This window comes from Humulus lupulus, chromosome 9 (assembly GCF_963169125.1).
Source record: "Humulus lupulus chromosome 9, drHumLupu1.1, whole genome shotgun sequence".
Taxonomy (NCBI): Eukaryota; Viridiplantae; Streptophyta; class Magnoliopsida; order Rosales; family Cannabaceae; genus Humulus; species Humulus lupulus.
In genome coordinates, this window is record NC_084801.1 from 173,089,178 (window position 1) to 173,161,266 (window position 72,089).

The following is a 72,089-nucleotide window of genomic DNA, read 5'->3' on the forward strand; positions in this document are numbered from 1 at the left end:
CGGGCCATTTTCCCTTAGCTTCTTCCAATTTCTTTTTCATAGAACTCTTGAGAGTCTTGTTCACAGCCTGGACTTGGCCGTTTGCTTGGGGATGGGCAACAGAGGAGAAGCTTTTCATTATCCCATTCTTCTCACAAAAATTGGTGAATAATTCACTATTGAATTGAGTACCGTTATTGGATATTATTTTTCTTGGCATTCCATATTGGCAGATGATGTTTTTTACCACAAAGTCCAAGACTTTTTTCGAGGTAATTGTTGCCAGAGGTTCAGCCTCGGTCCATTTTGTAAAATAATCAAACGCGACTACTGCGTACTTAACTCCACCTTTGCCAGTTGGCAACAAACCTATGAGATCGATTCCCCAAACCATGAATGGCCATGGGGAGGTCATCATAGTTAGCTCGGAAGGTGGAGCTCGCGGAATTGTAGCGAACCACTGACACTTATCGCATTTCTTGTCATACTCAAATGCGTCTACTTTGATAGTGGGCCAGAAGTATCATTGGCGTATAATTTTCTTTGATAGGCTATGCCCCCCATTGTGGTTCCCACAGAATCCTTCATTTATCCCTTCTAGGATTTTCTTGGCCTCGGGTGGAGTCACACATCGGAGTAGTGGCATAGAGTATCCTCTCCGATATAGCCTTCCTTTCACAATAGTGTGTCTGGGAATCTGATACATTAGTTTCTGAGCATTGTTCCGTTCTATTGGGAGAATGTCGGTTTCAAGGTAATCAACTATTAGGGTCATCCAAGTTGGCTTGGAGTTAATCATGCAGACATCTTTCTATTCAGGCTCGCTTATACTAGGTGTCGACAGCTGCTCGATTGGCACAACATTCAGCGCATCGACCTCGGTGGATGTGGCGAGCCTGGCTAGGGCATCTGCATTAGAATTTTGTTCTCGGGGAACTTGCTCCATTGTATAGAACTCGAATTGTTCGAGTTTTGTTTTTGCTTTTTCTAAATATGCATCCATCCTTATGTCACGAGCCTAATATTCCCCTAGGATTTGGTTGACCACAACTGCGAGTCACTATAACAATGTATTGCTTTGGCCTTGAGCTACTTGGCTATTCGAAGTCCGGCCAATAGCGCTTCATACTCAGCCTCGTTGTTAGATGCTTCAAAGACAAACCTTAAGGCGGAGTGAAATTGGCTTCCAGTTGGAGTGATTAATATAATTCCTGCCCCTATCCGTTTTCGTTAGAAGACCCATCGACATAAAGTTTCCACAGCTCGTGGGCTGGGGCTATAACTTCGTCGTCAGTCATTCTTGTACATTCCATTATGAAGTCTGCCAAAGCCTGCCCTTTTATGGTTGTTCTCGAATGATAAGTGATCTCGAATTTTCCGAGCTCAACAGCCCATTTTAATAATTGGCCCGAGGCTTCTGGCTTCGAAAAAATTGTCGTAGTGTTTGGTCAGTCAGCACGTGGATGGGGTGTGCTTGGAAGTAAGGTTGGAGCTTTCGAGATTAGTGGATTAGGCTAAGAGCCAACTTCTCCATTAAGGGGTATCTCGATTCTGCCCCCAGCAACCTTTTTCTGACATAATATACTGGCTTTTGTACCTTCTGGTCTTCTCGGACGAGTACGACGCTAATGGCATGCTCAGTTGTACCGAGATATAGGTACAAGGTTTCGACAAGATGAGAGGTTCTGCGAGGTGCTTCTTGAGTTCCTGAAATGCTAGCTCGCATTCCTCTGTCCACTCGAATTTTTTGCCCCCTCTTAGAAGGTTGAAAAATGGAAGACAGGGGTCTTAAGATTTCGAGATAAACCTACTTAATGCCTCCATCTGTCCAATCAAACTCTGGACATCTTTATGTTTTCGAGGTGAGGGCATGTCAATTAATGCCTGGATCTTGTCAGGATTAACCTCTATTCCCCGTGCGTTCACAATGAAACCCAGGAACTTTCCCGACGAAACTCCAAAAGAGCATTTCTGGGGGTTGAGTTTCATATTGTACTTTCATAGCACGGCGAAGCATTCTTCGAGGTCATCCACATGGTTATTGTTATATTTATATTTGACCAACATATCATCAACATACACTTCCATGTTATTACCTATCTGCTCAGAGAACATCATGTTTACGAGCCTTTGATATGTGGCTCCAACATTCTTAAGCCCGAAAGGCATGACATTGTAACAGTACAGCCTTTTATCTGTCACAAAACTCATATGCTCTTGGTCCGGGGCATGCATGGAAATCTGGTTATATCCAGAATAAGCATCCATGAATGACATAAGTCCGTGCCCGGCTGTGGCGTCTACGAGCTGGTCGATTCGAGGTAAAGGAAAGCAGTCCTTAGGACATGCCTTATTGAGGTCAGAGTAATCAATACAAGTTCGCCATGTTCCATTAGGTTTTGGAACTAGTACCGGGTTAGCGACCCAATTAGGGTAGAAGGCATCTCGTATAAATCGATTCATCTTCAACCTATTGACCTCTTCCTTCAGGGCTTTCTTCCTGTCATCATCCAGTAGTCTTCATTTTTGTTGCTTTAGGGGGAAGCTCTTATCAATGTTAAGGGCGTGGCTTATCACATTCGAACTTATCCATACCATGTCCGAATGCGACCATGCAAAAACATCCTGGTTCTTCCTCAAGAAGCAAATTAATTGTTACTTTGTTTCTTCTGGAAGGTTTTTCCCTACCTTCACAGTTTTCGGGGGATCAACCTCTGCGAGCTCTTCTAGAGGCTTGAGATCAGCCATTTCTTCTATTCTTGGATCAATCTCTTCGTCTATTTTGAAGACTGTTCCATCCTTATTCTGAATTACAACAAGTGCTTGTGCACTTGTCTACTTCTTCCCTCTCACGAAAATGTTGTAGCATTCCCTTCCCGTGAGCTGGTCTCCTTTCAGCGTCCCGATGTCACTAGAAGTCGGGAACTTGATGGCTAGGTGCCTAACAGACGAAACTGCCCCCAGCCTTACTAGGGCGGGTCTCCCGATCAGTACGTTATAGGCAGATGGGAGATCCACCACCAAGAACTCCATCATCTTGGTTATCGAGACTGGGTAGTCTCCCAAGGATACACGGAGTTCGATGGATCCCATACAGGTAATCCCTTCTCCTGAAAAGTCGTACAACATAGTTGCACAAGCTTTTACGTCGCGAAGCGCGAGTCCCATCTTTTCTAAAGTGGCTTTGTAGAGAATATTTAACGAGCTCCCGTTATCAATCAGGACTCGGTGTACCCTCTTGTTCACGAGCTGAAGGGTGATGACCAATGGGTCATTATGAGGGAACTGTACATGGGACGCGTCATCTTCAGTAAAAGTTATGGGTTAAGATTCAACCCTTTGTTGCTTCGGAGCTCTGGGTTCGGGTTTGTATGGGTACCCATCACTAGTTTTAAACTTATTCACGTATCTTTTCTGGGCATTCTTGCCCGATCCTGCAATATGGGGTCCCCCCGAGATGGTTATGACATCTTCTCCATCAATCAGAGGGGGTTGTTCGTCTTCCCTTGCTTGGGAGTTACTGTTCTGGGCAGGTGGTGCTGCTATTGCCCTCTGGCTGGTGGAAGCCTGATTGGGGTTTTGATTCCTCACGTACTGCCTGAAATATCCTCTTGAAATCAGGCCTTTGATCTCATCTTTTAATTGCCTGCTTTCATCTGTCATATGTCCGATATCTCTATGAAATCTGCAGTATTTGTTAGAATCTCTTTTTGCTTTTTGGTTTCTCATGGGGTCAGGTCGTCTGAAAGGGACCTGGTTTTCATTAGCCAGATAGATATTCTCTCGAGACTCATTGAGCTCAGTATACACCTTGTATACAGAGAAGTATCTTTCCCCTTTCTTCTTCTTTCCCCCTTCTGCCTCGGGGTTATTCCCTTCATTCTTCTTCCTTTTAGAAGGGTTGTCCCCAGGGGTCTTGAGGTCGTAGGATTCGTCAAGGTCGAGGCAGAGTTTGCATTTGTTGTTGTAGTTATGGGCTGAGCGGTCATATTCAATGCTGACCTCGCCTCTTCTACATTAACAAACCTCTGAGCTCGTTGATTGAACTCGATTAAGGATCTTACGGGATTCCTTTGCAAATCTTCCCAGAGAGGGCTTCCAAGAAATACTCCAGCTCGTACAGCCATTAAATGACCACTGTCATCTATGTCACGAGCTCGAGCGACTTCCAAATTAAATCTGGTGAGGTAACTTTTCAGTGATTCATTTGTCTGTTGTCGGACATTGGTCAAGGTAGATGCCTTAGGCCTAACGCCGACCATGGCCTTAAATTGTTTCTTGAAAACCCATGATAGTTGATCCCAAGAGGCAATCAAATGTCTTTTATACTTTTCAAACCAATTTCTTGTTGGTCTCGTGAGCGAGGCTAGGAACAACATGCATCTGAGCTCGTAGCCCACATTACTGGCTTGCATGATTGTGTTGGATGTACTTAAATGACTGTACGGGTCTGAATTCCCATCAAATGGTGGGACATGAGGAATTCTGAATCCCTGAGGAAACGGGGTGCTAGAAATATGCGAGGCGAAGGGCTCAAGTTCTTCATCAAACTTTTCGTCCCGTTCCCAACCTTGTTCATTTTGTAAGAGCATGAATGCTCTTTCTAACTATTCAATCCTTTCTTGGACTGGATCTATGGGGGGTCTGACTTGAATCGGCGGGAACTGGTTATCGTTGACTACAACTCCGATTCCCCGCCTCGGTGCAGGATGCTTGTGCCCGTTGAGATGGTCTCTCAAGTCAGAATTCAGGGGATTATTGCGCCCTCAATTATGGTTCAGATGTTCCTGTAAATCTGGGTGATTTCCTTGATTTCCAGTGTTCCTTGGTTACTGGTCGTATATACTAACTGATCTAGTGTCACCCGAGCCTTCACTGACATGGCTCGTTGCATGATTGTTTCGAGATGGGTTTCTTGCTGGTTGCCTCGTCTCAATAGTGTGAGATCGAGACATTTGGCTTCTTGTGGGTTGAGGACCCCTATGCTCCCTTGCAGTTTCCCCATTTCCACGCCATTGCCAAGCTTGCCTTTCCTTATCACCATAGGTCGGTTGTGTATTCCTCCGAGTTGGTAAGGGGTGCCTTATTGGCGATGGTGGGTGTCTTATTGGTGATGGTGGCTACCATCCGTTACAGAGCCTAGAAGGCCCTGAGTTCGCTTGATCAAGTTTTGCACCATTCTGCGCAGTTCCAAGATTTCAGGTACGAGCCTCCGAGGGGGCTCGGTTATTCCCTACTCCAGCTGGTGCCTCCGCAGTGGGGTTGGCAAGACCCCAATCCCGGTTACTTCTCCGAGGTCTCGGCAGAGCAGGCTACTCAGCTGGTGGCGGAGGTGGCTCTTCTCTTCATGTGGCTGCGTTTTTGTGCGACCGCCCCCGAGGCCTACGCGGTGGGACGTGTACGTCCCGCGGAGGTAGATCCTGGGTGTTTTGCAGAGGGGGGGCCTAAGCTGCCTGGGCCTCAGCTGCCAACTTGGCTAGCTCTTCGTTGCGTTTCTTAGCTTCTACCAACTGCTGTCGCAGTTGATGATTTTCGAGTTCCACTATTGGGATGTATCGTTCAGGATTGTAGTACATGTCCTCGTCATCCCTGGGGGTAGGTGGTCCCTGAGAGTTGGATGAACCACTCCTCTCATCAGGGTCAGAATTCACCATAGGTTGCTTTCCAGGGCGCTGGGGGTACTCTGCTTCATCTAAAATTTCCTCCTCGGGGATATTGGGGTCATTTACAGCCATTACTAATCCAAGAGGCTTCCTAACCAAATAGACTCACGCACATACTGTTTAATAGCTCTTAATGAAAGTACCAAACTGTTGACGCCGTTTTCACCAACTTAAATAAGAGAGCAATTAAACAAAAAGATATTGGAGCAAATGAACAAAAAATAACATTGGAGGATTTTTACGTGGTTCAGCAGTTAACTCTGCCTAGTCCACGAGTCTATATTATTAAGACTTAGGAGTTTTCTGGAAACTTTTTAGGGAATAGTTGCCCAGAGTGTTCTATCCAGAATCAGTTTTCCGGTCCTATACAAATGGTGCTTCCTTCTCTATTTGTAGAGAAGGTTGCAGAATTCATTCCCACATATCTCAGGAAGATATTCTGTAAACCAACTAATATAATGCTATTTAATGCATTATTTCCTTCATACACGAAAACGTCCCATGAAAAATGGGATCGGATAATAGATTAAATGATATCTCTTAAATATTGGGATCGTACAAAAATTAACATGTTCACACGTAATCGATTAACCCAGATACCAGATTCATTAAATTTTTGAGATTAGCAGTTGTCATTGAACTTGCCGAGACTATCAATCGATCATGAGCTTGCTGTCCATCTTCGCTTATGCTCGGAACAAGTAGATGCTGACGATGTTGTCACATTCGAGCTTGCACTTCCCAAGCTCGAGCCATCTCGCCTGAAGGCAATCAAGGAAAAATATATTCAACTGTCATACCATGGCCATTGCGAGCTCAAAGAATATTCGAGGCTATATATCCTCGAGGTCATTGTTTACTTCAAAGCGGTCCAACTGCAGGATCATATGACGTCCGCATATATTTCGAGCTCACACTTGACGAGCCCAGTTTTTCGGGGTCATAACTTCTTATCTCGAAATCTGGGTGTAACACAAACTTTCAAATTTGTGAATGTAACTATGTTCTATGTATTTATGTTTAAAAAAATGCACAAAAATGGATTCCAACAATTCAAATTTTTTAGTATTATTTTAAATAAACTTGTTTAAAAATTATGAAAAAATAATTAAAAAAAATTAACATCGATTTGGTCGGTTTAATCGATCAAACCACGGTCCAACATGATCGGTTTTTTTTTTGTAATAGATTTGGTCGGTCAGATTTTGGATTGCATAAATCCGGACCGAAAACCATTTTCTGAATTTAAGAATATGAAAAAATCGCCCAAAACCGATCGATGCTCAGCCATACCTGTAAATGCATTCCCCGACCCTCTAAACAATAACCCCGACCTCACTCTTTCTCTCTCTTATCGCCGCCACTACTACATTGTTGCAGCCACGACCATGCCCCACCACCACGTTGGTGCCACCATGACCCCGCCATTACACCACCAACCATCCACCACCATATATAGGTATATACATATATTTTTATTTTTTATTTTTGAGTTTATATGTTTTTATATTTTTTCAGTTTTTATTTAATTTATTTTTCAGTTTTTATTTATTTTATTTTTGTGTTTATATATATGTAGCCGTGTATGTGTGTGTATTTATGTATATATGTGTCTGTATATGTGTGTATATTATGTATATTAATAAATATGTGTGTGGTCGTGTATTTATGTATATTAATATATATATGTGTGTGATTGTGTATATATAAATATGTATATATGTTTGTGTATGTTTATATACATATGTATGTGTGTACATATTATTTTGTACATGTTTTTATATATATTGATTTTTTTTTGTGTTCATCAATTTCAATGAAAGGGGAAACTTAGATCTATGTTTTCTGATTGGGGCATCTCTTTTGGCTTGTTAATTGCAAGAGGTATGTCTCTTACATGTTGATTTAATATTATTATACAATACAATTGTTAGAGAAGTTTGAATAACCTAAATATTCTTCCATAGTGAAGTAGGTTCTGAGAAATTTTTGTGTGTTGTGGAGATATAAGGAAGATATTTGTTGTGTGATATTTGAATTATTTTTTTAACTGTTCACAAATGGCTAAATCATTAGTATCGGGGAGGTGCTGCCCAACTTTTTGTAGATTTATATATTAATTTATAATATTTAATTTTTTGGGGGTTGGGGTCGTGGGTCATGGATCAGGTTCGTGGGTCGGGGGTTGGAATAGGGTCGGGATAGGTCAGGGGTCGGAATAGGTTCTAGGATAGGGTCGGGGTCGGGATAGAGTCGGGATAGGGTCGAGGGTCGGAATAGGGTCAGGATAGGGTAGGGATAAAATTTAACTTGATAAATTATCATAAGAAATCATAAAACGACATAATATTTGACTTTTGTATTTTTTGTTTGGTAATAATGGTATGTTTTTATATTTACCATAGATGGCGATCGATAAGAATTGGAAGAAATTGAGAAATCATGTCAGTGATCCTTATAGGAATGATCTCTAAAGGTTCAGGCACCACATGCACCGGAAGGGGACGACACTGCGAATTTGAGAGATTAGATGTTTATATTAAACAATTACTTTTAATTAATATATTATTGTATGTATGGATATTAGTTGTGTAATCTAAACAGATCATTGTTTTTTATGAATATTTAATTTGAATATTATTGTTTTTATAAATTAAAAAAATATCATTTAAAATATATATTTTATTTTAATAATTTTTTTTTATATTTATATAAAACTATTATGGGCGATTTTTTTCGACCCTAATAATACAAAAGAACAAAAGTCGCCCTAATATTGTATTATTAGGGGCGAAAATTTATTTTGGGAGGACTATTATTGAGGGCAACTATCAAAGTACTAGGGGCAAAAATGTTGCATCTAATGTTTGATTATTAGGGACGACTTAATTTTCGGCGCTAATAATGAATATTAGCATTGATTCATTAGGAAACTTTTGAGGGGCGACATATTGCTCTTGATATCATTAAGTGAGACTTTTGGCGTTATTAGGAGTGACATCCTTCACTGTTAATTTTTTTTTTCTTGTAATGTCAAATCAAGAGAATATATATATATATATATATATATCGAGCTTCATTCATTCTTTTTCACTCAAAAGAGAAGGGAAATTTTAATATGTATGCTTGATAAAAGTTATAATTACAAAAAAATACTAGGCATATTAAAATTTACAAAATAATGCTAATTTTTTGCACATTACCCAAAATGCCCTTTTCACTTCTTCCTCATTCTCATTTCTCTCTTCTCTCTTCTCTCTTCCCTCTCTCTCTCTCTCTCTCTTATTTCACTCTCTCTCACCTCACAACACCACCACCACACTAAATATTATATTTCGAACAGATTTTGACATGATTTTTAGGTTTTTTTTGCGATTTTTTTTCAGATCTGAAACTCTGAAATCTGCAAAAAATCGACATTGCTCGATGGTGGTTCGATGGTGCTCTATGCCAGCTCGATGAGACCTTCAAAATCATGATTTTTCATGAAAAAATGACTTTGCTCGATGGTGGTTCGATAGTAGTTCGATAGTGGCTCGATGGTGCTCGATGCCAGCTCGATGAGACCTTCAAAATCATGATTTTTCATGAAAAAATGACTTAGCTCGATGGTGGTTCGATGGTAGCTCGTAGTGGTTCGATAGTGCTCGATGGTGCTCGATGCAATTCTTGTAAGAGACATAATTTTTCACTCGGGTGTCCGTTTGGGGTGATTTTTTTTTTATTTTGGGTATTTTTTCAAGATCTACACGTTTGACATGTTAATATGCACATTTGGGAAGTATAACACTTGTAAAAAATAGAAAAGTGCAAACATACCTCATGGTTAAGACATATTTTGGTATATTTTTAAGTTTTAAACTTCCTAAATGTGCATATTAACATGTCAAACGTGTAGATCTTGAAAAAATACCCAAAATAAAAAAAAAAATCACCCCAAACGGACACCCGAGTGAAAAATTATGTCTCTTACAAGAATTGCATCGAGCACCATCGAGCACTATCGAACCACTATCGAGCTACCATCGAACCATCATCGAGCTAAGTCATTTTTTCATGAAAAATCATGATTTTGAAGGTCTCATCGAGCTGGCATCGAGCCACCATTCGCTGGGGCCTTCAAGATCAAGATTTTCATGAAAAAATGACTTAACTCGATGGTGGTTCGATGGTAGCTCGATAATGGCTCGATGATGCTCGATGCAATTCTTGTAAGAGACATAATTTTTCACTCGGGTGTCCGTTTGGGGTGATTTTTTTTTTATTTTGGGTATTTTTTCAAGATCTACACGTTTGACATGTTAATATGCACATTTAGGAAGTTTAAAACTTAAAAATATACCAAAAGATGTCTTAACCATGAGGTATGTTTGCACTTTTGTATTTTTTACAAGTGTTACACTTCACAAATGTGCATATTAACATGTCAAACGTGTACATCTTGAAAAAATACCCAAAATCAAAAAAAAAATCACCCCAAACGGACACCCGAGTGAAAAATTATGTCTCTTACAAGAATTGCATCGAGCACCATCGAGCACTATCGAACCACTATCGAGCTACCATCGAACCACCATCGAGCTAAGTCATTTTTTCATGAAAAATCATGATTTTGAAGGTCTCATCGAGCTGGCATCGAGAACCATCGAGCCACTATCGAACTACTATCGAACCACCATCGAGCAAAGTCATTTTTTCATGAAAAATCATGATTTTGAAGGTCTCATCGAGCTGGCATCGAGCACCATCGAGCAATGTCGATTTTTTGCAGATTTCAGAGTTTCAGATCTGAAAGAAATCACAAAAAAAACCTAAAAATCATGTCCAAATCTGTTCGAAATATAATATTTAGTGTGGTGGTGGTGTTGTGAGGTGAGAGAGAGTGAAATAAGAGAGAGAGAGAGGGAAGAGAGAAGAGAGAAGAGAGAAATGAGAATGAGAATGAGGAAGAAGTGAAAATGGCATTTTGGGTAATGTGCAAAAAATTAGCATTATTTTATAAATTTTAATATGCCTAGTATTTTTTTGTAATTATAACTCTTATCAAGTATACATATTAAAATTTCCCAAAGAGAATCAATTCTTTCTTTTCTCTGCTTTATATTTTTCTTCAGTTATAACTTTCTCTTGAGAAAGGAACATGCAACAACTAATGATTAGTGTGGACCAATGATTAGGCAAATGATTAGGCAATACAACGGCTGGATTTCCTTAACAGGAATTGCATTCTTTTCTTCAAGCCTACTTTTGGAATAACTTCATGCGCTTGCTTTGGCTTTCCCAGTCATTTCAATGGTTGATAATTATATATATAAAAATAAATTAGAAAGAAATTAGGTAGGGATGATTTTAATCATTACCAACATGTATTTGGTATATAAATAAGTTATAATTTTAATTTTTTTATATGACTGTATATAATATAATGTAGTTATATGAGATTTTTCACAAATTTAAAAAAAAATTATAAATAAATTAGGATATCCGAAATTAGGATTTAAATAATTTATTGCACGACCGTATAAATATTGAAACACACAGATGTGATAAGTTGTTTCAATCTTGATTTCGGTATCCTAAATTATTGATAATTTCTTAAAAATTTTGTGGGAAGTCTAACGTAAACAATTGGTAGTAATCACTACTATAGTAATACTTTTATATATATATATATATATATTTATAGAATGACGTGACCTGTACAATCATAGAGAAGGGAAAAGTGGAAAGAAGTAAATAAGAGAAAAGAAAAAACAATGGTATTCATTTTATTAAATAGAAGGATATTAGCAGCCTAAATACTTGAGTAGTTCATACTTTTATTGCACTATAAATATCTAATTTATTTTTTTGACAGCATAAATATCTAATGTTTATTTTCTTGTTGCAATCATTACTTTTTCCCGTTTAGTGGAAATATCAAACTTTTTAAATTGATATCGACAGTATAAATATATATATATATATGTATATAATTATTGTACTTAAATACCTAATTTTTAATTTTTGTAGCATAAATAATAAAAAAAATAGTTTTAAAAAAAGAAAATATTTATTATTTATGCTACAAATATTAAAAATTAGGTACTTAAATGCAACAATTATATAAACTTATATATTTATGCCGTCAATATCCCTAATTATAAATTTTGGTATTTTCCTATTAACAGAAAAAAGTAATGGTTATAAAAAAAAACGTTAGGAATTTAAGTGTAACATAAGTATGAATTTAGGTATTTATGCTGCCAATATCCCTTAAATATATGAAGACTCTAGAAACTCTTAATAAATACAGAAATTTTTTAGACAATCTACTAAATACATGAAAATTCTAGAAGTAATCATTTTAATTAAATCAAGTTTAATATTTCAATACTGGTAATTAATGTTGAAACAAAATTTAGGTTTGAGTCACGTGTTATGGATAATAAATTGTTGATTTTGGTAAATAACTTTTCTATTATGAACTTATTTCCCTTAGTTATGAGTAATTAAATAATTATAATTGATTTAAAAAATATCTTCCAATGTCATATTTTGATTTGGTATAACTTTTAATTATTTTAATTAAATTTTTTTTTTTGGGAAAAAGAATGACTTTTTTCTGTCATTTCTTTGAATCTCTCCCTCAAATTCCTAGTAAAACAAAGATTTCATTAAAAATAATAAATTAATGAAGAGAGGGTGTGTTGAGAAAAAAGCTGGTGCCAATAGAACTAGTCAATCGATTATTTATGATAGAGCATTGCAGATCAAAAACAAAATATATTACTAAAGTTTGAGTAAATGAGTCAAATGGAAGACAAAATATTAAATTTTTGAAAGAAAATAATAAATTAATAAAAATGCTCATGGAGGAGTAGAGCTTTATAAATTATCCACTAATACACCAAATTGTTGCTACTTTAATTCTTTATACTCTTTTACAAGCAAAAGTATATTAAAGAAAATGCCAATAAATATCAAAAGCGTAAACATAAATATGAAATATCCTTTTGAAAAGAAAAACATAAACATAGAAGACAAATGGTGATAGTTTTGCAAGAAAGAAGAAAAAAGAAAAAGATGCAAATTAACGTGATGAGACCAAGCATGATTAAAGTTCGCATATATAGATTAGTTTTTTTGTAGAATACAGTTCTTTAGTTTTATTTACATGGAATTGCATTCTTTTCTTCAACCCTACTTGTGGAATAATATATATATTTATATATATATATTTATATATATAGTACTTGGACATGCATGCTTAATTATAAATAACATAACTCTGTTTCTTCAACCATTTCTATATATATATTTATCTACTTACTTCATTTACTAAATTTTTTCAAAGAGTTTTGGGTTTCTCGGACGAGGGGACAACACACTGTATTTCCGTAAGAACAACAGTCCTATCCCATCCTACCTCTCTCCTCTTTCATGGTTGTGGAAAGTGAAAATAGTTTCCTTCTCAGAACGTCACTCTGATAAGATTAATAGTAATTAATATAATTTGTCAACTATATACGTATATATACTCTCTCTACAATTATATAAATATATTTTATTTTTAAAAAATATATATTTATAGCATATATGTACTATATATAGATCAATAAGCATTCGGTCAAACATATTTTGACTCTGTTTTTGTGTCCAAATCTCTCTGCAGTACACTTGGCAATGAGATCTTTCTTTTGGAAAATACAAGGTAAGTGCATCGTTTTGTTAATTATATATATATATAATAAATATAAGTAACTTGATGTTTGTTCAGTTTTATTTATAGAATTTATTAATTTTTTTATTAAATTTATATTAATATTATATAAATTTTGAAACAATACTATAAAAATGAGATTTTTTGATAGTTTTTAATTGTTGCAATTGAGCAACGACACTGTCATATTTGCCTATACTGGTGTAGGAGTACTACGCTGATAGTTATTAGGTGTCACTGTTACTGGCTACACCGACAGTTATTAGGTGTCATCGTTGTTGGCAACATCGACAGTTATTAAGTGTCGCTGTTGCTGGCAACGCTGACAGTTATTAGGTGTCATTATTGCTTACAAAAAAATTATTTATTTTTATTTTAAATTACAAATTATGATTTAAACGAAACATTTATATACAAATCTAAACAATTATTTATTAAAATAATAAAACTTATATAAATTATTTACAAAGAATTATTTACTCTAATAAAAATTACAAATAAAATTAAACATTAAATTTATTGTCCAACAACATATATATATATCTTGTTTTAGTCCTAGCTTGTACTCACTCTCGTTACCAATAGTCTTTCCAAAGTAAGAATTAGTACTACTTCCTACAATAATTCAAAAAAAAAAAAAAAGTTAGGATTCTCAATAGTTCTAACTATGAATAGTGTCAAGAATTTAATCAGACTGTGATTCGTTTGACCGTCATAACTGTGAGAAAGACAAAAAAAAATAAAAATATACCTTTTACCTATGCTATAAAAGCACAATATCATCACACAAAAACCTTATCACACAAAAACCACAACTGGAAAAACACAAAACTAAATCAAATAATAGAAACACTTAAAAGGAGAAGATGTGTACCACTGCAACGATTATGACTATATATTCCCAATGTTTCTCATCTGCTAGCTGAACTGCAACACTGTCACTTCATAACTAAGCAGCCACTATTAGTATAATAACATATATAAATGCTTCAAGATTCATTACTTGCATATACATGCTTTAAATAAATAGTTAAACAGTAACAGAAAACATTTCTACGCTATTAGATATTAACTATTAAGTTTGTAAGGTATACATACAAAATTATAAATGGAGAAATATTACTATTGATAGTGGATAATATATACATTATTACTCTACATATAGAAAGAATATATATTTATAGATGTTGCTAATTGGATCCTTTTTTAGAGAATCTCAGTCCAACTGTAGTCTATCAACATGCCAGACAAAGCAACCAACTCACACAACTGAATGATTTGAGTGATTGACGACTTAATTAATTAATAATAGTAATCATTCAAGATTATTCACAACAAACTATATAGAAACACAAGGAAAAGAAGAGACATTTAGATAAACTCTCTCTGACTTTCATTGTAATGGAACAATACTCTTACCATGTGGAAATTTGAGGCCATCAAATACTTTTGACAATCCCTTTAAAAATATATTGTTACAAGTTCCATCATTGATTGCCTCTTATTCCTCCACATGAAAATTAATAATTTATAGTTTTTAATTTAAATTTAAATCTTTGTTCAAACAAGGGAGGCCAACTCAGATTTGTTCAAATTTGAGTTTAATTACATTAATATTTTTAATTCAGCTCAAGTATGAATTTTGATTATATATAGGCTAACTCACTCTGTTTTTAAATAGAGGAACTGAACTCAGATTGCCAATACTTACTACACATGAAGAAATACATCAAAACACTAAAATAAAAAAAATGATAATCACCACTACTGCTCTTCTGTCCGATTCAATATAAAATACAATTTATCCATCTGAATATTAGTAATCCAGCTAAACCAACTAACAAACAGTTGGAGTAGAAGACCAAAACATAGCATTATATATCAAAACAGAACAACTCTAAAAATTATCCATAGGGAAGTTTAAGAGGAGATACCAATACAAAAATAGATTTATTCAAATTTAAAGCGCACACACATATATATTGCGGATGGGATGGAGCAAAAGCCATAAACCAAAAAAGAAAAATAAACTTAATTATACAGTCTTAGATCCACAAGACAAAGTGTAACACCTAAATTCTAGCTTTAATTATAGAAATTAAAGATATTGAAAAATTAATGTAATAAATTTTAAAAAGTGTAGCTTTCTTTATTGATAATTAAAAATAAATATAACCCGAGTTTAAGAAAAATAAACAATAGTGTTTACAATAAAATAAAAATAAAACTAGGCAACATTAAATCAAAAAGTTCATAATTTTCTAAGAAAATAACACGCGGTTATACGACCCCCAAATATTCACACCAGTCTTGCTATTGGAAATCTGCTCGCCAGCGGTCATCTACACAACAATTCATTCAGAAATCAATCATAAACTTATAACAAATAATTTCACATGCAATACTATATTCATAACAGAAACCAAGGTCATAATCTATCCTATATCACTGTTATACCAAAGATCACACAGATCTAGATCATAAATTTTATCCTACAATCATAACATTAGTCATAAACACAAAAATAACAAATCAAGACAACCCAAGAAACAAATAAGAGCTAGTCATATAATCATATAATCAAACGTATCATAAATTTCACAAGAGTCATAACAAAACTTATTTATACTAATCACAACATCATAAAATCCTAGGTCATAACATAGCCTAAGTCATAATCATAAATCATAATCTAAATCATAGTTCATAGTCATAAGTCATAAGTCATAATAATAGGTCATAGGTCATAATAACAAGTCAGTTATAATAAAAAGATAAGTGCTTATACAGGGATAGCAATTAAGTCCCGGACATAAGTCCGTCATACACTGGACATCAACTTAGGTCTGTCATAAAATTTTGGCAACCAAGCCTACCGGACATAAGTTTGTCATACATCATTGGACACCTTAGGTCCAGCCAATCTTACCCATTTATTGTACCCGAAATGTTAGGTTATACAAAACATAAACTAGGTCATAAACTCAACTACCTAATTTTTCTGACCTTGAGTGTGGTGCACAGAAACTATACTTGAATTCTTTATATGCTAATCCCGCTTAAAACCCTATTTCATAAACATAATACCATTATTAAAATATAAACTAATATATCTAAAACTCAACACACAATCAAAACTTAACTATACCTCAACCTTGATTTTGATGAAAAATCCTAGATCCTTAAATGCTTGCTTGTAGGGTTTTGACAATAAGAAAGATAGCCTTAGTCAAGGAGAGAGAGAGAGAGAGCATGAGGGTCTCAAGAGGAGCAAGAGTAAAAAAAATGAGAAGGATTAAAAAAAATCTAAATTCAATTCTAACTATAATCTAAATTTAAATTTAAATAAAATAGAATCCTAACTTCTATGAAAAATATCTCTAAATTATCTTATTAATATTTTTATTAAATAATTGAGGAATAATCTAACATCAAACTACCTAGGAAAAAATATCTCAACCTCTAACTACATAAATCTCGTAACTCTGGACTTAGTTGTAGTAAAATCAACATAACTAGAGATGTAGAAGTCCGATTTATACATTTTTTATATCGTTATAAAATCTAATTTAATTATCTACAAATTTTTAGAAATACTATTTTTCCAAAATCATAACATAACTATGTCAAAATCGGGTCCAAAGTTACAGTACCCTATAGTTACGAAAATTCTATGTAATTATCTAAATAACAACCTAATCCACAAATATCCTAATTAACCATAAAATAACAAACTCTAATTCTCTAGGCTAATTTTGAATTTACTAAGCCCAAAATCTTATTGGGCTTCAGGGCTTTATGTAGACTCGATCCATAACAATTTTTAATAATACCATAATTAATTTATTCTTACACAATCACTCATTTTCCCACAAACAAGGCTACTAATATCATAAAACTATACTATACTATAATAATTATAACCACTAAATATTAAAAAAAAATTAAACCTTATTCTATCACCACAACTCAAGTTAAGTCTATTCTATAAAGTAAAGACAACATATAGTCACATAAATAAAATGGTCTAAGAGAAAGGTAACCTCAGTTACTACAATTTTCCCCTCCTTAAAGAAATTCATCCTTGAAATTTGTCTTACTAAAACCCTTGGTATATCGTTCCCTCATATCTTCCTCCACTTCCCATGTTGCCTCTCTTATAGTGCTTTTGCTCCACAAGATTTTAACTATAGGGATACTTTTGGACCTTAACTCCTTAGTTCCCCACTCTAGAGCGCGAACTGGTCATTCTTTATAACTGAAATTTTGTTTCAACTCTAGAGCCTCGTAATCGAGCACATGGGATGGATCTGATACATACTTTCTCAACATAGATATATGGAAAACATTATGCATTTTAGCTAATGATTGATGTAAAGCCAAACAATATGCTATTTGCCCTACTTTTTCCAATATCTCAAAAAGGACCTATAACCCTTGGGCTTAACTTTCCTTTCATTCCAAACACATAATCTCCCTTATCGAAGATACTTTGAGAAAGACTTGATCGCCTACTAAAAACTCAATGTTTCGCCTTTTAACGTCGGCATAGCTCATCTAGTGACTTTGAGCAGCAAACATTCTTTGTCTTATCTTTTATGCCGCTTATGGTTCTTCTCTTAGAGCTTTAGGTCCTAAATATTATCTTTCACCAACGTCGTCCCAATGAAGTGGTGATCGGCACTTTCGCCCATATAGCATCTCATAAGGTGCCATGCCTATCGCGGCCTGATAACTGTTGTTGTAAGAGAATTCTATTAAGTTTAGATACTTGATCCACAATCCTGAGAAGTCTAATGCACACGCCCTCAGTATATCTTCTAAAATTTGAATGATACATTTTGACTGACCATCGGTTTTAGGGTGAAATACCGTACTTAGCTTTAACTTAGTGCCCATGACATGCTGTAGGCTTTCCCAAAACTTCGAGGTAAAAACTGATCCTCTGTCAGAGACTATCGTCTTTGGGACTCCATGTAATCTTACTATCTCCGCCACATAAAGCTTTGCATACTGCTCAACATTGTAAACTGTTCTTACTGGCAAGAAGTGAGCTGATTTTGTGAGTCTATCTACTATCACCCAAACAACGTCATGTTGCTTGGTGGTCCTTGGTAAGCCCGCCACAAAGTCCATCACTATATTTTCTCATTTCCATTCGAGAAACTCTAACGGTTGTAATGTTCCAGTGGGTCTCTGATGTTCAACCTTAGCTTGTTGGCATGTAAGACATTTTACAACAAACTTTGCTATGTCTTTTTTCATTCCCGGCTACCAGTACATTATCTTGACATCGTTGTACATCTTGGTTGATCTTGAATGAAGTGAATATGGAGTGGTGTGCACTTCTCGCATGATACTTTCTCTTAATTCGTCATGATTTGGTACACACACTCAGTTTCTATATCATAGCATACCTTCCTTTGTTATAAAAAAATCAACATTTTCTGAGCTTTGTAGTGGTACCTTTTTCTTAAGAACAAACTCGTCCTTTTGTTGTTTCTCCTTAATTTCCTCCATAAATGTTGACTTGATTGTGAGATCAACTAATTGTCTCGTTATCAGCTCAATTTTTGATTTCTTAATATCATCTTGTAAGGGTTGTGAAATCCCCTTAAGCGTCGATATTCTACTATAACTCTGTTTACTAAACGCGTCTCTCACGACATTAGCCTTTCCCAGATGATACAAAATATCACAATCATAGTCCTTAAATAGCTCCAGCCTCCTTCGATTCCTCACGTTGAGCTCTTTTTGCGTAAATAAGTATTTTAAACTCTTGTGGTCCATATAGATCTCACACTTCTCTTCGTACAGATAATGCCTCCCAATCTTTAAAGCGAAGAACACTACTGCCAACTCCAAGTCATGGGTAGGGTACCTTTGTTCATACTCCTTTAGTTGTCTCAAGGCGTATGCGACCAACTTTTCGTCTTGCATCAAAACGAATCCATTTCATTGTTTTGACGCGTCGCAATATACTACACACTATACCTTGTCATTTGGGATGCATAGAAATGGGGCTGTTATGAGCTTGTCCTTTAGCGTTTGGAAGCTTTCTTCACACTTCTCTGTTCATACAAATTTATGTCTATAGTATCCTGCTAAGCCCATAAAACTTCTTACTTCGATGGCGCTCTCAGGCTTGAGCCAGTCTTTTACAACTTCTATCTTGGTTGGGTCTACTTCTACACCCTTTTTGGATACGATGTGTCCTAAAAATGCAACCTTCTCTATCCAGAAGTCACATTTCTTAAACTTGGTGTGTAATTGGTGTTTCTTGAGCCTTTCTAATGTCAGTTGCAGGTGCCCTTCATGTTCTGCTTCTGTCTTTGATTAGAGTAGTACGTCGTCAATGAATACCACCACAAACCTTTCCAAGCAATCCTTAAATACTCATTTCATAAGGTGCATGAACAAGGCTGATGCTTTTGTCAATCCAAATAACATTACTAAGAACTCGTAATATCCATATCGAGTCCTGAAAGCCATTTTTGGGATATCCTTCTCTCGTACTCTTAGTTGGTGATATCCTGACCGTGGATCTGTCTTTGAGAACACCGTGGATTCTTACAATTGATCAATTCATTCCTCATATCATAGTCTTTAAAGTATAACTCAATCAAATCTACCGACAACTCTCTTCCTTTGATTATCACTACAATGCTACACACCCCTATACTAGATATCATCCTTTCCCCCGAGGGTAATTCTGTGCCAAACTTATCTCTAAAAAGTTTGCATGGCTTATCTAAGCTATCAATCATATTCATAAATACAAAGGAATGTGTCACTCCTGAATCGAATAAAACATTGAATTGCTTGCCAGAGACTGTTATCTGACCTGATACTGCTGTATTGCTAGTTTCTGCCTCACCTTATGTAAGAATGAAAACTCAGGTTGGTATTAGCTTTTTGTCCTTCTTTTCGTCTCCCAATTTTGGGTAGTCTTTCTTGAGATGACCTTCATCTCCATAATTGAAGCAACCTCTAATCTTATATCGACATTCTCCTTAATGTTTTCTCTATAGATTGGGCATTGGGGATATTCTACGTAAGGCTTCTTATTCCTATTGCCTTCCAACGTAGTTTTCCCTTTCTTGTTATGACCACCATCGTGTTTCCTCTTGTGGTCATTTTGTTCATAATTTCTTTTCTTGGCGTTCTTCCAGACACTCATTATTTCTAGATTTTATCCTCCGCCTGCTCGGCTTCCTGAGCTATTTCCAACGTTTCCACGTATGTGACTATTCCCCGAACAAACTTCACGTCTTTGGAATCATTGGCTTCAGCCCTTCTAAAAATCTTTGAATTCGTAACGTCTCAGTGGGTACCATGTCTGCTGTGAACTTGGCCAATCATTCGAGTTTTCTGGCATATTTTGTCACAGTTGAATTCCCTTGAGTAAGCGTGATGATTTCATCCACCCTTGTGGCTAGAATCGCAGGACTGTAATACTTCTTATGGAATACTTGGACAAACTCGTCCCATGTCATAATGTTTACATTTCAGGTTTGCTTCACTATATCCCACCAGATGTGGGTGTCTATCTTGAGTAAGCTTGAGGCGCATGAGATTCGGTCCTCATTTCCCAAGAGCATATGTTCCAATATGGATTCTACCGAACGAAGCCATTCTTCAGCTTCTTCCTTGTCCTCTTTCCTGTTTGATTTTTTTCGTTCAGTTTTTTGGATCTTCTTAGTTCCTGCTCTATTTTCTTTTCTGTTTCCCCTGGAAGAGAAAAATTGTAAAAACTAAGACAAACAAACAGAAAAAATACAACCTAGCCTATTCTACTACTGTCTATTAGGTCCATCTATCTATTAAAACTATCCTATTACAATTAAGTCCAACTCGGGTAAATGGGCCTTGACAATTGAATCTTCCATGGAGGAAAGCTGGGATCAGTATATCATACCCACTACTAAGGCCCCCTAACTTCCACTTGGACCCAAAAGAGAGGAATTTCAACCCTTGCCTTATTAATTGTTATTCATTAATTAGGCTTAATCTAATAATGCAAAGTAAATGGGCCTTCACAAATGGGCTAACCCATAAGAGATGAATTTAAACCTTGCATTTTCAACTGAGCCCAAAATAAACTTAAAACCATTTTAATATTACCAAAATCCATAAATATCCATAATATAAAAAAACAATACAAAATTTTGAAATTAATAAAAAAATAAAAACTTTATTTAAAACAAATAAATATCCATAATAAACTAAAGGAAGTTATACTAATACGTCTTATTTTTTATTTTTTTTTAAAATCTACTAAATTAAAAATCTAATATTCTATACCAGATATGGTTCTAATCTCATTATGATTCATTGTTTTAGATTCTGAAATCAAAATAAACTGTAAATTACTAGGGTCATAAATAATATAAACCAAATAGGGTACTTGGTAACGAGACGGTCCCTTTTTCTGACTTCTATGAATATGTGAGAATGTTCTGAACCAGTATAACTGTGAGCACTGATACCACTTGTAACACCCAAAATTCTTGCTTTAATTGTAGAAATTAAAGATGTTGAAAAATTAATGTAATAAATCGTAAAAGTGTTGCCTTCTTTATTGATAATTTAAAATAAATATAACCCGAGTTTAAGAAAAATAAATAATAGTCTTTACAATAAAATAAAAATAAAACTAGGCAACATTAAATCATAAAGTTCATAATTTCCCAAGAAAACAACACATGGCTATACGACCCCCACATATTCACACCAGCCTTGCTATTGGGAATCCGCTCACCACTGGTCATCTACACAACAATTCATACAGAAATCAATCATAATATTATAACAAATAATTTCACATGCAATACTATATTCATGACAGAAACCAAGGTCATAATCTATCCTATATGACCGTTATACCAAAGATCACACAGATCTAGATCATAAATTTTATCCTACAATCATAACATTAGTCATAAAAACAAAAATAACAAATCATACATATCATAAATTTCACAAGAGTAATAAAAAAACTTATTTATACTAATCATACAACATCATCAAACCCTAGGTCATAACATAGCCTAAGTCATAATCATAAATCATAATCTAAATCATAGTTCATAGTCATAACTCATAAGTCATAGGTCATAATAACAAGTCAGATATAATAAAAATATAAGTGCTTATACAGGAGTGGCAATTAAGCCCCGGACATAAGTCCGTCATACATTGGACATCAACTTAGGTCTGTCATAAAATTTTGGCAACCAAGCCTACCGGACATAAGTCTGTCATACATCATTGGACACCTTAGGTCCAGCCACACTTACCCCTTTATTGTACCTGAAATTATAGGTCATACAAAACATAAACTAGGTCATAAACTAAACTACCTAATTTTCCTTACCTTGAGTGTGGTGCATAGAAACTATACTTGAATTCTTTATATGCTAATCCCGTTTAAAACCCTATTTCATAAAGATAATACCATTATTAAAATATAAACTAATACATCTAAAACTCAAATACAATCAAAACTTAACTATACCTCAACCTTGATCTTGAAGAAAAATCCTAGATCCTTAAATACTTGCTTGTAGGGTTTTGACAATAAGAAAGATAGCCTTAGTCAAGGACAGAGAGAGAGCATGAGGGTCTCAAGAGGAGCAAGAGTGAAAAAAATGAGAAGGAATAAGCTTTATTTATAGGCTCTCAATAAAAAAAAAATCCTAATTCAATTATAACTATAATCCAAATTTAAATTTAAATAAAATATAATCCACCGTGTGTTAGTATGAATAAACAGACATGAGGACACTTTAATATAAATTGCTTGAAATATTTCAACTTAAGAAACGTCAAGCAAATAATATTAAAGTAAAGTCAAATACGGTATTATAGATATCATAAGAAAATAGCTCTTTCACGAACTATAAATTGTCTTAGCCCCAGGGGCATAAAAAACAGAAGATAAAAATCTATTACAAGAGGTTCAATGGGACGCAGCCCCGGGTCAAGATTTAGGAGGAAGGAGGGCCCTCCTTAGCCTTCTCAGCATCCTCCTTAGCCTTTCCAGCATCCTCCTTGGCCCTATCTGCCTCCTCCCAAGCAGCCTCCTCCGCGTCGAGCCGAGCTTGCCATTTGGCCACGAGTTCTTCCTCAAAAGAGCCTAGGAAGTTGGTATCAAGGTTGGCGTTACTGGCCCAGATCCTGTACATGGCCAGGTCGACCGCCCAATCCTTCTTCTCCTTGAACTCTGCAAGAAGACAAGCCTTGTTACCGCGGCAGCGAGCATATGTTCTGATTAGAACACATGCTAAGCATAATTACAACAAATGGTAAAGTAAGAGAAGTTACCGCGACAGCGAGCTCGACACTCTTATCATAAAGGGTGTTGCAGTCCTGAGCATTGTTCAAAAACTACCACTTGGGAGCCTAAAGTTGCTGATGCTCTGGCCTACCCGAGACAGGATTTCCGAGCCAAGCGTAGCTCCATAAGTCCCGGCAGCATTGTCGACGGCATACTCATCAACATGAGTAGAAATCGACAACAGGCGCCCTTTGGACGCTGGCTTCTTCAGAGGAGGGTCGAGTGTTGGGTGGACCATGATAGTAGAAGGCATAGGGGGGACATCTGTGGTGGAAGCTTCGACCTGGGAAACAGGACCCTTGGCCGGGCTCGTAACAGTGGGAGTTGGAGGAGGAGTCTTCTCAATCCTCTTAAGGACCTTGGCGAGTCAATCTGACTTTCGCGAGCCTCTCGGGTGCTTACTCCTCTGAGCCCCCTCGCCACTGGCAAGCACGGTGTCGAGATCAGAGTCCATAGCACCTGCATAATCGCACCACATCATAAGAAAGTCCAAGACACAAAAAGTTAGCACAATATAGACAGGCAAGGAATAAGGACAAGTAAAGAGGAACCTAACTAGAATTCTCTCCCGAGCTCGTGCTCGGTGACCACGTAATTCCCCCATCTTCAGAAGAGGCACGGGGAGTCCCTCCCCTATATGTGGAAGTCAACCTCGAAAGGTCCCTATAATCATTTGTCCCGTATTGAATGGCTATTCCGTCCCATACCTTGTTCAAACTATACATAGTATCATATTTCCCTAGCCAACTATCAAACCTATGGACCCTCTCATCTACCCAGGACCATACATAAAAGTGGTCCCTATCATCTTCACACAAAACTAATCTATCGGGCTTATGCTTAAGTAGTGAGGGAGACCATAAGTCCGAGCTAAGGATGACCGTACCTCTGTCGCTCGAGCTCAAGGCCTTGTCATTGGCCTCGTTCCCTGATTGCGGACTCCTGCGATGTCGAGTTGGGGATTGTGGCTTAGAGTTGCGCCTCAGAGGAAGGTTGCCAGTTGGGAGATGCACAAACTCCCACTTGGCGTATTTCTTGTTGCACCAGTCATTTGTGGACTGATCCTTTTTTGGGAGAACACAAGCTCGAAGCCTATCTTCATGAAGAAGATAGGAAAGGGAACGCCTACCGTAAGGCAATTGGAGCAAGGCCTCCTTGTGCTCCTTCATCTTATCGGTGGGAGTAGGTCAATGATAATTGGCTAGAGAAATGAACATATCATAAGTGGTTCCAACCTAAGCAAAAAATTCAAGCACAAAATGAAGAAATTTTTTATACTTACGGATTCGTCTGAACGAATAGTATCTGGAAGGAGCCAGGCCATCTCTCCAAAAGAAAGCTATCTTGAAATTGGGGGGATGGTTGGGTAGATCCTCAAAGATTTTCTTCTCCTTGGGATAGCTCGAAAGATAGTAGCAGTCGTCCCTTCCCCGTGCTCGGGAGGGATTGCTTTTCAAGCAAAAGACAAACAGAATCTCCTTTGGTTAAAGTCCTTCCCACTTTAGCTCGTGGTAAAGCGACCTCAGGGCTGACAAAACCCTATATGAGTTGGTGTTGAGATTGAAAGGAACAAGCCCAATAAAATCCAAGAAGTCCTTGAAAAAGGACTTTAAGGGAAATAAGGCCCTTGCCTTCATGTGCTCCTGGCTCCAAGCCGCCTATTTTAACTTGTTGTCGGGATTACCATCTCCCGGGGCGCGACAGCTTTGCTCGTGGGAGGTTAAAGCTTGACACCTCAGCGAGCCTGATAGTCCAATATTATGGAGGGCCAAGATGTCAAAGATCTGCCCCAGTGAAGAAATCGAGCTCTAGTAGTGCTCGGCCTCAAAAAATTATCCTTTCCAGGTGGGAATGGAGGTTGGCCGTGAAGTAGAAGGGGGATTTGATGGTTCTCCCATCAGTGAAAATTGGAGATCGCCTGGCTTGAAGGTGATTGTCACTTTAAGAGTGGTATCGATGGGGATTGGTCTAGGCTCGGGATCTAGATCTGGGTAGATGGCGACCCTAAGTCTCTTCCTTTTCCTCTCCTCAACCTCATCGATTTGACGTTGAAAGTGAGATCGGGTTTCTACTTGCTCGTGCTTTAGTTGGTGCTCCCGAATCAAACGCTGATTCTAGGTAAAAGGTGACTCCGGGCTCGGAGTTTTCGGTGAGTAAGGAATTGCGAGCTTTGACCCCCACTGCTTTTCTGAGTTCTGCGGCATCTAGAAAGAGAGCAAAAGGGTGAGGGCTAGACAAACAAGAAATTAAGAATAAAAATCAAGACAACCCATTAAAAGAGCCATATTTGCATCATTCATGCAAAATCTGGGTTTGGAAATCCATAATTTCAGAAGAACCTAAAAAATACACGATATTGACTAAAGTATCCTAGTGTTAAACTTGTGTCCAAAAATGCTACTATAAAATAAACATGCATGAAAAAACAGAATGTACATGATCAAGAACAGATACTTACACACAGATGCTTGTAGATACAATGAAAGCGACGCCTGGAGGAGCGGTTGCAAAAATGATCTCACGGAATCGAAAAGGCCAAGGTTGTTTTGTCTTATTGGTTTAGACAACATGCAAAGAGGAAAAAAAGATTTTTCGACTCTGGTTTTTTCTCCCTCTCAAACTTAAAACGTAAAAATGAAGAGGAAGGGGGTGACACAGTTATATATATATGTGTGTCTCAAGAGGAGGTCAAGGGTTGAGCTAATCTGGGCCTTTGGCTGGATTTGGTATTTGATCCAATGGTCAGGTGTTAATGTAGCAATGGCGGCAAAAAGATGAAACGTGAAGGGACGTGGTGTGTTGAAAAAGCTCTCAAAAACTCTGATTGAGCAACCCGTAGGTGACGCGTGTCCACACTCGATTGCAATTGGTGGTACAGTTTCCAAGAAGGGTAGTTCAAAAGTTTCCTTCTCATACGGTTCGAACTGATACTTTTGAGGGGGAAAAATGTTACACCCAGATTTCGAGATAAGAGGTTATGACCCCGAAAACTGGGCTCGTCATGTGTGAGCTCGAAATGTATGAAAACATCATATGGTCCAGCCGTAAAACCTCTGAAGTAAAACAACGACCTCGATGATGTGTCACCTCGAATATTCTCTGAGCTCACGACGGGCAATGGCATGACACTTGGATATATCTTTTACCGATTGCCTTCAAGCAAGGTGGTTCGAGCTCGGGAAGAGTAAGCTCGGGTGTGACAGCCTCGACTGTACCTACCTATCTCGAGCGTAGCGTGAAGTTGGGTGACAAGTTCGTGATTGCCCATAAGTCATAACAGACTCAATGCCGATTGTTGATCTCGAAGACTTGATGAATCACCTGGGACAACCCATTATGTATGAACATATTTATTGTTGTGTATTCCCAATATTTAGGGATATCATTTAATCTGTTATCTGTTCCCGATACTCATGGGACGTTTTCGTGAATATATGAGATAATGCATTTAATATCATTATTTCAATTGATATACAAAATATCTTCCCGAAATATGTGGGAATGAATTCTGCAACCTTCTCTATAAATAGAGAAGGAATCACCACTTGTAAATGACCGATTTTTTATTTCTGGAGAGAAAGCTCTGGGTAATTCATCTCTGAAGAATTTCCAGAAAACTCCAAATCTTAATAACATAGACTCGTGGACTAGGCAGAATTAACTGCTGAACCATGTAAAAATTCTCTTGTTTCTCTTCAACATTCATTCGCTTCATTGTTTAATTGTTTAATTGCTCTATAATTTAAGTTGACGAAAAACGGCGTCAACATAAGCAATTTCTCATTAAAAAAAGACAAAAGAAGAAAATATTGTACGTTTATTTATGTCTTATTTCACTAATAAATATATGTGGATAAACAATATATGTTAATTGACAAAATAAATAATTAATACAAGAAAGAAAATAAAAATTTAAGTGCATAAATATTTTTCAGTTATAGTTTTGAAAATATAATTGATAGAGTTATTTAAATACTTTAATATGAAAAATTTTAAATCTGTGATGAGAAATTATTATGGGTCATTATTATCTTTTTCAATTTATTTACTTTATTTTGATGATTTTCTTACTTTTTTCAATTTATTTATGTATCATGTAATTATGTGTATGTTTTAATTATAATATATATATATATAGGAGAATTCTTTTATAGGGGCTTCATTTTAAGCCCTACCGGTAGGAATTTCAGTGTTTCTCGACCCGTGTATAGTTTTCAGCACTACTTTTTTTCATGACCGTGTATATTGTAGCTATTTAGAGCATCCTGCAAATTTTCAAAAAATTCTGAATAGTTTACAGTACCGAAAACTAAGTTTAAACATGTTGTTTTCTACGCGCATAAAAAAAATTAGTCACGCGTGCAACAACATGTTTGAACCTTGTTTTCAGTACTGTAAACTATTCGAAATTTTTTGAAAATCTGTAGGATGCTCTAAATAGCTACAATATACACGGTCATAAAAAAAAATTGCACTGAAAACTGGTCACGGATTGAGAACACTGAGAGTCCTACCAGTAGGGCTTAAAATGAAGCCCCTATAGGAGAATTCCCATATATATATATATATATATATATAACCAAACACACAAATTTAGTAGGAAGTAATTTTTTCAAAAAATGTTCAATTTGTGAAATGTTTGAAAAGTAAAATTTGGTAATTTATATAATTGAGCTATTATAAAACGAAAAAGTATATTTTTAATGATATTTTCTTAAAATGGTCAATTAATTTATAACTTCTCAAGTTATAAATTTAGGGTTTAAGCACGAACATGTCTTAAATTTGTGAGGGGTACTTAACTCTCTAAGAAAAAGTACGTACTTATATTTAAGGAAAGGTACTTATAAATTTGTGGCCGCTTATTATTGGTTGTTGTAGCAAGGAGCTGAGAGGGAACTAATAAAGAAAATCACAAATATCAAATTTTGGAAAATTAAATGAAGAAGATGCTATGGATGAGAAGTCACCACCAGCTCTTTAAGTTTCTAGACTTTTCTAGTAATTGCTATAGTTAGCAATAATATAGAATCATTTAAAATTTATATAGAATATTCAAGAAAATTGTAGCCTTTGATATAAAGATGATTTGCTAGATTTCTCTAGCTATTGAGCAAGCCCAATAAAACATTGCTAGAAATTTCTCGCTAAATTATAGTCGGTCACCAAATCGACTTTCATCATCTTTATATAGTACCTTGGGTTCTTTGTGTAGGATGTGTCAAAAGTGAGTATACAAAGTGTTCTAAAGAGTGTGAGTCTAAGTTATATATGAGTGTGTCTAAAAGAGTGTGTGTGAATAGTGAATAGTGAAGAGTTGTATAAGTGAGTGTATGTACTTAGTGTGCATAGTGGTCAATTAAAGTGTTCAAGTCTTTGTGTAATTACTTTTCTTCTAATAAAGTAATTACGTTTTTCACGTATTTTAGTGTTTAACCGGTGGTATCAAGAGCTAAGATTGTGAGATCTTTTAAAATTCTAAGTATGCTCTGTGGTTGCAGCTTTAGCTGATCTTCCACATCAAAAAAGATTTATTAAGAATGTCACTATGAGAGTTTTGTTAGAGTCATTTGTTAAGTTTCTTTGAGAGAACATGTACGGTTTAGTTCTACAAAGTTGGTTGTCGAAATTAAGTTTGCTTGGAAAATATAGAATTTTTTTCCAAACCACAATGGGTGATCACCTTCAAGTGGCTAGGGGAATTAAGAAACTTAACTGTCAAAATTACAACACGTGGTTGTTGCATATAGAGGCATATCTCCAAGGCCAAGACTTATGGGAAATCGTTAAAGGCAATGATGTCACACAATCAGAGGAGCAACTGCTCTAAAGAAATTGAAGATTAGAGCTGGCATAGCATTGTTTGCTATTCAAACCACAGTCGAAGAGGAAATGTTGAAGCACATCAGGGAATCGAAGATACTGAAGGAAGTATTGGATACTTTCACATCATTATTCACAAAGAAGAATGATGAAGGATTACAACTTCTAGAGTGCAAAGCTTCTCTCTCTCACACAACCCGACATGATGATTAGTCAATACGTGACTGTACGCCCTAATTGTCCATGGGCTATTAGCGAGCTGAGATATGGCATAATTATATCAGCCACGTGGATACCACGTGGCCGGAGCTGCTGTTGTCAGGTCCTACCTCTTTAGCTCGAGGTAGCCAAGGGTTTATCAAGATTATTTAAGGGCCGAGTTAGAAATATGAAGACCGCGGGTCAAGAAGGCATCCAGCTCGAGGCACGAGCTGGAGTTGGAAGCTGTGACCCTTTATAAAGTCAACCACGCAATGTAAATTTCCATATATCAGACATCACGTGTCTGATATATCCCTGAATTCTCGGACACGCAACATGAACGTGCGTGTTCAGGTACGCACGACTGGGTTGGGCCGTGCGGCCCATTATCCCCCTTACCTATTGATTAGACCACACTTCATTTGTCAGGTCTTAGGAATTAATCATGAATGTCACAAAAGTGACATGATGGGTAAGAAGGTCACGGGATGACCCCCCTTACCAACTCCCAGGTGCCCTCTCCTATAAATATGGAGACCCTGGAAGTTGCAAAGGGTTGGATTCTATTGTGTAACGAAATACCCTGTAAAGAATACCAGAAATATAACAATAATATTGGCTGGTGGAGTAGAAGGATTTTAACCTTTGAACCACCTAAAAACGTAGTCGTATCATCAGTTCATTTTAAGATCATTCATCTGTTTCGGTTCATAACTTAGCACTAATCCCTTTATCTTATTTTCTTAATTACCTGTTGGCGAAGAACCGCGTCAACAGTGACCAAGATAAAATCTCTTTGTCTCGAAATCTCTGCATTAGACTTTACTGCTGGTATGTCAGGCTCTAGAATTAAAAGAATCATTATTCATGGATTAAGAGCTAAATATAGAAGTCTTATTGTTGCAATACAAGGTTGGTAAAGCCAACCTTTTCTTATTGAATGAGAAAACTTACTAGCTGACCAAAATGCGTTGACTAAGAAAATATATAGAGTCTCGATAAAGAGTGATGAAGAAGCACTCTTTAGTAGCAATAAGAAAGGTCAAACCCAACCAAGTTCTAGCAGAGGTTCAAGAAGATATGATGACAAAGATGGTCATCATGGAAGCTCCCAAATAGGGGAGCCCAAAAGAAAGATAACTGGGGTGGCCAATTTAAGAGTAACAATAGATACGGTGGTAGATGATACAACTGTAGGAAGAAGGGCTACATTGCTAAAATTTATTGGTCCAAAAAGAAAACAGCAGAGGGAAATGCAGTCATGTCAAACATAGAACAAGAAACCGACAAAGAAGGAGACTTAGAAGCATATTTTTCTATGGAGGAAGAAGAATTAGCACTGACAACTACTTATCCTGGACAAATCAGCTTCAACAATGATTGGATAATGGACTCTAGTTGCTCAAACCATATGACAAGAGATGAAGAGAAGTTGCAGAACATGATCGAGTACAAAGGTGGTTGTGTGGTAGTGACAACCAATAACTCAAGATTACCAATCACCCATATCGATACAACAAAAATTGTGCCACGATTTAATTCAGGGGAAGTACCACTTCAATATGTCTACCATGTACCTGGAATGAAGAAAAACTTATTGTCGATGGTGCAACTTACAACATTAGGCCATTACATCGAATTCAGTCCTCATGATGTCAAGATATATCAAGACCTTAAGATCTTTGAAATATTGACTATGAAAGGGAAACTTTTAGAGTCTGGCTATGTAATGTCAGCAAAGTCAGCTTGTGTGGACAAGACTTGCAAGAGTGAAACAACATATTTGTTGAATGTAAGGCTAGGAAATTCGAGCTATCATAAACTCAAGGGGATGATGAAGAAGTCTATGCAAAAAGAATGAACAAAGACTGTATGTGTTAGCTGCCAATATGGTAAGGCGCATCATTTACTGTATGAGGACTCAAAGTTTAAAGCCAAAGCATCGTTGGAGAAAATCCATTTTGTAGTATTCGGGTGAGTCAAGCACTAATCAATCAGTGACATGCGATACATGGTTACATTTATTGATGACTTCTCATGGTATGTATGGGTGTTCTTTATAAAAGAAAAATCTGAAACTTTTTCAAAATTCAAAGAATTCAAAGAAATATTGGAAGGAAAAGTCGGCAAGAGAAATCAATGCCTGCAAGCAGACAATGGCGGTGAATACACATCAGATGAATTTTCTCAGTAGTTATGAGAGTGTTGCATACACCATCAATTCACATGTGAAAATACACCTAACATAGTGGAGTAGAATGAGAGAAAGAATCGACATCTTGTAGAGACATGTCGAAGCATGCTACACGAGAAGATTGCTCCAGGGAGATTTTGGGTAGAAGGTATGAAGACAACAACTCATGTGATCAATATACTTCCCTATGAAAGGTTAGGGTTCGTTTTACCTTTTGAGAAATTGTGGGGTTGTAAACCTACAGTTAGTCACTTTCAAGTTATTGGTTGTGTATGCTACGTGTTTGTGCCAAGTCATCTACGTAGCGAATTTGACAAGAAGGAAATTCATGGTATCTTTGTGGGATATGATAGCCAGAGGAAAGGGTGGAAGTGTTGTTATCCTACAACTGAAAAATGTTATACTTCAAGGAATGAAGTATTCGACGAAGCCTCATCATGGTGGTCACCACAAAAGGAAGAGTTGCCAGATTTCAATGAAATAAAAGAAAATTTGCATAAGAAGATGGGGGAGCAAATTGTTGAACTATATTCGACTCCAGAAATGGATGTAGAAGAACAAAGTGACGAAGACAACAAAGAGGCCACAAAAACTCTTTGGAAAACAGGAGTGCATCAAAGAGCAGTAGACGATGCAAGTGATACTAAACTAGAAGCAAAAAGCCCACATCCTCAGAGATCGGCAAGAGCACGAAAGTCGAATCCTAAGTATGACAATGGTGTTTCTCCTTCGATGCACAGAATATTCGCCATCCCGCGAGAAACTTGTACACTTGAGGAAGAAGCTGGAAAGGCACAATCCCCAGGAATTTAAGGAACCGCACGAAGTAATCATGGAGCGTAAGAGTAGCTCCCACACTAATGTGGCCTATTTTCCAGGCCCCGAACTCGCCCATGTTGGTACGGGCCTTCTCCTCCTTTCAGGCCAGTAGGTTGTAAAAAAGCCCTGGAGTCGACTCTAGTCCCAGGTGTTTCTCTAGAGCATCCAATATCCAGTAGTTCCAGAACTCGTTCTTCTCCCCGTCCATTTCCCATATATTGTCAGTGGGAAGTTTGCGCCTTTCCAGGACTATGGGCCCCGATTGAACGACATCCTCCAGATGAAGAGTGAGACCACAACTCATGATTAGGGACCTAGAGGCGACAAAGAAAACAAGAACCAAGCAGTTAGCACCAAAATCGAATAAAATTGGTTGACGTACGAGGGTTCTCCTAAAACTGCTTTGAAAAGTCCCCTCCAGACTCGGGATCAATAGAGATCCCAAGATCTTTAGTCACGAACTAAATATTTTCTAACTCACCGAAAATAGTTTAGAGGCGTCCGAATTGATCCGGGACAACCGGACTATTAGGGGCTATAACCTAGAAAATCTATGGCTCATGCCTACCACGATCTTATTCAGAACCACCTACAGAGTGGTAACGACCCTAATATTTTTATGGCCGCACGAATAACTTGACAATAAAAATGACTAAAAAGGAACAAAAATATGAGAAAAAAGACTGGAAAAATTAATGAGGGATATCAGACTCGAAATTCATAGAGTCTCAAGCGACAACATCATAAAAACCTTAGTCTTGAACCTGAGTAGATGATACAGTAGTTCGTCGGCACTCCTAGATATGTAAACTGGGACAGAGTTCTCTGATGGCTGAGTAGGAAGAGGCCTAGTTGGAAACAGATGAAGACGAAGGTGAATTAATCATTGGAGAATCTCGTCAGAAAAATGAGACATAAAAAACTTTCCTTTTTGCTCCGAATAGATGAAATGTGCAGAGTTTAAAAATGAGTCTGTCGAGGTATTTATAGGGCTGAAATCCACTATTTGATCCAACAATCCATAGTGGGCATTACGAGATTATCCCCATCTGACGGTCCCGGATGATGCAGAGGCTTTAATTGGACTAGTCGAACACTAAATCGTGGATTCGTCAATCCAAGATCCGCACTTGCCTTATCCAACGGTCCATGTTGAGAATCTCAAAGCTATCCTTATCCAACAATTCCAAATGGTGCAGAAGCATTAAACATCCTACTAGAGTACCTAATAAACTTATTTTTGTACGGACGAGACGTCTTGAGAATTGCGTTGACACCCATCGGTCACTTGGACAATCAAAAGATTATTTCCATATCTTTAGGGCGTGAGTGGCACAGATGCACCAATCAACCTGGAGACACATGTTTGAGACATTGAAAATTTGAAAGGATGGGGATTGCCCAAATGGCCCCCAAGTAAATGAACCTGAATTCTAGTAAATGAACTGGGATATTTGAGATTAATTTGGGAGTGTAAGGCAAGTCTCCACAATGAAAACATGAATGAAAACTTTGGGGGTAAATGTTATCCCTGTTTTCCACCCGTAACACGTGGCATGACCTAATGGGTCTGTGGTCCCTCTTAAAGAGGTCCAAGCCCACCCTGAGCCCAATGAACAAGGAAGGAAGAAATCCTAATAGCCCAATCATCATCGAGCCCAACAACGTTTGATGGGCACGAGCATGACGAAGGAACCAAGAATAAGATGCATGTCTGACTCATCTTCCTGGTCCTGACCTACCTGTATCCTCTGGGATGCCAATGAGGTGGAAAACTAACTAGTCGATGGAGAAAGACCTTATCAAGAGTCCAGGGGAGATATTTAGTGTCACAATATCCGAGTCCTGGTGAACGAACCAAGACCTTGGTAAGTAAACTGGGACATTATTAAACAAACATGGACCACACGTTCGGATAAGGAAAACTTGATCTTCCTTGATGCTGACATGTCCCCGAGAAATCTGAAAATTGATCACCTCAACTAACCTATAGAAGAGGGTATGCACGAAACATACACTGTTCCTAGGAAACAGTACTGCCACTACTCTGGAAGATGCTATACCCAATATCTCCTTAGAAGTCCACGTGGACCATTCTGAGCTAACGTATAATGGGCAGCTATAAGGCTTGGCCATGCCTGAGTCGGCCCAATGGGCCCAGATTAACTACATTTTATTATGCATGATTCTTTGTATTATGGCTCTATTAGCGAGCAAATCATGATTACATCCCTATTGGGTCCGGATTAGCCCGACCCAAACCCACTACACTTGACTTCCTATAAATAGGGTAAGATGTACACCATAGCAAGGATCCCAGAATTTCTCTTGTAAGCAATTACTCTGCAAAAACTTGTAGAAAATTCCATTTTCAAAAGCTCTCTAAGGCTTAATACAACAGACTTGTGGACTAAGGTCAATAACACCCTAACCACATAAAAAATTTGATTGTTCATCTCTAATTCTTTCTTTTCAGCCCTCACGTCTTAAGATATTTCTAGTTTCCGAAAAACTATGTAAACACCAATAAAAACAATGCTAGAAAATTCTAGCAAAATTATAGTCGGTCACCAAATGGACTTTCACCATCTATATATAGGACCTTGGGTCCTTTTGTAATGACCCAACTAGTTCTAAGACATTGGACCATTAAAACTACTATACATAGACACTAATTTCTAGAAAACATACATAAGAAATATTCACTACTTTATTAAAAAATCCAAAGTAAATATTGAAATACATAAATGCAAGGTATGCGATCCTATTGTTTTAAAATAAAACATCACTTTAAACTAAAGGAAATTATTTACAAAGTTAGGTGCAGAAAAACACATAAAAACGTAATAAAAAGACTAAAAATAACGTGGTCCTCGAATCGTTCAAGCAGTTTATCGAATCCCTTCTTCCTCAATACATAAACCAAGCTACTACGAATCCTTTCGCCCATATCTATTTTCTTGCATACATAAAAATAAAGGAACGAGCCTAGTGCCCAGCAAGAAAAATCTACTAGCACGTAAAACATAAACACAAACATAAAACTATATCAAAACATATACTATAAAACATATATCACTATTCTAACTAATGTCATTGGTAACATTGGGGTTTACTAGCTAAGCAACTATAAGCCTCAAAATATATTGAGGTTTGCTAGCTAAGCAACTATAAGCCCCAAGAAACATAAAACATCGAGGTTTGCTATTTAAGCACTATAAGCCCCAAAAACATATTCATATATATATATATATATCATAACATATCAAAACATTTTATAACATAATCATATAATAACATACAAGCATATAGAAACTATCATATTTTCCTTACCAAAACCGGGAGATGAGAACAAGGATGGGATTTGGAACACTCCTAAAACCAACAATACAAATGTGAGTATTTTTATAGAAAATAGATGATAAAGAAGAGAACTAAACCACCAAGATGTAGCTTACTGAAAAGAAACCTTAAGTTCAAAGAACTTAAATACCTAACCAAGAATGGAAAACAACGAGTTAGGATCTGAGTCAAGAAAACTAAAGAAACATACAGTAATGAACTTAAGATTAGGAATACCTTTGGATGTACTAGAACCAAACTACACCTCAATATTGCAAAACACACTATTTATCTTACTTCTCAAGTGTTTATAAAGCTTATGATGATAAATCTTATACTCCAACCCAAGTGTTTATCACTCTATAGTAAACCTAGCAGCTTGAAGGCTCTGAACTCAGCTTGAAGAATGAGAAAAATGGCTGGGTACTAGGTCCTATATATAGAGTTCAAGGAGTGAAACTACCTCCTTTTAGCTTGAATAAAAATAATGACTATTAATTGAAAATACATGAATATTCGTTCAATAAAGGCTTAAGACTCGGTCAAAAATGTTCAGAGGCTTGTCAAGAGGTTAAGGAATGAATTAAGCTTGGTTTCAAAAACATTTGAAACTATGGCCCTAGGGCTGATATATCTCCCATCATAGGAGATATATCACCTAGGCTTATGTCCCGAGTGTTCGTCGATTCGTTTGTGCGAAGTTGACGTATTTTTCGTATTCCCCGTGTCGCGATATATCGCCCCTATAGCTGCGATATATCGGCATACGCTGAAATATTAGACATGTAATTGCATTTTTCAGATTAATTTGAATTGGATAAACAACTTTGAGTTTTAAAGCTACTGACAGGTCCTAGAGTTTTTAAAATATTTCTCTTATATAACTATTCATAAAAAATATTTAATTCCTTAATAAACATGAACATGACAAGTGTCATGATCGTATTAGTTCTATCTAAACCTTATAATATAATAAATGACATCTTTATAATGAGCTATATTAATCAAACCTTATGTTATAATTAATATTCTTAAACTATAGGTTAAACTTATAAAATCTATAAGTGTTGCTACGCGTGTTCAACTAAGTCCCGGCTTGAACCAAAATCCACAGTAACTAACATACTATAACTACTACTAGCTACTACTACTACTACTACAATTTTGGGACTCTATAATTCTCCCCTACTAAAAAGAATTTCGTCCTCGAAATTTACTTACCAAACAATTTCAGATACCGGGCTAACATGTCTTCCTCCAACTCCCACGTTGCCTCCCGTTCAGAACTATTACTCCATAGGGCCTTGACTATCGGAATACTCTTGGACCGTAAATCCTTCATCCCTCTATCTAGGATGCTAAGCGGTAGTTCCTCGTAACTCAAGTCTTTCTAGAGTGCTGTCATATCGTACTTAAGGACGTGAGATGGGTTTGACATATATCTACGCAACATCGAGATGTGGAACACATTGTGGCTATCTGCTAGAGCTGGTGGTAGGGCTAATCTATATGCAACTACTCCCACTTTGTCCAATATCTCAAAAGGACCTATAAACAGGGGACTAAGCTTGCCTTTCTTCCTAAACCTCTTTACACCTTTCATAGGAGATATCTTTAGGAAGGCTTGATCTCTGACTTTGAATTCCACATCATGCCGCTTGGCATCCGCATAACTTTTCTGATGACTTTGAGTAGCGAGCATACACTTTCTAATCAGCGATACTACTTCCTGAGCTTTTCTAACAGCTTCGAGACCAAGAAGCTGCCTTTCTCCTACCTCGTCCTAGTGTAACGGCGATCGACACCTTCTTCCATGAAGTAGCTCGTAAGGCACCATTCCGATCGTTGACTGGTAGCTATTATTGTAGGACAATTCTATCAACGGCAAGTACTTACTCCATGATCCTCCGAAATCAAGTACACAAGCGCGCAACATATCTTCTAAAATCTGTATGGTACGCTCGGACTGACCGTCTGTCTGAGGATGAAATGTCGTACTAAGACTTAACTTGGTACCCATGGCTTGCTGTAAGCTTCCCCAAAATATCGATGTTAACACTGATCCTCTATCAGATACTATTGTCTTAGGGATTCAATGCAGCCTTACTATTTCTTGGACATAAATGTCTGCATATTGATCTAGTGTGTACGAAGTCTTAACATGCAGGAAATGAGCTGACTTGGTTAGTCTATCTATTACTACCCAAGCCGAATCATGCTGCTTACTTGTTCGTGGCAAACCCGTCATGAAATCCATGGCTACATCATCCCATTTCCATTCTGGAATGCTAAGTGGTTGCAATAAGCCTGCAGGCCGCTGATGTTATGCTTTCACTTGCTAGCATACTAAACATTTAGACACAAATTCTGCTATATCTTTCTTCATTCCTAGCCACCAATATATTGCCTTCATGTTGTGAGTCATCTTGGTCGATCCTGGGTAAACTGAGTATGGGGTGTTGTGCGCTTCTTCTAAGATCTTCATCTTAATCCCTTGATCATTTGGCACACATACCCGATCATTATATCTTAATAACCCCGATCTTGATATTGAGAAATCTGTGGCCTTGCCTTCTTTAACTGCATCCGTATGTACTACTAATGTGTCATCATGCCATTGCCCAATCCGTATTTCTTCTAACAGACTGGACTGGATGGACAAGTTAGCCAGCTTACCAATGACTACTTCTATTCCGGCATAGATCAGCTCCTTCTGTAGCGGCTTTTCTATTCCATCTAATGCTGCTAGACTTCCATAATTCTTCCTACTTAGCACATCAGCAACTGCGTTTTCCTTTCCCGGGTGTTATATGATTTTGCAGTCATAATCCTTCACTAGTTCTAACCACCTACGCTGTCTCATGTTGAGCTCCTTCTGAGTGAAGAAATACTTTAAGCTTTTGTGGTCCGTATAAATCTCACACCATTCTCCATAAAGGTAATGGCGCCAGATTTTCAATGCAAAGACCACTGCTGCCAACTCCATATTGTGTGTTCGATAGCATTGCTCATACTCCTTCAACTACCTTGAGGCGTAGGCTATCACCTTGTCATTCTGCATCAGCACTGTAATGACCCAACTAATTCTAGACTTTGGACCATTAAAACTGCTTATACATAGACACTATTCTTAAGAAAACATACATATGAAACATTCATAACTTCATTAAAAACTATAAAGGAAATGTCGAAATACATAAAATTCAGGGTAGGATATGGGATCCCATTGTTTTAAAAATAAAACATAAATTAAATCTTAAATGAATTTGTTAAAAAAAAGTGCGGAAAAATACATAGAAACATAATAAAAAGACTGAAAAAACTTCGTCCTTGAATCGTTCATGCAGTCCACCGAATCCATTCTTTCTCAATACACAATCTCAAACCCCCAAGAATCTTTCCGCCGCCATACTATTTTCCTGCACATATAAAATAAAGGAATAAGCCTAATGCCCAGCAAGGAAAATCTACTAAAAGCATAAAACATAAACATAAACATATAGCATATAACATATGACTATAAAGACGTATACCATATAGGACTACACTATTAATGGCCATTAAGACATGTGATAAACCATCTACATCCCCTGTCTAATATCTGAGGTAGGTTAGATCACATGATAGTATATGATAACCCATCTAGGTCCCCTGTCTAATATCTGAGGTAGGGTAAATCATAACTATAAACATAAAGATTATAAACACTAGGGCACTAAGCAACTATGAGCCCTAGATAAAACATAACATAACGTACTATATCATAAACATATTATACATAAACATACACATAAGCATATAGAAACTATCCTATTTTCCTTACCAATACTGGGATGTGAGAACAAGAACGGTACATACAAAAATGAACTAGGAATAGGAATACCTTGAATGCACTATAACCAAACTATACCTCGATATCGAAAAACATACTATTAACCTTACTTCCCGAATGTTTAATAAGCTTAAGATGATAAAGCTTATAACCCCAACCCAAGTGTTTTAACACTCTAAAGTAAACCTAGCTGCTTGAAGGCTCTAAACTCAGCTTGAAGAATGAAAGAAATGGCTGGGTAATAGGTCCTATTTATAGATTTCAAGAATGAAAAGATCTTTCTTTTAGCTTGAATAAAATAATGACTATTTAATTGAAAAACATTTGAATAATCATTCAGCAGAGGCTTGAGACTCGGTCAAAAGATTCTGAGGCTTATCAAGAGGTTATGGAGTAAAATGAGCTCGGTTTCAAAATTATTCAAAAACCTTGCCAGTCGATATATCTCCTGGGCTTATGTTCCCGAGGCTCGTTGAAGTGTTCGTGCGAAGTTACGTGTTTTTCGTATTCCCCGAGTGGCGATATATCGCCCCCTAGAGCTGCGATATATCGGCATACGCTGAAATATTATACACGTAATTGCACTTTTTCAGCCTAATTTGAATTAAGTAAACAGCTTTGACTGAGTCCCATAACGATTTCAAAGCTGCTAGTAGACTGTGAGATTTTCAAATATTACTCTTAATAAACTATTCCTCAAAAATACTTAATTTCTCAATAAACATGCACATGACAAGTGTCATGATCTTATTGGTTTTATCTAAACCTTATTGTATAATAAATATCATCTTCATAATCAACTATATTAATCAAACCTTATGTTATAATTAATATTCTTAAACTATAGGTTAAACTTATAAAATATACAAGTGTTACTACGAGTGTCCAACTAAGTCCCAGCTTGAACCAAAATCCACAGTAATAAACATACTATAACTAATACTAGCTATTACTACTACTACTACTATCTAACTTGCTAAGTAAAGTTCTTGGACTCTACAAGCACACAACCCAACCCTTGCTTCGACGCATCACAGTAGACTAAAAACTTGTCGTTGGATGTCGGTACACAACGTATTGGTGCTGAGCATAGCTTATCCTTAAGCAACTGGAAGCTCTCTTCACACTTATCAGTCCAGTTGAACCTTTGCTGTTTCTAGGTCAGGTTGGCGAGCGGAGTGGCTATCTCAGAAAAGCCTTCTACAAACCTTCGATAATAACCTACTAATCCCAGAAAGCTTCTTACCTCTGATGCGTTCTTCGGTCTTGGCCAATCCTTCACAGCCTTTACCTTGGATGAATCTACTGCAATTTCATCCTTGGATACTATGTGGCCGAGAAATGCTACTTGCGAAAGCCAAAATTTGCACTTTTTTAACTTGGCGTAGAGTTGATGCTCCTTCAGTTGCAACAAGATCAACCTTAAATGTTTCTCGTGCTCGACTTCGTCCTTTGAGTACACCAAGATATCTTCGATGAATACTACGCCGAATTTATCCAAGTAGTCTTCAAAGACCTATTCATTAAATCCTTAAACGCAGCTGGAGCATTGGTAAGACTGAAAGACATAACTAAAAACTCGTAATGCCCATAACGAGTTCTAGAAGTTGTCTTAGGGATGTCCTCTTCCCGTAACTTGAGCTGGTGATACCTGGACCGTAGATCAATCTTTGAAAACACAGTCACACCTCAGAATTGATCAAACAAGTCGTCAATCTAGGGTAGTAGGTACTTATTCTTAATTGTCACCTTATTCAATTCACGGTAATCTATGCACATCCTCATGCTTCCATCCTTTTTCTTCACAAATAGAATTGGTGCCCCCCATGGAAAATGGCTTGGTGTAATGAAACCCAAGTCTAGGAGTTCTTGCAGCTGCGTCTTTAACTCCTTGAGTTCTGTAGGTGCCATCCGGTATGGTGCCTTGGAGATAGGCTCGGTGCCTGGTACTAATTCAATTGTGAAGTCAATTTCCCGAGTCAGCGGCAACCCTAGTAAGTCGTTGGGAAATACTTATGGAATTTCTTTTACAATGCGGACATCTCAACCTTTAAGTGGTGTTTCCTTTACCACATTCGTGAAGCTGGCTAAGTATGCTTAACATCCTTTTTCTATCATCCTCTGAGCTTTGTGAGATGATATTAACGGTGTGCGTAGTCCTGAAACTTATCTCATAAAGCACAGTCTCTGGCCGTCAGGAGTCTCGAACGTTACATTTTTGCGTTTACAGTCGATGGTTGCACCATGCCTTGCTAGCCAGTCCATTCCAAATATTACGTTGAAGTCTTTGATCTCCAATTCTATCAGGTCTCCTTCTAGTTCTACATCCTCAATCTTGATCGGTACGCCTCGTACTATCCGTGATGATAGAACTACTTCGCCAGAAGGGAACTCTGTTACAAACCTAGTTCTAAATCTTTCACAAGGTTTGTCTAGTTTCTCTATCATTCCTAACGAGATATATGAATGAGTAGCCCCTGAATCAAATAATACAGAGCATACATTGTTGAGGATAGAAACCTGACCTGTAACCTCTTTATTGCTATCATCAGCTTCTCCTTGGGTTAAGGCAAATACCCTGGCAGGAACCATCTTGTCATCCCTTTTTCCCTCTAGCTTGAGCTGGGGACACTATTTCTTTCAGTGACCTTCCTGACCACAATTGTAGCATCCCTTGGTGTTCGCATGACACTCACCAGGATTTTTCTTTTGGCACTTAGCACATTGCCGGTATTCTACATAACCCGGCCTATTACCTCCATTATTCATCCGTGCCCTTTTATCGTTGTCGGACTGCTTGTTTTCAGGATGCCTTCTCTTCTGACCATTATTGTTGTTAGGATGATTGTTGTTGTTGTTGTGGTTGTTTTGACCATTTTGAGGTTGACTCTGCTGCTTAGGCTTAGGCTTACTGGCCTCCTCTTTACTAAAATTCACCTGAAGCCTTTTTACTTCTATTGCCATTTCTAGAACATCAGCATAAGTAGCATTTCCTGGGTTGGCTAACTTAACCCCTAGCTCAATCTTTGGTCACCCTTAAAAAGTCAGTTGGAACCATTTCTAGTGAAAACTTGGTTAATCGGTCGAATTGTCAAGCATATTCTGCTACTGATAAGTTCCCTTGCTTCAGACCAGCGAGCTCCTCAACCCTTGAAGAAATGACTGCCAAATTGCAGTACTTTTTGTGGAACAGCTCCACAAATCTGGTCTAAGTCATGGTGGTGACACCATGAGTCTAATGAACTAAGTCCCACCATATTCTAGCATCTTTCTTGGGCAGAGACGAAACACAGGATATGCGGTCCGCGTTGCTGAGATTCGTGTGTCATAGGATCAGCTCCACATTTCTGAGTCATTCTTTCGCCTCGAAGGGGTCTGTTGTCCCTTCAAAGTTTGGAGCGTGTTGCTTATGAAACCGCTCGTAAATTGGCTCCATGTGCTGAGTTGGGTATCCCCCATAAGGACGTACTTGATGGGGTGCTGGAGCCACTTGCTGATGTTGTGGTTGGGCGGAGGTGGAGGCTGAGTCTGAGGCTCAGCCTGTTGTCGCTATTGCTGTAGTAATTCCTCAACTTCTTGTCGTAGTCTAACAATTTCTGCAGTGTTGTCAACCGGCGGCGGTGGCGGCTCATTTCGGTTGGCAGTAGAACACACTCTTCTTCTGCGAACCGGAGGGGCTTCATTGATCTGAAGAGCAGCGTTGGAGGCATTGGCATTGGTGCGAGCAGACCTTCTGAGCGATATCTTTAGCGGAGTTCTAACATGTTCTAACAGTTGAGAAAAACATGTTAGAACTTACCCTAATAGGCTCTAAGGCAAAACTTAATCTAAACAAACATAACTCGGACCTATTAATTAATTATGACTTTTTATGAGCATTATATAAGCCTTCTTTATTATTAGAGTGGGTTTCTATACTTAGAAAAATAGTCCATCTTTATTATTTTCTAACTGTGTTTCTAATAATCCTATATGACTAAATTCTCAGGTTCAAAACTCGTCGTTGTTCCAAAGTTAACCATATTGAGGGAGGGCTGGGATCACTAAAATCGTTCCCATTACTATGCCCCCCTAACTCTCAATATAGAGAACCCGATTCATTGATTTGTATCCACCCTCACCGAACTTGGTCATTATTTATTAAATTTATTATTTATTATGATTGCAAAAGAAAATCAAACTTATACATGTCAACAAAATAACAATGATATTTATTTGGAAAAAAATGTTTTCACTATTTACAATCATAAATGCAAATAAATAAAATAAATAAGAAACTAATCTATTCTAAAAATTGAGATCTTCTACATCTGATCCTTCATCTAACATGTCATCATCTATCTCCTCATATTCATCATTATCTTGAGCCTCAAAATGCCCTTGAGGAAGATTCGTAAATATTCTATGTTTTTGCTCATTTGTAAATTGGAATTCCATTTTAGATGTGAACCTAAGTATGAGGAAATAATATCTCATAGCTATCGGTAATTCATCTTCGTCATCTATAGTCTCCCATATATCTTCTAAGGCTGCAATTACAGTAGGATAATCTCTAAAAAGTCTAATTACTAAAACATATTGCTCCGTAGCTCTCATCATGATTTGCTTAGTTTCTTGGAGGTGACCTATCTCCCTGTGGAATAAGAGTAGTCTTCGAGTTATTCTTTCTAGCACTCCTACAGTGTTTCTTGGCTCTCTAATTCTTTTCAAGGCCTTAATGGCTTGGATATCCTCATAAGTTAATGCTCCATTCATTCTTAACTGAAAACATAAAGGCTTAAATGTTAGCTATACATATAAACAAAATAACTATAGCTCAAATACTTACATTGGCGGTTAGATTCAGAGCTTGAGCGTGTGTATCAAGGAGAACTTCATGCGAAAGAACCATTTCTTTGATACCAACTGTAATGACCCAACTAGTTCTAAGACCTTGGACCATTAAAACTACTATACATAGACACTAATTTCGAGAAAACATGCATAAGAAATATTCACTACTTTATTAAAAAATCCAAAGTAAATATTGAAATACATAAATGCAGGGAATGGGATCCCATTGTTTTAAAATAAAACATCATTTTAAACTAAAGGAAATTGTTTACAAAGTTAGGCGCGGAAAAATACATAAAAATGTGATAAAAAGACTAAAAATAATGTCATCCTCGAATCGTTCACGCAGTCCATCGAATCTGTTCTTCCTCAATACACAAACCAAGCTACTACAAATCTTTCTGCCCATATCTATTTTCCTGCATACATAAAAATAAAGGAATGAGCATAGTGCCTAGCAAGAAAAATCTACTAGCACGTAAAACATAAACACAAACATAAAACTATATCAAAACATATACTATAAAACATATATCACTATTCTAACCCATGTACATGGTAACATTGGGGTTTACTAGCTAAGCAACTATAAGCCTCAAAATATATTGAGGTTTGCTAGCTAAGCAACTATAAGCCCGAGGAAACATAAAACATTGGGGTTTGCTATTTAAGCAACTATAAGCCCCAAAAACATATTCATATATATATATATATCATAACATATCATAACATTTTATAACATAATCATACAATAACATATAAGCATATAGAAACTATCCTATTTTCCTTGTCAAAACTGGGATATGAGAACAAGGATGGGATTTGGAACACTCCTAAAACCAACAATACAAATGTGAGTATTTTTTTTTTATAGAAAATAGATGATAAAGAAGAGAACTAAACCACCAAGATGTAGCTTACCGAAAATAAATCTTAAGTTCAAAGAACTTAAATACCTAACCAAGAATGGAAATTACGAGTTAGGATTTGAGTAAAGAAAACTAAAGGAAACTAAAGAAACATACAGAAATGAACTTAAGATTAGGAATACCTTTGGATGTACTAGAACCGACCTACACCTCAATATTGAAAAATAAACTATTTATCTTACTTCCCAAGTGTTTATAAAGCTTATATCCCAACCCAAGTGTTTATCACTCTATAGTAAACCTAGCAGCTTGAAGGCTCTGAACTCAGCTTAAAGAATGAGAAAAATGGCTGGGTACTAGGTCCTATTTATAGAGTTCAAGGAGTGAAACTACCTCCTTTTAGGTTGAATAAAAATAAAGAGTATTAATTGAAAAATACTTGAATATTTGTTCAACAGAGGCTTAAGACTCGGTCAAAAACGTTCAGAGGCTTGTCAAGAGGTTAAGAAATGAATTAAGCTCGGTTTCAAAAACATTTGAAACTATGGCCCTAGGGCCGATATATCGTCCATCATAGGCGATATATCGCCTGGGCTTATGTCCTGAGTGTTCGTCGATTCGTTTGTAAGAAGTTGACATGTTATTCGTATTCCCTGTGTGGCGATATATCGCCCCTATAGTTGCGATATATCGGCATACGCAGAAATATTGGACACGTAATTGTACTTTTTCAGCTTAATTTGAATTGGATAAACAACTTTGACTAAGTCATAAAACAGTTTTAAAGCTGCTGACAGGTCCAGGAGTTTTTAAAATATTTCTTTTATAAAACTATTCATAAAAAATACTTAATTCCTTAATAAACATGCACATAACAAGTGTCATGATCTTATTAGTTCTATATAAACCTTATAATATAATAAATGCCATTTTTATAATCAGCTATATTAATTAAACCTTATATTATAATTAATATTCTTAAACTATAGGTTAAACTTATAAAATCTATAAGTGTTTCTACGAGTGTTTAACTAAGTCTCGGCTTGAACCAAAATCCACAGTAACTAACATACTATAACTACTACTACTATCTAATTAGCTAAGTAAAATTCTGGGACTCTACACCTTTGTGTAGTGTGTCCAAAGTGAGTATACAATGTGTTCTAAAGAGTGTGAGTCTATAAGTAAGTGAGCTATAAATGTGTCTAAAAGAATGTGTGTGAAGAGTGAAGAGTAGTAAGAGTGAGTGTTAGTAAAATAAAGAGTATGTATTTGGTGTGCATTTTGGTCAATTAAATAGTTCAATCTCGGTCTAATTACTTTTGTTCTAATAATGTAATTACGTTTTCCCCCATATTGTGGTGTTCAAGTCTGGATGCTATGTTCATTATGCATGGTTTAACAACACAATTTTATAAGCTAATACAACTTCTACACAATTTTGTTATAGCTATTTTTTTTTTCAAATATTGTAGGTTTGACATGGACCGACATACTTGCTGTGTATAGTATGTGGTTGATGATAACATTCTTGGTAAGAGTGTGGCAGCTTAATTACAAGACTGCTGCCGCATGTCTCAATATATTTTGGGGTGTCGTCAATATATTTGCTGTGTATATGCAACATATCGTGGATTCTTTCATGGGTAATCATTGGATGGCTTTTCTCTCGACGCTTTTGTATGCTAGTGTAAGTTTTTCAATTTTAAATCATATTGTATATTTGATACATTATATAAATATATATATATATAATAAATTGATTATAGAGTATGTATTTTATATATTGGGGTTCAGGGATTGGGTTTTTTATCAATATCAGCATTAGGGACTTGCATGAACGATGAGGAGTCGTGCCAAGTTAAAACAAGATACAAGTTCTCGTTCTTCTTAGCAGTACCTCAATTACTTGTGGGCACTGCATTTCATCGATTATACTCAGTAAAAGAACTTAAAACTGAAGAAGAGGACCCAAGACCATCTAAATTGGTTGGCTTCTTAAAAATACTTGCTTTGATACTGTTTCATTTGGTTGGAGCGCTTGCGCTTTCTAACATACCGCAGTGGGCTCTTCAATTTGGAGTGGCAGCTATGTGTATGTTGGTGGCCGCCTTGATCTTCCGGACTGGCATAAGTTCTTACCAGAGACGCAATGCTCCAGCAGGAAGCTTCCTAACTGCTATGCGTAAGGTCATTGTAGCCGCTTTAACATCCACTGAGCCCAACCACAACCAGGTTCCACGTTATGGTCATCGCCTCAGGTATGAGATTCCATCTTCATCTCATATATGTGTACACTTGCACATTTTCCACTTTTAAAAAAAAAAATACATGATTTTTTAATTGTTTAGAAAACAACAAAAGTGAATTACAACTACAGCATTGTTATTTCTTTATTAATATATATATTTAATAACATAAAATTGTGCGCATGCAGGTGCCTAGATAAAGCCATAACTAATTTACCAAATAATGTTGATGAGGGACAAAGGAATAGGATGATCCAAGATATTCTAGAAACTAAAAATGCCATATGCAGAATCCCCTTTTGTATGGCCTTCTTCATGTTGGGTATTGTATCTTCAGTGGGAGACACTTACTTTATTGAACAAGCATACACCATGGATACAATGGTTGGACACTACAAAGTCCCTCATCTTGTGCTTTATTTATGGTACAGACTCTCCAAATCACTGCTCGGCAAATTTTATTATAAAATAATGCAAAAACTAAAGGAAAATAATTGGGTCACGTCGAAATACGCTGGCTGTGTTGGAATAGCTTGCTCCATGATGTTTGCAATACAGTGTTGTTTTGTTGCTGCTGGCGTGGAGATGGCCAGATTGGACAGGTACCATAAATCTGGTTCTGATGATGAAGGGATAATTCCCATGAGCATGTTTTGGTTGCTCCCACAATACTTTCTCCTTGGGGGCTTGGACGGGATTTTAGACGAAGGCATTGATCTGTTCTTTAATATTGGTCATTCCTCTACTTCTTTTAGTCGTATTATGGGTGTTTTTTCTAAGGGCGTTATTGGCTTAGGATCAATAGGTAATGTTTTGTTGACTTTTTTGCTTGGAATCGTTCATACTAGTTGGTTTGTAGAAGACATCAACATGAGTCGGTTGGATAAGTATTTCTTCGTATTGGCTGGATTGAGTATATCCAATCTTATTTACTACACCATCTTATACTATTTTACTAGTTTGAGATCAGAAGTGAGAGAAGAGAGTTAGATTAATTAATTAGACCACATCGATCATTGTTGGAGGGTTTTATCGGTGTTACAGTTTAGTTGCTATAAATAATTACACCATCAATAATATAGGGGTATTCATACCCTTGCTGCATGTAATCAACTTTAATTGGTTTGTTAGTTTGGTATGTTATAATGTATTACAATGTATTGTATTATTCTATGAAAGTATTATATATATTGTTTTGCATTATATGATATTAAGATTGATGTACCTTTTTTGTTTTGTATTATTTTATGATGAATTTTAAAAGAAAAATATAAAAAAAATATTATTTGGGAGACCCAACAGAAATAATTTAGAAAGATTGGACAATTATTAATTGATAAATATTATTCTTAGACTTAGGTGATACAATTTCAAAAAGATGGACACCCAACTTATAAATTATAATTAATTACGAAGAGATGCAAAAATAATATTATAATATATAATCAACTCTATAATTAAAGTGGTTTGTTAATATAAAATTACTAAAATAAAAAAAAATTTAAATATGTAATAAATATAAAATTATAAAAATATATTTATAAAAAATAAAAAAATATTTATGATTTAAGTATTATTTGGTTTAAATATTTTTATTTTAAGTAATATATAATAAATTAAAAAAACACATTTATTATAGAATTTTTGAAAAATTAGCTTTTTAGAAAAGTTAGTTTAGCTCTAACTTTTACATGATTTATTTAATATAAGTTGTTTTCAGACTATTTACCACTTTTATTGGTACTCAAAAGATAGAGGTTTAATTTTCATTGGCTTCAATATATTGCATTATTGGCATATTGTGATATAAAATGTGTTTTACCAACACGAAGAAGTGACGTTAGAGGATGAAAACGTGTGGAAATGAAGCTAACATACTACATTTTGTGCAATAATTATAATAAAATGTTGAAAAAAAAATGTAAAATGAGGTTTGTATATTTAATATATTTGGGTGATTATATAATAGTGCAAGTTAATCAGAATATAATATTTTCTCTCATGTAAACTATAATTTTTTTTTTTTTTTGCAAACCTGACGAGTTCTATTCTCACATGAAACATTTGTAAACTAATGAAAAAACCCCAATCATAAAATACAATTCCATGGTGACTAAAATGTCCAAGTCAAGTACGAAACAACCACTACTTGAAATTTAAAATTTTAGAAATTAATACCAGTCCTTAAAAACCACACCAAACCATACCAACCATACCATGAGTTCTCCTTCTTATCAATTTCAATTCAACTCCAAAATATAAATAAAAAAATAGTTATATTGTAAGCTAATCAATAGTACACACATATAATTCTTTGGTTTATGTGGCGAATGTAAAACCATTCATCAAAACTAATTACAGTAAAAAATGAGATTTCACCATTAACTATGATAAAATATGATATATCATTTTTCATTTCACAACAGGTTTGAACAATTGAACGCTCCTCATAGAACAATATATATTGGATAATATTTAAAAAATGTTTATCTTCATCCCATTTAGTTAAAATTGGAATTCTCATATTGTATTTGTTGTAGAACTTATTGTTTATATATCATTAAGACTGCTGGCTGGCAATTCGTGTAAACGTGTCAGATTCGTGTCGACACGATTATGACACGGCATGATTATTAAACATGTCAAAAACATGAACATGAACTCGACACGATTATAAAACGGGTCAATACGACAAGACACAATAACACGATTATAACACACGACACGAATATGATTATTAAATGTGTCACTTAAACCCATTTATTTTCGTGTCATGTCATTGTGTCGTGACCCAAATTACCACCCTAATTAAGAGCATCTTAATGGAGATGCAAACTTATTATCTATTGTTAAAATTGTTTACCGAGTGGTAAACTAGGATTATGAGAGATAAGAGAACTAAAAGAAATGATTTAATGATAATCACACAAGATTTTTACGTGGTTGGAGTGTTAATGAGCTTTAGTCCATGAGTCAGTTGTATTAGAGCTTAGAGAGCTTTTGACAATGAAGTTTTCTGCAAGTTTGAGCAGAGTAATTACTTACAAGAGAAAATCTAGGATCCCCTCTACAGCACACAACTGGTCCTATTTATAGGCAGTTGGGTGCAATGGGCGTGGGCCGGACTAATCCCGGCCCAATAGGAATGTAGTCATGGTTGGCTCGCTAATGGAGGCTTAATACAAAAGATTTTGCTAAATAATATACATTAATTAGGGCCCATTGGGCCGGCTTGAGCATAACCAAGTTTTACAGCTGACAACAGTACGCAGCCTCAGACTGGTCCGCGTGGGCTTCTAAGGAGATCATGGGGACAGGATCTGTCAGGGTAGTGGAGTACTGTTTCCCAATAACAATGTACATTCCATATGTAACTTATTCTGCAAGTTAGTTGAGGAGACCAAACTCCGCGTTTCTTAAGAATGTGTCAGTGTCAGGGAAATTCATTCTTGCCCTAACCGGAAGCCTGGTCCGGGTTCATTTACAAATGTCCCGGTCCATTCACTGGTGACCCTGGTTCGTTTACTAGAGCTCGGGTTCATTCTTGACAAGGGTGTATTCTCAGACTGTTGGGCCTGCCACCCTTACTCATATCTCGGATGATGCCATTAGGATGAGACCGGGAAGATGAATTAGGTCCGCATCTTGCTCCCGATTCCCTCATTATGGTGGTGCCCATCGAACAATGTTGGGCTTACTGACGATTGGGCCAATAGGAATTTCTTCTTCCCCATCCAGTGGGCTTAGGCCTTTGATCTCTTTGAGAGACCCATCGATCCATTGTGTCATGTCACGTGTCCGGGGGGAAAACAAGGATAACATTTACCCCCCAAGTCTTCGTCTATGTCTGCAAAGTGGAGACTTGCTTCATTCTCCCGGATCAAATCCTAATATCCTGGTTTGTTTCCCAGAAGATGGGTTTGTTTTCATGGGGGCCACTCGATTAATCTTGCATGGAGGAGGTTTGCATCAGTGTCCTTGATCAAATCCCAATAGCCTGGTTTGTTTCCCAGAAGGTGGGTTCATTTACTTTGGGGCCATTTGGTTGATCCCTATTCTTTCAAATTCACCACGTTTTAAATAGATGTCCCTCAGTAACTGGTGCGTCTATACCACTCGCGCCTTGCGGATTGGGAAATAATCTTTTGATTGTCACAGTAACTGATGGATGTCAGCGTGAGTTCTGAAGCATTCTGTTTGCATGAAAGATGTTGATAGGGTACTCAAGTGGGCTTTTTAATGCCTCTAGACCATATGGGGCCGTTGGATGGGGATATTCTTTAAAATTTCTTAATGTGGACCATTGGATCAGGTGGGCGTGGATCGTGAGTTGGCAAATCCATGATTTGGTACTTGATGGGGGCTAATTATAGCCTCTGTGTTTTCTGGGATCGTTAGATGAGGAAAATCATTATGAATCGTTGGATAAAGCAGTGGGTTTTAGCCCTATGAATATCCTTAGAGTTTCATTCACAACTTTACACATTATAACAATTGGAGCTAAACGAGAGCTTTTTATGTCCGAGTTTGCCGACGAAATTTTTCGACGACTGCTTTCTCTCCATTCTTGTGTCTTTATGACTCAGCCTTTTTCGTCACGATCATCAGAAGGTCTGATCTCGGTCCAACCAGTAGATGAACTCTTGTATCGCCTTCGTCAATTCAAGGGCGAAATCTTGCCAGTCCTATCGCCGAAGACTCTACGACTTTCATGCCCAATGCCTCACAATAAGCTCTCTGGGCTTTTGCCTCTGTTTATTTCCTTTTATTTTTTGTTTTGAAGTATTACCTCTGCGACCATAGGACTGTCAGAGTTGGGACCACCGTGTAGGGTGGTTCTAAGTAGAACGGTGTAGGTCTATAGTATAGAGTGTCTATGTAATATCTCTAGTAGAATTGTCCCAGATCACTTAGGGCTTTCTGAGATTGATTCAGACACATTAGAGAAAAACCTTTCACTCCTAGTACCCGACCAAGGCTCTTGGGATCTCCATTGATCCTGGATCGGGGTCTAGAGGGGACTTCTCCAAGCAGTTTTAGGAGAAAACCCCGTACCTTAACAATTTTTCTTGGGTTTTGGTGTTGTTTGCTTGGTTTTTTTGTTTCCTTTATTGTCTCCAGATCCCTGATCATGAGCCGCAGCGTCACTTTTCACCCGGAAGACTTCGTGCAATCGTGCCCCATCATCCTGGAAGGGCGCCAGCCTCCTACTGGCAACACATGTGAGATGGATGGGGAGAAAAATGAGTTCTGGAACTATCGAATGTTGGACACATTGGAGAAGTGTTTGAGAGTAGATACAACTCTCGGACTCTTCTTCAACCGGCTGGCTAGGAAGAAAGATAAGGCCCACACCAGCGTGGGTGAGTAAAGGGCCTGGAGTGTAGGCCACATAAGTGCGAGAGCTACGCTCCCGCTTCATAACTACTTCGTGCGATTCTTAAAGTTAATGGAAATCTCGCCATTCCAACGCCTGCCCCAGGAGTACAAGCTGCTCACGAGGTGGTGCTTCTTCTGTGCGTCTAAGGAAATCTTGGCACCCACCCCTACAGAGGTGTTGTAATTTTACAAGCTAGAGCCGCAGCTTAATGTCAAAGACAAAACCTGAGACAGATTCTACAAATTGAAGTTGCGCGGTAACTAACCGGCTCCCTATAGCACTTGGAAGCACCCCTGGATGTTAGACACTATTGGTTCATGACATCCGGGTTCCTCCTAGAGAAGAACCCCACGTTGGTGTTGAACTTCCAGCGCATGGGTAAGTTGTTTTCCCCCTTGAATCTTTTGGTTTTTCTTTTGTTTTGTCTGTCTCCCACTCACATTTCTAGGAAACAGGATTGTACGCCCAGACTCTCCTCACCAAATCGATCCTGGACTGGAAGAAGTACAACGCCACCCTGAGCATGGAGGAGCTGGACATGGGGGGCTTTATGACCACATAAAATCTTCATCTGGTTGGGATGCTCGTCACCAACCAGACGATAGATGCCCCTAGCCTCCGGGGGCTGCAGTGCAAGAGGGACCCCACCGTGAGGGAGGAGTTGGCCCTCGTCCACATCGAGGCTGTAGAGGTCGCAGCCCAGGAAGACGTGGAGAGGAAGAAAAAGAAGCAAGCCCGTCAAGCAGAGAGAGTCGCATCCAAGGAGCTGGACGCCCTCATCGAGGGGGCTCAACCGAATACTAGGGCTCCCCGAGCCAGCGTCTTGGGGAAAGGTAATTCGCGTTTTCTTTTAATTTATGCTCCTCACTTTGAGGACTTAGTTAAGGATAGGCAAATGTACCGAGACTACCTGATCGAGGTCGTCAGAGAAGTGGGGCTTCCATGCCCCATTGTTCTAGATACGCTAACCCTCATGTACTCGTGCTGGTTCCCATAGTACGATACTTTTCTGAACCTGGACGACATAGGGGATCACATTCATTCCTTTGCATTAGGGGAGTTGAGGCATGCCCGTTCTTTAGATAAGGGTTCGTTCTTTAGGACTTTAGACCTTTTTATTTGCTTTAAGTTTTGACTCCCGCCCCCTTCATATACTTTGCTGATTAATTTCTCTGATATTTCAGGAGACCTAGACATGTCTAACCCCGTGGCAAAAATTATGGAGATGATTGAGGCCAGGGTGCCCGTTGCCAAGGCTTTAGCGAAGAGGAACGGCAAGGGCCAGCCCAAGAAGAAAGTGCTCGAGCTAATCCTTGAGGATTTGAGGCTGAACCTGGAGGTTACCTACGGTGCGTACTGAAACCATTTCGTCCGTGCCCGCTTCTTCCCCGGTCATCGAATTGGAGCAGGAGCCCTTAGAAGGTCGAAGGGCAGAGAAAAGGGTCGCGGACTCAGCCGGTAGTGTAATGACTCAAATTTCCTAATATGGCTTAGGACCTTGATTAGGAGGCCGGGAGAGCCATAATTGATTTATTATGCCATTAAATGATTATATGCATGATTATGTGAGTTATATTATTATATGATGATAAATGCATGCATATGGGTCCACTTTTCATTATAAGGGAATTTTGGTAATTTGGTCCGTTGAAGGCATATTTGTATATTTTCATGCATGTTGGTGAATTATGAATGAGGTCACATTATAATGTGGATTTGTTCGACCTATTCGGCATGAGACGATCTTTGAATGTAAGTTAGCGGTTTGTTCATAACGGGAGTAATTTTCAGGTTTGCGGTGAGTCTCGGGGTAATTTGAAAATTATTACATTACTAGGAATTAAAAGGGTAATGAGATATGATTTATTAATTATTTGAGAATATTGGGAATAACAAGAATTGGAGGATGTTAATTATAATTAAAGAGTTAGACGGGAAAGGACAATTTTGCCCTTGGTGGCTTACAAAGGAAATAAATAGGTTTGGGGGCATTTAGGTCATTTGACCTTAGGATATGTTTAAAATCATAAATGTAACGTCCCAACTCCAGGGACCATTACGGTGTGCCTTGTAAACAGTGCTAAACTCGCTAATCGAGTCTTTTGGCCAAAATCGTGTAACTAAGTATGATTAGCAGTTTAGGGATTAAAATTTTTGGTTAAGATGTAACGTTTCACTAGAATGTTTAATATATACGTTGGGATCCCAAAAATATAATTTCAGAGTCTATTACAGAAAACTATTTACAACATGCCGATCTAAGCGGCAAAACAGGGTTTAACCCTAGTTCCTCCTTAAACCTCGACCGTGGCGGACGAGCAGCTGCATATGTAAACGTTATCACCTAAGCTCTCCAACTCAAGGATGGTCCAGCTTTCTTTTGCCTTTACCTGCACCACATAGCACCCGTGAGCCGAAGCCCAGCAAGAAAACATAATATAACATGATATAATATCAACAGTAATTGTATTGATTATTCAGGACCAACAGTCCAAACAAATAGGTGATTATCACAAAAGTCACAAATGTGGGGACAGCACCCTTTAGCCATGTGATGATACGATCACCAGGACTTAACAAACGAGTGATCATCTCACTAGCATCAACAGGATAGGTGCATGGTGATTGGCCACCAACATAACCTTCCTCCCGACTCTAGAGTCGTAACTATGGAACAGCGTTCCCTAGCCATGTGACAAACAGTCACCGGGGCCCTATGCCCTGGCTCTGAGTGCTAGTCTTAGACTATTCAAGCGCTTATATGTTTATCGACTTTAGGGTCGGTCCAGCATTAATGCCATAGAGCCATTCAATGCATGTTCATCGACTTTAGGGTCGGTCCAGCATTAATGCCATAGAGCCATTCAATGCTGATATCGATTAGATCTAATCTTCATTCGGCCCTGCGTCCTCGACGCTTATGCCGTTTATGGCCCTCAGGTCAGTGAAACACGACCAGTGTTCAACCCGTTGTGAACTTAACTAATAAGTCACAGCCTCACAGACGAATCTGACACCATTGCCGATTCTGACTAATAAGTCAGTGCCATACACAAGTAAGCCATGCCACCAAACATATATCACATGTCCAATATCCATAAACAAGGTATTCAGCATGCTTACTTAACAGGTACTAGTACAATTAGGACCATGCACAAACACAGAGGCTCAAGCTCTGAACGATATCATACTCAGTACACAAAGCATGTCCTAATCACATGTTTCTCGTGCATCACATGCATCATATTTAACAATCCAACATGCATCAATAACAGCCATGCATGTCACGTTTAATAATGATCCAACATGCATCAAGAATACCCATGCATGTCACATAAACACAGGGTGCATTTTTCTTACCTTTGGTCCAAGCACAGGTTACCAACAAACGAGCAACAAGCACGATCCTGATTCCAAGCCTCTAGTGATAACCTAGTCACAACCACAAATGGTAATCCAATGAGTTCAAGTTCTAAAACCAATCCCGGAACCAAGACCTAGCCTCCGAGACATCAAACGCCACTAATCCAGGTAGTAGGAATGATCCCGAGGCCTAAGGTTTGAGTTCCCATGACTAAAAACCCATTTTGGTCACTTTTCCTCTTTTGAGCCGCGGCCTCAACCATTAGAGCTGTAGCCCCACTCAAGTCAGGCCCAAAAATCCTCTCTGACAGCAATTAGAGCTTCAGCTCTACCCCATAGAGCCGCAGCTCAAATAGCCCATCAGCACCAAACTAGCAGCTTCTTCAAGCTTGAGCCGCAGTGCCCAAGAACAGAGTCGCGACTCAACCTCGAACCCAGCCAAAAATCCTCCATTTCTTCATCTAAAATCCTTTCATAAACATATCCAAACATCTCCAAACTCAAAAATCAAAGTTCCCAAACATCCCCATGATCCAAAACCCATAAAACCCAAATCTCAAATCACCCAAAAACACATCAGAACACAAAATCCAATTCAAGCTTAAAATTTTTAAAAACTTAGAACTTAAAACTTGAATTACCTCCAATTGAGTTGTTTCCAACTAAATCCTTCGACTAATAAGCTTCTAATCTTTCCTAGGATCGCTATGCCTCGATCCTCGCTTGAATCCGAGTCCTAGAACTCAAGTTTCCTTCGAAAATGCGATCGGGAGACGAAAGTGGAACTTAGAGGAAGAGAGAACGTATAGAACGTTCTTTTTATTCTTTTAAAAGGTTACTTCAAGCTTAAGTAGCCTCAACCCAAATCCTAATGCTCGGGGTCCCGAAAATACCCCCGGGGACAAAATAGTCAAAACCTCTAGAATTTCCCCCTGATCTTACTAACTCCCAATTTATCACCAAATATTAATTCCCATTACCCAATAACTTGGTAATGCTCTAAATATCCCTTGACTTACTCTAAGTCAAGCTTAAATCCCGTTGTGACTTTCCCACTAGCTCACCTCCTAGGATCGTCTTGTGCTGGGAAACCCTGCCATAACCAAATAATAACAAAGCACCACGCCCATTTCACATATATGCCAAAAATGCCCGAAATGGTCAAAATATGAAAATCACCCAATTCATCACAAATGGGTTCACATGCATATTTAATACACCTAAACAAGCATATTATCATTAAATAATACAATAAAGCAATTATGGCCCTCCCAGCCTCTTAATCAAGGTCCTAAACCTTATTAGGAAATTTGGGGCATTACAACTATCCCCTCCTTACAGAAATTTTGTCCTCGAAATTTACTCAAACTGCTCGGAACAAGAATTCCGCATACTTGACACAAATTTTCAATTCTCCGGGTTGTTTCCTCAACCTCACTACCTCTATAACATTACCTTAACCCAAGGTACATTCTTTTCAATAGGACCTTATTACTTATGTCACAATCTGAACTGGCTATTCCTTATCGGAATACTTAACCTTAACCTTCAGATTCTCATAATCAACCCATAAGTTCCTTTAACCCATGTTCACTGCATGGAAGTACATAACTCACTGTATACAACTGCTAGTGCCAAAAGTAAAGCTGATTCAGAGTCAACTTATCCAGATCTATTCAGGACTCAACTGCCGAAATTAACTAAGGCTTAACTTGTCTTAATTTCCTCACCCCTTTCTATGGTGATACATTGAAGAAGATATATTCTCCTACCTAGACTTCCACATTCCTGCTTTTCGATTCAATAAAACTTTTCCATTTATTCTGGGAGATAAGCGACCAAGCTTCAATCTCCAGCAATCTCATTAATCCTCTGAACCACCTCAAGATCCAGATATGTATATTACCTCATTCATCTTATAAGATGTTCCTCCAATAATAATTGGATAACCCTCTCTCTCTGATTTGCCATCAGTCTGAGAGTAATAAACTGTGTTGAGTTTTATCTCTATTCTCATGGCCTTCCAACCCTTCCAAAACTTGGAAGTCACAATAAAGTCTTCATCTAATAAGATAGACCTTGAGTTTCATGAAGGCGCTCTATCTCTTTCACAAAGAGATTCGAATACCGATCAGCTGTACCATTTGCTTATCTTTACTGATAAAATGAAATCACTTGGACAAACTGGTCCACAATGACCCAATACCAACTCACGCTGATCCATCAAACTGGGAATCCCACCGCGAAACTCATCGTGATGCTCTCTTATTCCCACTATAAAGTACCCAAAGGTTGTAATGGCCTTGCTGATTCCTGATACTCTGTCCTGACCTACTATCAGGCTAAGAACTTTACACGTGTCTCATTACATCTCTCTTCATCTCAGGCCATCACTATAAAGCTTTCATATCCTGTTACCTTTCCATGATGCCTGAATGAAGCGAATAAAAGAATAACATGAGATTCATCTAGAATCTCCCAATTAATCTCAATATTCATCAGATTCCAAATCCGATATCTTATACCACAGTAAATTCATATCTGTCACTGTACAACTCTTAGCTTATCCAGCTAAAGCTTTCCATTCAATCTTTCCTTCTTATCATCCTTGAGATAATAATCTCAAACAATAAACTGGCTACCCGACCCACCAAAAACACTACTCCAGTTCTGGTCAGATTCTTTAATCAACATATTGCATAGGCAATTACTTTTCTTTATTACTGGGATGTCATAACAATCCACCAACTGATCCTGGTCCATAAAAGACCCAGAACACTTTCCCAAGGCACCTGAAATATCTTTACCACCCATGGACACTCCTGTCCCCAAGGCACTCTTCATCCTTGGCAATTCTCCGCAGAGAAAATACCACAATATCATCGTCCAAGACAATCACAAATCCCATTCAAATAAACCTTCGAATGCACTATTCATCTAATTCATAAACACTTAACATTAAACCAATTCCCAAGACATATTCAGCACTCGCAATGCTCTAATCTGATACCAACACAATCCTTTATATAATTTCCTCTCTCTGATCTCTAACTGGTCCTAACCAGATCCAAGATCCACCTTAAGGGATTCCATCTTACTCCACAACTAAACCTTTAATTCTTATAACTCTGCTGAGCCACTCAAAATAGTGTTTACATCTGATCCCATCTCTGGCACTAATCCAATCACCATTCTAGTCTCTTTTCATAAAAAGAAGCCCTGGCAGACCACCGGTAACACATTCCGAACCCACAGACTAATCCAGTCTATCATGATCCCACTGGTACGATCCAAGTGATATCCATTATGCTAGCTAAGAGTTCCATGCATCTCCCTGCACAAAACTCTAGCTCTCACTACAAGTATCACAAACATAAAGAACCATATACCAAACCGACTAACACAAGGCTTCCCGCTCTCAAGCCCAAGGATTACTATACTTTCCTTGCCATTCAAGATTTCTCCACAATTACTTAACCAATCCATACCTTGGATCAACCAAAGCCAGTCATAACTAACTCATGAAAACCACTGGTGAGTCCTTTTCATAACCCAACTCATCTCTTAAATTGCCTATACCGTAATTCATTTCCATCACAACATAACCATGTGATCATCGTATCATCCTTATGCTTCCATATATGCAACAAACAAAAGGACAACATGGCACCAAAATCAAACAGTATATCTTAGAAATCAAAACTAGAAAACTAACCTGCCACCCCCGAGGAACTAGTCTCGGTCTCAGACTGCTTTGGAATAAACACTCGAGTTGGAATCGAGCTGTCTATCCCCTTTTTCTCATCCTTTAACACAGGGCACCTCTTCACAATATGCCCAACCATACCACATGCGAAACATGCCTTTTCTCGGCATTTTCCCAAATGATGCTTCTTGCACCGAGCGCATTCTGGGTAAGGCTTCCAGCTTTTCTTCTTACTTGTTCCAATAAGTGGAGATACCACTATCTGAGCTCCGTGCTCTCCAGCACTTTGCTGCCCAATTTGATGTCCTGCGCTCTCAACAGCAAGAGCCTTCACTACCACTTGAGCATAGGTAGAGACTCATGCACTGGGGCAACTCTAATGCCCTGAGCTATTCCAGGATTCAACCCCTGAATAAACCTTTCCTTCCGAGCTATATCTGTGGGCACCATATCAAAGGAAAACTCAGCCAACCCATAAAATTTAGTAACATACTCGGTCACTGGTGCATTACCCTGAACAAGATTCAGAAACTCATTTATCTTAGCAGTCTTAGCTGCATCACAATAATACCTCTCATTAAACAGCTGCCTAAATTCATTCTAGTCCATCACAGCTGTGTCTCGTGTCTGGGATACTACCTCCCACCATGTCCAGGCATCATCCTGTAGTACACATGTAGCACAGATCACCCTATCGTGACCCATCAGTCCCATACTATCAAGAATGGAACTGATCATGCCCATCCATTGCTCAGCTCTTAATGGATCTAGGCCTTCCTCGAAGACTGGAGGATAAAACTTCAGGAATCTTCCACAGAGGAATTCCCGACTACTCTCAACCCTAGGCTGAGCCAAAGCTGATGCCACCCCTGGCATAGCAAAGGAAGAGGTACTCCCCAACAGACTTCGCTGTTGCTTCAGATACCTTATCTCCTCCTCCTGCCTCTGCAATCTTAATTGCAAATCTGTAAGCGTCTGCTGAACATTCATAGATGCAGACGAAGAACTGATACCCTGGCTGTAACTCCCAACCCCTGTATAACCACCACCAGGCCTCATTATCTGCCCTGAATATGAACCTGCTGTTTCAATCTGCAGTCAATAACTTGACCCATTAATCACAGTAAGCATATCAAGGGCTTTCCCCCACGGGATAAATCTTACCACACCACAATCATAAACCACTTGCAGTGCTACAAACATTCCCATGGCATTCATAGATCAGTCAAAATCCCTGCTCTTCCAACATTCACACCATGCCTCAACTCCAGCATGCAATATCACTGTTATGTAATCATGGAGCAGGTAATCAAATGGTCATATTCATAGATATATTCATGGAGCATATAATCATATAATCAAGAGCCAAGCTCTATCAGAATCTCATGCTCCCTAATACAATGTGCAGGTAAAGCATTCACAATCTATTTAAGCAGCTAAGCACATAACTACAGAAATAGTTATCATTCCTTGAGTGAAGCTATCTTCAGTGATGAGTGTACATGCCCAGCTTGTCTTCAGGAACCATAAACCTTGGCTCGCTCTGATACCAAGTTGTAACGTCCTAACTCCAGGGACCGTTATGGTGTGCCTTGTAAACAGTGCTAAACTCGCTAATCGAGTCTTTTGGCCAAAATCGTGTAACTAAGTATGATTAGCGGTTTAGGGATTAAAATTTTTGGTTAAGATGTAACGTTTCACTAGAACGTTTAATATATACGTTGGGATCCCAAAAATATAATTTCAGAGTCTATTACATAAAACTATTTACAACATGCCGATCTAAGCGGAAATATAGGGTTTAACCATAGTTCCTCCTTAAACCTCGACCGTGGCGGACGAGCAGCTGCATATGTACACGTTATCACCTAAGCTCTCCAACTCAAGGATGGTCCAGCTTCCTTTTGCCTTTACCTGCACCACATAGCACCCGTGAGCCGAAGCCCAGCAAGAAAACATAATATAACATGATATAATATCAACAGTAATTGTATTGATTATTCAGGACCAATAGTCCAAACAAATAGGTGATTTTCACAAAAGTCACAAATGTGGGGACAACACCCTTTAGCCATGTGATGATAGGATCACCAGGGCTTAACAAACGAGTGAGCATCTCACTAGCATCAACAGGATAGGTGCATGGTGATTGGTCACCAACATAACCTTCCTCCCGACTCTAGAGTCGTAACTATGGAACAACGTTCCCTAGCCATGTGACAAACAGTCACCGGGGCCCTATGCCCTATCACCCAATTCATCACAAATGGGTTCACATGCATATTTAATACACCTAAACATGCATATTATCATTAAATAATACAATAAAGCAATTATGGCCCTCCCGGCCTCCTAATCAAGGTCCTAAACCTTATTATGAAATTTGGGCCATTACAATAAAGTTGTAGAACAATGAGGCAAAAACATAGTGCTCTTCCTTATCTCTCTCTTGATTCATCTTTCTCTCTTATTTCCCATTGGATTTTTGAAGCCAAGCTAGGGAATTAAAGCTTGAGGATTGTAGCTTGAGAGTTTTGGCTTGTGATCAACAGTTGTAAGGGGTTTAATTCATGATTGAGGTAAGGTTTCAGTTCAAGTTTCTGGTTCTTGCTCTGTTTTTGAGTTAGTTCTTAGCTTGACGTTTTGCTCTGTTTCTAAATATGCATGTGCCTTTTATACCTTAGGCAAATCTGAGTGAAAGTATACCTTAAGCTTTTATTGAAGACTTAAATTCCTAAAATCAGCAAGCAAAACAATGAGTGAAAGTATACCTTAGGCTTTTATTGAAGACTGAAATTCCTAAAATCAGCAAGCAAAACAATGATTTTATGTCTAAAAGCCACAACTCAATAGATCAATATTCTCATATGACGGTCTGAATATAATATAATGAAAGAAAAAAAAATGCCACAATATACTTCTATGAAAAAGAAAAAGAAAAAAAAAAAACAAGCTTCGTTGAACCAATGAACAAGTTTCTTCCTCTGTTTTCCTCTTGCTTTATCTCTCCTTGCACTGATTTTTCACATAGATCAATTTAGCTAGAAACTCAAGCAATACCAGGATATTCAATAAAGAGTTGAACATTCAATTTGCATTGAAAAAAAATCCTTTAATGCAAAAAACATACAAATTTCTTATATATATATATAAGGTTAAGAGTGTTTACCCAGTCCTTTATAGATGCAAGTACTCTTGTCCAATACAAATCTATGATTCAATTTGCAATACCAGGATATATATAAGGTTAAGAGTGTTTACCCAGTCCTAACATTAATTTAGCATGTATAGAAAAATTATACACCCATGTTCAGGCAACATAATACCAAAGCATAAGCAAAAAACTAAAAGAGAAATGTAGAAGCAAAACACAACAACGAAGAACAATAATACCTTCAAACCATTAAATTTTATTTGTTGCAAGAAAATTCATAAATAGAAGTCATATATATATAATTTATACAAACCATTATAAAGCTGCAGAGACAACAAAATCCCCATGAAAAACTAGAAACCAGAGGCAGAGGGACAACTTCAAGACAAACAAAACTAGGGGAAACATAAAACAAGGAAAACACAATAGCTCAAATATGAAAATTAAAATCAATATCACTATCAATAAATACACACATAATTTACAATTTGGCCAAATATTACAATCACAAACATAAAAAATATTACTAAATTTATTTTAAGATGTGATGAGTTATAGATGAGAGGCAAACCCAGCTATAAGAAGAAGCACTGCTCCATGATAGCAAACCCAGATTCTTAAAAAAACTCAAATTTACAATTAATACAGATAAGAAATTAGCTGAAATGATATTCAATCTAACAAATGAATACTCGAAAATAGGAGAGAGAACCAACCCCAACATGTATGAAAATATGAGAACGTTCTTTATGTAAACTCCTCATCTAAAGAGGAAAGAAGAAGCTTCTTTGGAGAATTTCAACCCAGCCATGAGAGATTAAAAGCCTAGCAGAAGATAATGACAGTACCATGCGGTGTTGAACGATCCCATCTATTCAAGCTGCTGCAAAAGAAGACATACAAGGAAGCAGTGAAAGTGAAAATCTTGAAGGAGTGGCCATGGAAGCAATTTACCCAGCTGGAAAAACAAGAATCTCATAACTGATTATAATAGACTTAGTTAATAGAGTGGAGGCAAGTCACATATTTCAACATCTTCTCAACTATAGCAATAAAATAAAGGTGTTAACTAGTTAGTTAACCTGTAAAAAAGATGTCTCTATAAAAGTAGATTCTAGTGTTTAATTTTTAATTTGATTGAAACACATGCTCTTCAAGATTTTCAAATGAAACTAATCATTTGCAAAAAATAATCAGTACATACTAGTTTTCAGATTAGTCTCGATATTGATTTTTTTTTTTATAGCCAATGGGACTAGCACAAGTGTATGGTTAGCAGTTTTTCCATTATATATTACCTGTACATGTATTATTCATTCACACAATAACAAAATATCCATACAACAATATACTTCAATATTCATTTAAAAAAAATAATATGCAGTACCACCAATGGAAACTAGCAACAGATGATAAAGATGCCATTGATTTTCCATCTACCAAAGACAAGGGAAGATGATTTTGTATAACCAAACATAAAGCAAAACATATATAATTGAAGTATATATCCTTGTCTCAGAAACCAAACAAATTGAAGTGCAAACATATTTTATCCTAATCTTCCAACACTAATTAACTATAACCACCAACAAAAACTAGAGTTGGATATAAGAGCAGAATTTCAACTTCATATCAAAGCACATGAATTATGGATTAGTCCTATTATTAATAAATAAATCTCCATATCTATATATCCAAATGTGCACATATTAGGCTCATAATTTTGGTAAAAATCAAAATTGAAAACCCATTCAAGAAAAAGCACTAAAACCTAAAAGCCAAGTCAGATTGAATTTTTCAATATCAATACTTAAGAATTGGAATTGATAAAAATCTATTTTAAGTGATGCACATACCTCAAGATCCACATGAAAATTTTGGATCTTTCAATACTCCTTGAACCTTGTTAAAACAATAATTAGTTTTTCAAAATTGATAAATAAAATCAATAAAATTACTCGTAAGCAAAGGAGATTGCATAGCAAAAAGATATTGAGGCATAGAGAATGTATATAAATCAATGGAGAAAAAATAAAAAACAGTCGAAAGAAAAAAATAGAAGGAAATGAAAAAACAGAGGAAAGGGAAAATGGAGCTTTGAAAGAAAAATATGAATAAATCAAAAAAGCAAAACAAAAAGTTAAAGAAAGAAACAAACAAAATACTAACACTAATACTTAACTAAGGCTCAAAGCAAATGATTTACCCATTCTAATTTTTAGGGTTAAATCTTATGAGTTACAGAAAAAGAACAAGTGATGAGAGAAATCATGGGTACTTATGTAAACTACTAAGCTGAAATATCTACACTAGCAGCAATTTATTGTTTCAACAATGTACTAGTTGCTTCATTAACATAGATATAAATATAGACAATTTTATAGAGAGAGCTATATAAAGAAAATGCCAAGTTTGAAGAATTTCTACCAAAGTGAACAACGAGCAGCTTCCATTTCATTTATCTAACCATCTATTTCACTTGAATTAATTCACAAATGGGTGAGAAATACAGTTTTTCCTGCTATGATAACCATTAACAGCCATAAAATCTGAGTTATTGAAAATAATTAGCTTGTCAACAAGAAAATGAAGAAATACTCAAAGAAACAAAGAAGCGAAATATACAATTTCAAGTCTAAATTAAAAGAATATACATATTAACAAATAACAAGTCAACTGATTTGAAATATACTATTCTACAAAAAACACATGCTTTTAATTCCAAATGAAGACAATGATATATCATATCATCTATCGTTTATCTAAAAAATCAATTTTGAGCTGACCTGGTACAAAACCACCATCAAGAATCATGAAAGCATCTTTCCTTACTGATTTCCCATATCAGATTATCAAATCAATTTCAAAAAAAAAAATCAAAATATATATTCCTAATTAAAAAGCAACAAAACCAGAAAAAAAAAAGTTTCAAACAACTAAGAAAATCAAGAACACCGGATTTACAAATGAAAGAAAACCTATTGTAAAACTACCAACTCTATCTAAATCCAAAACAAACAATCAAAAATACATGTAGCTTATTTGGCCATTTTATTAAAAAGAAAGAAAAAAATGGGAAAAGGACCAACATAGAGAAGGGAAGAGAGAAATACAAAAACAAAATAGATATGGAAAAATGGACTTTCAGTAACAAAACAGAAAGGAGGGTACCGAGATCCATTTGCCAACATCCCAAGCTCCCTCACCGAGAGCCCATCACCACTACCACCTGTAGAGGACAGAGACAAAGATGAGAGGGTGAGCAAGAGAAAGACGAGAAAAATGAAGGTACTGAGATACCTCTGTCGCCGTACGATCCACCATCGTCCCTAGCCTCGTTGCCTCCACCATGAGAGAGAGAGACTGTTGTGCCTTTGCAGAAGAGAAAAGTCCTAAGTTCGGAGAGAAAAATAGATAAATGTTCGTGTAGAAGGTATTGAAGAGGGAAAGAAAAGATAGTAGGTTTTTCTCTTTTGAAGGAATGAGTAAAGGCGGGTTGTGGGAGTGTAATTTATCAAAAAAATAATCAAGAACTTTAGCGCTAATAATTTTGACTCTCGTGCCTTTCTCCTCTTTGTTTTAATAGCGTTTTTTTAAGAGTGTCCATATACAATGTTATTAATGTAGCACTTTCTTGTAGTGAGCTTATCAGTCAAGATCAGCAGTAGTACTAAGCACTGGTCGTATGGTATTGGCTTATGAATCAAGAATGGTATTAGCGTGTTTAATGCAAGCCGAAAAGATTAGATCTAATTGACATAAGCATTATCATCATAAGCATGAAATGCTTGACCGACCTTAAGTTCGATGAAAACTAAAAGCGCTTGTCTAGTCTAAAGGCTAGTTACATAGAGCCAGGGCTATAAGCTCTGGTGATTGATACGTCACGTGGCTAGGAGGGCATGGGACCTCAGAGATAGACTTATCAGTCATCTAACAGAGACAGACTTATCAATGATCTACATAAGGATAGACTTATTAGTCATCTATACAGAGAGACTTATTAGTCATCTAACTCAGAGAGAGACTTATCAGTCATCTAAACAAAGATAGACCTATCAGTCATCCATACAGAGATGGACTTAACAGTCATCTACACAGAGATAGGCTTATCAATCATCTATATAGAGATGGACTTATTAGTCATCTACACAGGGATAGACTTATTAGTCATCTCAACACAGATATACTTATTAGTCATCTAAACAAAGATAGACTTATCAATCATCTATATAGAGATGGACTTATCAGTCATCTACACAAAAATAGACTTATTAGTCATCTACACAAAAATAGACTTATTAGTCATCTATACAAAGATAGACTTATCAGTCATCTACATAAGGATAGACTTATTAGTCATCTATACAAAGTATGACTTATTAGTCATCTACATAAGGATAGACTTATTAGTCATCTATACAAAGTATGACTTATTAGTCATCTATTTAGAGAGAGGCTTATTAGTCTTCTACCTCAGAGTGAGAGACTTATTAGTCATCTACTCAGAGCACAACACTCTACAAACATTTATTTGTACCTACTTGAATGCATGAGTAGGGTTATTACTGCTAGGCATGACTATTATGATTTAGTAACATGTTATTAATTGTTCATGAGCATATTGAGTTTTCTTGCTAAGCTTTGGCTCACGGGTGCTATGTGGTGTGGGTAAAGGAAAAAGAAAGCCGGACCATCCTTGAGTTGGAGAGCTTAGGTGACGATGTGTACATATGCAATTGTTCGACCACCACGACTAAGGGTTGAAAGAGGAACTAGGGTTAAACCCTTTTTGCTGCTTAGGTCGGCTGGTTGTAAATATTTTCTTGTAATTAACCTTTAAATTTTATTTTGGGATCTCAATGTATACAGTAAACGTTTTAGTGAAACGTTGTACCTTTAACCAAAATTTTTAATCCTAAATCGTTAATCAAACTTGGTTACACGATTATGGCCAAATGGCTTTGTTAATGAGTTTATCACTGTTTAAAATACACATCGTAACGGTCCCTAGGTAGTAGGGTGTTACAGCTGGTGAGTCTGCAAAACGGGCCAGGAGGTCTACAACCAAGGAGCCTGCCCTGGCCGAGGAGAATTCTTCCGGGGAGAGCCTCATTGTCACCCGGGAGATCCTGGAGACTCCCATGCTTCTGGTCAGTCCAGCCCCCCCCCCCCCCCCCCCCCACCCAAGGATGGGGACATAGTCCTCCAGGAGGAGAGGACGAGAATGGTGGCTCGGGCTTGGGAAGATGGTCGGGAAAAACGAGAGGAAGTGTACTGGACCTTAGCTGTCTGGCAGAAGGTGGAGTTGCTAAGTGTCCGGACGCCTTCAGCGCTCCCCAATAGATCATGGACCGGCTCACAGCTGAGATTGGGTTCCATCCTAAGTTGGGGCAAGACACGGCTCCGCTGGCCGCAGACTTGCTAGCCTAGGTTGGGATGACTATGTCCAACCTACAATTGAAGCGGTACGCCACCCTGGCCAATCAGGATGCCCTATTCATCTCTCAGGCCATTCATCATTAGGCCACTGTGGTAAGTTATATGTTCATATGAACTTTTACTTTATCATATTTGTTTCTTGTGTTTTCTAACTTATGTTTGTTCTAGGACGAGTTGATGGCCCATAGGAACGCGGACTTGGTGGCCAAGATGGAAATGAAGCTGGAGACAGCTCAGATAGAGCTGGAGGGGTCCGTGAACCAGCGGGAAGCTGCTAGAGAGGCCCTGACCAAAGAGGTTGTTCGGATCCAGGCTAATCGCGCGGAGGCTGCCCGGATTTGAGCCCAACATGAAGAAACGTTGTCCAGGAAGGACGCCGACCATAAAAAGTTGGTGGACAACCTGGAGGCAAAGCTTCTTCATGTTCGAGGCTCAGAGGCATCAACTAAAGCCCTCCTAGAAGCAGTTAAGGCCCAATCTCGCCAGGATCGGGAGAAGGTTGTGATCCTCGAGTCCTGAGTTCAGGCCCTGAATAGCCTTCTCCAGCTGGAGGTAAAGCGAAATGAGGAGGTTCACCAAGAGAAGGAGCAGGTTGATGCTTTGCTGGAGGCCACTTTCGACGAGGCCATTTACTTGGCTTGGCTCCATGACAAGAACATGAATCTCCGCATTTATCTCGATCCGGCAATGAAGAAGCTGAGTTTGAGGCTAAGGAGAAAGCCAATGTGGAGCTTTTGGCTAGGGACGAGCAAGACGAGTTCGTCCTAGATGTTCCAGATCAGGGCCAAGCCCAGGCCTGGGCCTTTTTTTTTGTAAACATGGCTTCTTTTTTATTTTTATTTGTTTCACTTTTATGGACACGGATGCGTCTAAGATGATTTTTATTTTTTGCTTTTTTATATATATATATTGATTTTATTTCCTGCACAATGTTTTCCCTTTTCATTCGTTTATTTTTCCTCAAAATCCTCTAAGTGTTTTACCACTCTGCATGAACATGAGTCGAATGTTGGGTCCTGGTTCCAACGGCCGGGAACACTAGAGAAATTTTGTATGAGGCATTTAGCCTGTTTGGGGCCCCGTGTTCGGGTTTTTGACGGCTTGGACCATTTCAGACTTACCAATATGACTTAGTTCGGGCTCCAACGGCCTGGACCGTTAGATATTTCTATTTGATATGACTTAAGTAGTTAACTCACTTTAATCTTGGTGTTCAGGTTCCAACGGCCTGGACCGCTAGGGAGATAATAATTATCATCAAATTTATTTGTCCTGATTCTGATGTTCAGGTTCCAACAGCCTGGGCTATCAGAGATTAGTTGATTAGCTTATTTTGAACCTAGGGGTTAGGTTCCAATGGCCTGGGCCATTTATAAGTAATTTTAAACAACTTAGATGCTCATGTTCCAATGGTTCTAGGCCATTATAGAGAAGACATGAATAGGGATTCAGTTATTTGAGACCACGCTGGGTCAATCGATTTTTTAGGTATTTCGTACCCCCAAACCATGTATGTCCAAGTTAGGATTGGGCCTAAGCCATACGTCCTACTGGGATTTATGCCTCCGGACCATGTATGTCCGGGTTAGGACTGGGCTTGAGCCGTATGTCCCTTTCAATTTTGTGCCTTAGGACCATGTATGTCCGGATTAGGACTGGGCCTAAGCCGTATGTCCCTTTGGATTTTGTACCCCCGGGCCATGTATGTCCGGGTTAGGACTAGGCTTGAGCCTTGCGTCCAGTTTAGTTTTGCTACCCCCAGTCTATATGGTCCGGATCAGGACTAAACTTTGTGTTTTGCATCCTGTATTGTTTTTATTCCTGGACTTGTTCATATAGACAGTCATATCCCCCAAGTGATCAAAGACTGTAGTCTTGGGTCACTTGTCGATGTGAAAAAGAACGAAGACGGATGCAAACTTTTATTTCTTTACAATATTTCTTTATGATGTTTTGCACATACCATTTTTATTAAGTAAGAAATCGCCCTGGGGAGTACATTCTTTACAAGAAAAATTAAGAAAAGAATCAGGCCCTCCCGAATACTGATAGTACCGGAGGTGTTTTGCGTTCCAGGCCCTTGGGACCTCTGTTCCGTCTAGTCTCCTTAAGCAATACGTTCCCGGACATACTTCATTTTGGATTTCGTAGGGTCCTTCCCAGTTCGCTCCCAGAACCCCCACTCTCGGATATTGGGTTTTAGGGAAGACTCTTCTAAGGACTGGATCGTTGGTTTCAAATTTTTGACTTTTAACTGCAGAGTTAAAGTGCCTGGCGATCTTTCCCTGATACATCTTCAGTTGAACCTGAGATTCTTCCCGGATCTCTTCAATGAGGTCTAAGGATTCTTAGAGTAAGGTGTGGTTTTGTACGGGATCATACGTGTCTCGTCTGTGAGACCGGACTGCCATTTCCACTAGGATGGCCGCTTCACATACGTATACAATTGAGTAGGGAGTATGTCCAATAGACGTTCTTTCTGTGGTCTGGTACGCCCATAAGACGTGGGGCAGTTCTTTTGGCCACTTGCTCTTGCAGGCTTGAAGCTTATGTCCCCTTCAAAATCTTGTTCACGGCCTCTGTTTGCCCATTTTCTTAAGGCCTGGCGACCGTGGAGAAGCTTTTGATGATGTCATGTCTTTCACAGAAGTCAGTGAAGTGGACATTGTCAAATTGCTTCCCATTGTTAGACACGATTTTTTGGGGAGGCCGTATCGGCACACAATGTTATTGATGACAAAGTCCAGGGCCTTTTTGGAGGTGATGGTGTTCATTGGTTCTGCCTTGACCCACTTGGTGTAATAGTTGACAGCCAAGATGGCATACTTTAAACCACCTTTTCTAGTCGGGAGCGATCCTACCAAATCGATTCCCCATACTGCAAAGGACCAACGACTGGTCATCAGGCTTATTTTTGTTGGAGGGGCTCACGGGATATTCGTGTACCTTTGGCATTGTTCGCACTTGCGGACGTAATCAACACAATCATTCTTCATCGTTACCCAGAAAGATCCTTGTATTAAGATTTTCTTGGACAAACTAGGTCCGACTGTGCGATCTCCGCAAAAACCTTCGTGCACTTCGTGCATGATTGCACTCATTTCTGTCCTAGACACGCATAAGAGATATGGCATGGATAACCCCCTACAATAGAGTTTTCCATCCATCATGACGTATCTAGGAGCCTGGTACTGAAGTT

At 37.7% G+C, this 72,089-nt stretch overlaps 1 protein-coding gene across 1 annotated transcript; it reads left to right on the top strand.

Moving 5' to 3' along the window:
• The first annotated feature begins 12,939 nt into the window (after positions 1–12,939).
• LOC133802481 (protein NRT1/ PTR FAMILY 5.5-like) lies at positions 12,940–48,986 on the top strand. The gene is made up of 5 exons (XM_062240795.1): positions 12,940–13,021; positions 13,297–13,335; positions 47,072–47,286; positions 47,394–47,857; positions 48,034–48,986. Exons 2-5 carry the CDS (start codon positions 13,308–13,310, stop codon positions 48,833–48,835), a joined length of 1,509 nt encoding a protein of 502 aa, XP_062096779.1. The 5' UTR covers positions 12,940–13,021; positions 13,297–13,307; the 3' UTR covers positions 48,836–48,986.
• The last annotated feature ends 23,103 nt before the right edge of the window (positions 48,987–72,089 follow it).

Coding starts and splice junctions, on each gene's coding strand:
- LOC133802481 (XM_062240795.1), top strand. CDS start 13,308: ATGAGATCTTTCTTTTGGAAAATACAAG. Junction 47,287..47,393: donor CGACGCTTTTGTATGCTAGT/GTAAGTTTTTCA, acceptor ATTGGGGTTCAG/GGATTGGGTTTTTTATCAAT. Junction 47,858..48,033: donor CGTTATGGTCATCGCCTCAG/GTATGAGATTCC, acceptor GTGCGCATGCAG/GTGCCTAGATAAAGCCATAA.